Source organism: Cucumis melo, chromosome 6 (assembly GCF_025177605.1).
Source record: "Cucumis melo cultivar AY chromosome 6, USDA_Cmelo_AY_1.0, whole genome shotgun sequence".
Lineage (NCBI taxonomy): Eukaryota > Viridiplantae > Streptophyta > Magnoliopsida > Cucurbitales > Cucurbitaceae > Cucumis > Cucumis melo.
Genome location: NC_066862.1, coordinates 22,003,929 through 22,076,017, shown reverse-complemented (window position 1 = coordinate 22,076,017; position 72,089 = coordinate 22,003,929). Strand labels below are relative to the sequence as shown.

At 34.6% G+C, this 72,089-nt stretch overlaps 3 protein-coding genes and 1 long non-coding RNA gene across 4 annotated transcripts; 2 read left to right on the top strand and 2 right to left on the bottom strand.

The window, feature by feature from the left end:
* Positions 1 to 4,312: 4,312 nt before the first annotated feature.
* LOC127149898 (uncharacterized) lies at positions 4,313 to 5,047 on the top strand. The gene is made up of 2 exons (XR_007821758.1): positions 4,313 to 4,601; positions 4,679 to 5,047. It is a non-coding gene; the product is annotated as an uncharacterized LOC127149898 (long non-coding RNA).
* Positions 5,048 to 16,223: 11,176 nt separating this feature from the next.
* On the bottom strand, positions 16,224 to 17,314 carry LOC127149717 (uncharacterized). Its single transcript, XM_051085583.1, has 2 exons — positions 16,699 to 17,314; positions 16,224 to 16,471 (listed from the first exon to the last, which is right to left on the bottom strand). Exons 1-2 carry the CDS (start codon positions 17,312 to 17,314, stop codon positions 16,224 to 16,226), a joined length of 864 nt encoding a protein of 287 aa, XP_050941540.1.
* A 3,640-nt stretch (positions 17,315 to 20,954) lies between these two features.
* LOC103491799 (uncharacterized) lies at positions 20,955 to 27,674 on the top strand. Its single transcript, XM_008451894.2, has 2 exons — positions 20,955 to 21,238; positions 27,353 to 27,674. The coding sequence occupies exons 1-2, from the start codon at positions 21,099 to 21,101 to the stop codon at positions 27,426 to 27,428; spliced, it is 216 nt and encodes a 71-aa protein (XP_008450116.1). The 5' UTR covers positions 20,955 to 21,098; the 3' UTR covers positions 27,429 to 27,674.
* A 2,487-nt stretch (positions 27,675 to 30,161) lies between these two features.
* Positions 30,162 to 32,112, bottom strand: LOC103491800 (squamosa promoter-binding-like protein 13A). The gene is made up of 3 exons (XM_008451896.3): positions 31,420 to 32,112; positions 31,191 to 31,327; positions 30,162 to 31,033 (listed from the first exon to the last, which is right to left on the bottom strand). Exons 1-3 carry the CDS (start codon positions 31,734 to 31,736, stop codon positions 30,453 to 30,455), a joined length of 1,035 nt encoding a protein of 344 aa, XP_008450118.1. The 5' UTR covers positions 31,737 to 32,112; the 3' UTR covers positions 30,162 to 30,452.
* Positions 32,113 to 72,089: the final 39,977 nt, after the last annotated feature.

Below are 72,089 nucleotides of genomic sequence, written 5' to 3'. Positions count from 1 at the left end.
TATTTAGAAGCGATCAACAAACATGACCATAACTCAACAAACCAAAATGTTAAAAGTTCTAATCCTTTCACTTCCATAACTTTTAAGAACAAATGACGTCAAAAATCGGTAACCAAACAATCTTCACGATACATTTATCAGAAAAGCATAGAGTTGTTAACAAAATACGACTTAATATTTCTCATTAATTCATGACATTCTAATTAAACAGAAATACAGACATTATTTGCTTTAATGTTCAATTATCGTAACTGGAGTTTAAAATCCAGGTTTGGGTTGCTAAAAACAAAAGAAAATCTCAATTTTAGAAAACAAAGGACACATTATCATAAGGAAAATCTGAAATTCTTGAATCTTAGCTGAAGAATCTCTTAAGCCAACTCTTACTTTTCCTCAAAGGTTTCATTCCATAATCAAGTCCATCATTATTGAAAATTATATCAAATTATTTATTTATAACTTCATTTTGGAGTTAAAAACTCAAAACATAATTGACTCCAACACATATAAATGGGTCAAAAACAATTTGATAGTAAAATAAAATAGAGAGAAAAAGGCCGAAATACACCTCTTTCTATAATTTGTAATTGTAAAAGCACATAGATAGAGTATAAAAAATCCCTCTTTTTCCCTTCTCTCTTTATAGCATTATATTATACCAGTTGAGAAAAAAAGACCCTACTACTATTGACCAAAAGAAAAAAAGAGTTAGAACAAACATATAGATATGAAGAAGTTAAAACAGGAAAATCCAAACCCCCCCCCCCCCCCATTGCAACAATCAAACAAACATAATGATACAAATTTAGATCGTTCCATTTCAAATAAACTACACAAAGGTCCTAAAGTTACAATTATGCCACGATGGATCTCGCATAACATAAAAAGAAATGCATATCTAATCTCAGTAGAGAAGAGTAAATAATGACGGTGCTTGAAATCAGTAATTAGAAACTGGAGAGGGGGTTAATCATCAACCAAAAAGCATCAAATGCTTAACCATCAATGACAGACGTTGCAAACAAAAAAGAAAAACTACTTCGACCCCAAAAGAACACAAAATCCAAGTCACTTACCTCTAAGTCTGCAGGTCGTGGTCATACTACTGAACGATGGAGTGAATACATAAGGAGCAGGTAAGCTCGAACAAGGCTTGTCTCCATCAATCGGCAACGATCTGGGCTCCTGCGGCGAGTAAGGAAGCAGTGGTGACAGAAGTCTACGAAGTGTGAGGGATTTGAGAACACATGGTGGAGAGGGGTAATAGGAGGGTATTTTTGTAATTTTCATATAAAAGGAAAAATATTCAAATTCCCGATCAATCAGTCTCAAACTTCATTTTGTAAAAATGTGGTTTTTAATCATTTCTCTAAAATGATTTATTTTATAAATCATTTTCTAAAAAATGCATTATTTTAATTTGTCAAACACTACAACTTTTCTTTAAATAGTTTTTTTTTTTTTTTTTTGCAAAATTAAACACTTCATAATTCTAACCAAACACACCCTTAGTTTCATAGATCGTTGTCATGGTTGGATGTCGTAAATGGAGTTATTGAAAATATATTATTTGGAGGAGAAAGATGTGATTATTTTAATTATGAAATTGTAGATATAGTTTTACTAAGCAAATTATTTCAATAAATGCCTCGTAAGCCTCAAACACTTGGTATGTTAGGATAAGAAGTGTGTTATTAGTCTCATTATTATAGTTGAGTCATAATAGTTTGTGTTTGGCTATAGATAATTTTAGTTTGAGTCATAATAGTATGTGTCTGGAGTGTAAATTATTTTAATTTGAGAAAGAAATAGTAAACACTGTAACAAATAATAAAAAAATTATGAATGTTAAATAGTAAAAATGGTAGTAAACGAAAGTTTTGAAATAATGTTTATATTAGTTAATTGAAAATTTTAAATAATATTTATTATAATTAAAGGTGATTATTATAGTCTTAGATAATATTCACCCAAAATCGGTGGTCGAGGATGATATAATGGTCCACCCTACCCAATGAAAAGTGAGATATAGTTATGGAATGAATTTCTCGAGGACTTCACAAGCCCAGGAAGATTTTTTAATGAAATATCTTTATGAAAAGCTTCTTCTTTTTTTCTTTTTTTTTCTTTTTTTTTCTTTTGTAGCATACATATTCTCACACATAACCTATATATTCTCATTTGTCCATATAGAAGGGATACAGTACAACCTCTTGAATGGACCTCCATTCAAAACTTTTTTATTAAAGAATCATTTACGAGACTTCCAAGTTTTCATCAAATTTATGTTTGCTCGGTCAACTTATATAATTCTTGCTTAAGAGATCATTACAATTTGGTCGTCTCATGATAACAATATATATATATATTGTGAATTTCAAAAATTTTCATGATCATAGTAGACTACTAAATATAAGTTATTTACTTAGCTTTCTTAATATCCAACGATGAAAATTTTGTTTTACCCATCTTGACTTGAGGATCTCAAGTGAAAAAAATACAAGACTTTACACTCTATATAACATATGTTGAATTATATACTATGAAGCGACGTCGTTTTGAGACCATTCATTGATAAATTTTAAGCATTTCAATAGAATAAGATTTGTTGCCCATCAACTTATCATTTTATTAAATAATAAGTTGATGAGCAATGTCTGTCAACAAATGTAGTTTTGTTTATAAACAATGTCCGTCGCCAAATAGATTTTTTAAAGTTGATTGATCGTCAACTAATTGAAAAAGTAAAAATTCATTGTTATGATGGACAGTTATGCATGTAATTTTGTGCCAACAAAAATGTTTTTATTGATGCTTTTTAATCATCTAAATAAATGTATGTATTTAAAAATTATTAAAATTATTTTAGGATAAAATATTGTTTCAGTTCGTAGGTTTTGGATTTAGTTTCTATTTGGTTCCTATGTTTCAAAGTCGGACATGCACTATTATCCCGAGTTTTTAATAATTTTAAATTGTAATACTTCATATAATAAAATCGTTAATAACTTAACGAAAAGCTGACTAAAGTAAAATATATTGATTAGGGGATTATTTAAAAAAAACAAAAATAATAGAAGAAAATTTAAGAACTCAAGAGACCGTTTTGGAATGCAAAAAAAGAATATATATTTTTTTAATATTTCTCAAATCTCTTTCTTTCTCTTATCTTTCTTCCTCTTCTTCTTCCTCTTCATATCCTCTCCTCTCTACTCTCTCCTCCATCTTCATGTATTTATTCTAAGAAGGTTTACATTAAACAAACACCGAAAGTAAGAAGGAAGAAATGGCAAGGAGATTTCGATACAACCGCCATTTTTTCTCTTTTTCTTTGTTTTGCTCTTAAGCTTTCAAAGATGTCGATTAGTAGAGAGTGGAGATGATAATGGGCAAAGAGTTTTTTTTTTTTTTTTTTTTTTTTTTTGTGCGTGTGATTTTGTAATGAAACTTAGTGTTAGTTAGGACTTAGGTTAGTTTGGGGATCATGTTCGTACTTCATTTATACATTCACCCACAACAACAAGAAAAAAAGAACATTTTTTTAGAAGTTAGAGCAAAGAGGAAGAGGAGGAGAAAGAAACTAAAGAGAGAGAGAGGTGGAAAATAAAAAATATACTTCAACTTTCCTTTTCTTGAAATTGTCTAATGAGTTTCTTTTTTCTTTTATTATTTTTGTTTTCTTAAAAGGATCATTTTGCCTGATAACACATCTTTGCATCATCCATATATTTTAGTTTGAATTTAGTTTAGCCATCATCCTACTCCGCTGTTCCTTATATGTTACTAACAGTTTTTGTAATCTCGAGGAATGAATTTGAACATTATTAAAATCTCAAAGACGATAACGTGTAGATTTTAAAATAAAAGACCAAACGAAAACTAAACTCAAAACTTAAAAATCAAAAAGGTTTTTTCTCTTTAATTTTAAATTGTAAATGAAAGTTTTATTGACAGTTTTTGTCACAAGCATCAAGTAACCAAAAATTAAAAATTATAGGTGAGTCAGCAAATGCAAAATTAATTGGTATTGACACACAAACTACAATCTCTTTGTCAATTTATTTGAGATGAAAGCTATCAAGGGGCAATCTGGTCACCAAATAATTCTAAATAAAAAAAAAAAAAAAAAAAAACTTAATTATGAAAATTTAGAAAGTGCCTACAATACAACTAAGTGTGTAAGCAAACAACCAACCCACACTAGAATAAAGTTTGTATGATCAATCCTTTTCTAAGTTTAAAGTGATGTACTTTATGGGATTCCTAAAGTAAAAATATAGGAGAATTAGAAAGAGAATGAAAAAGATCAAGAATGAAGGAAAGTAAAACCAAAATATAATGTTATCCAATCTCAAGTTATTATATTCCTCATCCAAAAAGACACCTTGTAAATCCATATATATAACATGGCATATAACGCCCTAAACCTCTCTACAACATCCCCACCATATTTTGTAGCTTATAAAGGCTCAAAAGGAAGTTTGTGCAGAAGAAGAGAAATTGATCAATGGAGGCAAACAAAAGAAAACTTCGAGGCTTCATGAAAGGGAAATTGATGCCTTTCTACAAGCAATACAATGGAAGCAAAACAAAGCAAACTGGTTTGGTTGGCTATGTCTTCCATAGAGAGTGCTATAGTAGTGTTTCTTCTCAACACAACATTGCTTTATTGGTGCAGGATAACCCCAGTCGGGACACGACTGCCACTCGTGGCTCGTTAAGTCAGTCTGATCATTCATACGGAATTGTAGCTGAAGAAGGTGTTGATGTAAAGGCAGCAAATTATATTTCCTCCACGTTAGCACGATTCAAAAGCTTGAATGAGTTACCTCATCCGATAGAAATGTCGTCGATTCCATTGCCCCACCAATAGATTTGAGGACCTTGTTTTATTTATGTTGGGGTTTACTACTTGATTATTATTCTAAGTGGACTTAAGCATTACTCGTGTGGTTGGACATAGAGTTTCTCTTACGTATATAGTAGGTCTGAATCTCTCATCTTTTATATATTTATAATGAAAAAAACTTGGGTGCATCTTCTCATACATGCTTCCTATTTCTCTTCCATACCAAAATAAACTTATCAAATATTTATAAAAAAAATATTAATTTTCTTTTGGCGGAGAGATGTAAAACATTTGAATGATGCACTTAATCATGATCCTTTATATATATTTTAATATTATCACAAAATTTTATGATAGCATAAACTTCGATTCGAATAAACATTTTATTATTATTGATAATTGATTCTTTAAAATATATGTTATGTTGAAACTTTGATCACTGAATTTTAAATGTGTTGTATTTTTTATAATATATGAATTCGTAAACTAAGAAATAGAAGTCATTGCCATTAAGCTGTATGAATTAGTTTTTACTCAATCACTAGTTTATAAATATTTCACTTTATTTCAATTTAATTAAAATGATTTGTCCACCAAAATCCAACCTAAAGTTGTGCAAATAAAATAATGACTCGATTATTCCTGAATAAGGTGAGAGAAAATACAGGAAAAGGAGAAAATGAAAAATCATCCATATTACCGTTGGGAATGACCCACATGCACACCATAGGCCCAAGGCCCACTAAGGTACAAGAAAACGCATTTTCTTTCTCTCACATCGGAGAATTTAGGCGTGGGTAGGTGGTATATATATATATATATATATATATATATATATATATATTGAGAACCACTTCTGTCAATTTTTACTACAACAAAACTCACTTAAATTCGCACTACAAAGGTACGGTGTTAGTTGTCAATTGACATGATCTATATATGAACGTGTTATTAAAAGTTAGTTTTAAACTAACATTATAGATGTCAATAACGTTGGTTTAGAACTTATATTGTAGAGAAACAGTGTCAATGTTCAGCCAACATCGAAGAACTTTTTGTTAAAGGCTTTAACTTTTTGTTAAAGGCTTTAACTTTTTGTTAAAGGCTTTAACTTTTTGTTAAAGGCTTTTAATGTTAGTTTTACTTTTGATGTCGGTTTTAAACTGACACTTTATATCTTCTTCTATATTAGTTTGTCGCGTACTTTTTATCGGTAATTGTCCAATATTGAATGTCTATCATTGTTAGGTTAATAAAAAAATAATATACATACATAAATACACATATATATTTCTTACGTAAGGGTAATTATAATTAATAGCAATTTTAAGAATAATTATTAAGTATGTAGCAACAATTTTAAAAAATTATAAATATAGCAAAATTTATCGATGATAGATCAATATTGCTGATAAACTCTTATGGTTTATCAGTGATTGACCAATATTTGTCACATGGTCTATCAATGATGGACTCCTATCATTGATAGATTTTGTTATATTTGCAATTTTTTAAAATTTTGCTATATACTTAATTATTTTAAATCTAATTGCTACATTTGCAACTATCTCTATATACAACAACACAGATCCAACAACAAAGAAAGTGAGAAGTTCTTTAACTAAGTAATTTGCAAAAAAAAAAAAAAAAAATTATAGTGAGAGAGTTGGTTGTCTATTATGGAGGGTCCAAATTAGTAAAAAATCAAAAACAAAAAATGTTTAAGTAATCATCTGAATTAGCACTCACAACCAATGATCTTCCACAAGTCAGAAATTTTCCAAGGTTTGTATACTAATATGCAATGTCTTAATTTGATTGATATACAAAAAGTCTTAACACAAGACTTACCAAAAATAACTTGAGTATAGTTAAAAAGTGATGGAAGAAGTCCAAAACTATCCAAAGAAGTTCAAAATATTTTGAACGAGATAATGAAACTTTTCAACTAATAAAGAACTAAAAAAGAAACTCAATAATACGAGATTTTGAACAAGCAATAAGCATTAACCGACTCCTTACATTTATAAAGCACATAAACAACTAAACAAAACATAAATAACTAATAGATCAAACTCAACACAACAAACTAAACCGCTTTGTGTTTTGAATGAAAGCAAAAAACAAGATAAATAATAACTTCTTAACCCAATAACAATAATATTAAACATGTGAAGAACAATTAATGAATTTTGGTATATTACTGTCATAACTACAAAATAGTCAAAACAATACAATTAGAAAGAATAGTAAATAATATAACACCCAAGATACTATTTAATTCAATTATGCAATAAAACTAATTCTTGTATTCCTTGATCTTTAACGAGTCCTTGAAAAATTTCTTTTCAAAAATCAATATACAAAATATGCAAACGATACAAAAGATATTTCAAGAAAATGTATCCAAATAATTTGGATCAAAAGAACCCTCAATTTTCAATCAACAAAAGATATTTGTAATCCAAATCTACTAATCAAAATATTGACAAAAACAGAATAGAGAGAAAGTTTGGGATCGAACCCAAGGAATTCAGTTGATAAGGAATACAAATCTTGGATCAAAACTTCAAGAATTCTAACATACAATTTGGGGGTTGCAAGAAAGTAAAATAAAAGCAAAGCAAGTAAATGTTTTTGTATATATTTTTTAAAAGTGCTCTAGCACAACAAAGATAAAGAATTCTCTCAACAACATTAAAGTGTGAATGGTTCATTCTAGTAATTTTTCCATCATAAAACAAAAACATGCATCTAATCAAATCTAATTCATATTAAATTCAAAGAAAACATTTTCATTTTAACGATTTTCATGAATCTGTAAGATTTGCAGTAAAATTTTAGGCTTTCATGTTTGTGTCATTGAATAACAAGGAAAGCCTCTATCTCAAGAATGGTTAATTAGTTAAAATTCTAAATCAAAGAAAACATCAAAATAAAGAACATGCCAATGACCAAATCAACAATTTTCAATCATTCTTACTTCATAGAATATGCTTAACACCGTTAGGAATTAGAAATAAAAGTAAGTTTATGCTTTTATGGGAAGCTAATTCAATCCAACACAAATTTATTAGAAAAGCAAGAATGAAATTTCAACGAAAAGATTGAATTAAGAAAGCAATTAGATATGGTTCACAAGAAAAATATGCTAAAACTACCATTTCCAAGAAAGTATCTTAGTTGCTGAAGTAGCTTCAAAGAGAATAGCAAAGAAAGTAGACATTTTCATGGAAAAAAATTGAGAGAAATTTTGATTGATATTAATTGAGAGAGAATCTACAAGTAAAATATTCTCAGTAGTGGTACATTTCAAAAAATGAACGGCTTGCTATTACACGAGGAAAATGGCTTAAAGAAGCCATCAAGGTCGACTGGAAAGAGGAAAGGCGTGAACGTGCACTTGACGAATTTTAGAAGTTCATAGCACCGCGGCACTATGCTCGCCCACAATGGCGCCACCGCTCTATGAAGACCACTGCTCGCTGCGTGCATTAGCTACTGCCTTTTGATGCCAATGGCTCTAGGGTCTAGGGTCGACACTGTCTTCAATTTATTTACGAAAATGCCACTTATTTGTTTTGGCCCATTTCACTTGTTTTAGCTCCAAATTGAGTAATTCTTGTTGCGTTTGTCCTCTTGACTCTTCTAAATTGTCATTTCTATAAAACAAGAGATTTAAAGAGTAAGTGTTGCTATCTCGGAAGTCTTAACCTAGAAAACCTAGTTCATTTACGATCCTATCAATGGATATTTATCATTTTGTTTAAGGTTAGTTGCATAAATGACAAAAAAAAAAAAAAACCTTAAAATAATGGCATATATAGCTCAAAAGTTAGTAAATAACTAAAATACCCATGTGTTGCCACCATTATATTTCTCAAATTAAAAACTATCATTAATATAATTATCACTGATAGAGACTATGGTTGATAGTTGTTATTACTGATAGATGCTATCATTGACAACTTTCATGCACACTTATTTTTAATTTTCTCATATTGAAAGTTACAATTAGCGAATATCAATGATAGTTGTTATAGGTCATTATCACTAATAGCTATTATCAATGATATTGTTTGCTACTATTACGAGTGTTTCTTCCTTGATTTCTTATATTGAAGGCTATCAATTATAGCAATTGATAATTGTTGTGAGTTTCTATCATTGACAGCGACTATCAATTATAGCATCTATCAATGATAGGTACTGAAAGGCAAACTAAATTTCGATTTGAGAAGTGTGTTATTAGTTGCTATCATTAATATCTTCTACCAATGATGTTGCTAACATTAGAAAGATATCACTAATCTATCTACCGATAGATATGTGGTTGTTTTTTTTAAGCATAAATGGATAAAGGAAAGAAATATGATTAGCATCCTAGTTGTGATAGCTTTTAATCGTTGATAACATACTATTTATGGTAACTTCTATTACCTGTAAATGACAAGCTTTGTTTACCTTACTGACATATGTCATGTAATTTTTTATTTTATGATTTTATGTTATTAAAAGGACTTTTAAAATAGTAAAAAATGTATAGGGCAAAGGTTGGAGCTGAAAATATAGAAGTCATCAACATAATTGATAGCATAAGAGGAAGGAAACTAAAGGGTAAAATTCGTAATTTTAAAAAATTGACCGATTAAAATTTTCCATTTTTGTAAATTGTGTTCCCTTGTGCTATATATTTTATTTATTTTATAACTTGTGCTATTTGGTGCAATTTGGCTAAATCTCTTGATCTTTCTCAAGGAAATCGTGGAAATAGCAAAATCCTAGATAGAAAAAAGAAAAATAACAAATCCCAAAATTATTTTGATTTATGACAAAACTACCTGCCATATGAATTTTTCCAATTTTTTTGCCCGAATTTACCTCTTCACAAAGGGCAATTGCTCACATACAAATACAGTGTATTTATTGAGATAAAAAAAATCAAACAAAATATCACATATAAATTTGTAAACATATTCACATATAATAAATTTTAACTAAATCAAAAAAATATTCTGTTGTTGCCTGAACTAACAATCCCTAAAAATATGGTTTTAGTTTCAATATCTCCTAATTATTAGGATACAAAATCAAGTAGTTAACAAATTTGTATATTTCATATTATTTATAAAAAATATATTAAATAATACATATTACAAATTTTTAATAACAATTTCAATCTCCATCATTCCAAAATCATCCATTTGAATTCAAATTTCCTAAAATAACTTCAAAGATCAATTCAACTATTTCGCATTTTTTATTTTTTAAATTATTTATGAAAAAATATACATAAGCAATACATAATACATATTTGATATTCTAACATTCTTTTCCACCCTATCTTAACAATTAGTTTTAATTTAAATTTATAGCATTATTTTTAAATCCAAATTGAATGAGACCTGATTACTTGCACAGTTTTGAGAATGTGATTTGATGGGTTTTTATTTTTATTTTTATTTTTATTTTTTTGGGAGAAAGTAGGGAAAGTAGATTATTCAATTGTGGATGCAAAATTTTATTTAACTATAGGATATTTGAGGATTCGTAAAAAATGTATTTAGGAATCACATTTGTTACTTAGGTAGGGGTATTTAAGACATTGTCCCCCAATTTTTATTTAAAATTCTTATGTTTTGCAATTTTGTCAATTTAAAAATAAATTTGCCATTTATACAAACTAAACATCTAATTTTGTCATTTAGGGTTTATTCACTTGAAGAAGATGGGAGAATCTTAAAATGGAAGATGGAAAATCGAAAAACAAAAATGAAAAATGCAGACCATTGCAACGGGTCTGAAAAATGGAGATGAAGGATTCTAATTTTGGTCGAACAAGTCTGTAACTGTAATTATGTTTCAACGTTTATTAAAGTGTATTTATTTTATTTTAGCTTAGAAAAGTAGCTTACACTCTATGTGTATAAAAATATTTTGGGTTTTTACAAATTCTTATTTATTGTATTTTTTTTCATTTTACTATTTTTGAAAAAAAAGATTTTGCTATTTTTCAAAATGACAATTTTAAAATTGCTATTGTTTGAGTTGAACCTTTCTTTTAGGGACGAGTGGGTATATAGCATTTGACCCAAAATATATTAAGGATATAGCAAAAATTATAAAAAATTGCAAATATGGCAATTTTTAATAAAAAAGACGAAATTACCCCTACATATATTTTCTTCCACTTTATTCGCGTTTCAAGCAGATTCTTCGCGAGTGGGAAAGTACAGACGATTTCAAGCACATTGTGGAGTTTGCGTTTCCTCCTCTTTCTATTTTCTTCCACTTTCTTCCTACTCCCATTTGGTTTTCCGGTGCCGGTACTTTCCTCCTCTTTCTATTTTCTTCCACTTTCTTCCTACTTCCATTTGGTTTTCCGGTACCGATACCGCGCTGCCCTACTACTTTCTTCTATTTTGTTTTCCTTCCGCCACGCTGCAGGTACTATTTTCTTCTATTTTGTTTTCATTCCGTCGCACTACGTTCTACGCTATGTTTTTCAGTTTGTGTCTATCAATGATGTGTTTCTATCACTGATTTAGAGTTTAACTTGTTTATGTCGAAATGTTTAACATGCAGATCTGTTTTAGGTTTGTGTGTTAGTGTATAGGGTTAGGGTCTATCGGTGATATATTTGTATCACTGATAGTCTTGAGGGATATTTAGTTTGTTTGCATTGGGATGTTAGTAGATAATTTAGTTTAATGTATATTTTTATGTGATGTTGTTTATGTTATATCAGTGATCTGTTTCTATAAACTTGAAGGATGTTTTACTTGTATGTGTTGGATTGTTATTAGATATTTTAGTTTAATGTGCACTTCTTATATGTTGTTGCCTATAGGGTCTATCATTGATATGTTTCAATCCCTGATAGTCTTCGAAGATGTTTAGCCTGTTTGACTTGAAAAATTAGTAAAAGCTCTAGTCTAATTTAGATTTTGTGTGTTATGTTGCTTAGGGTCTGTCAGTGATATGTTTCTATCACTGATTAACGAATTTGGAGGATGTTTAACTAGTTTATGTTGGAATGTATAACATGCTGATCTGTTTTAGGTTTGTGTGTTAGTGTATAGGGTTAGGGTCTATCAGTGATAATTTAGTTTAATGTATATTTTTAGTTTAGTGTATAGGTTTGTGTGTTAGTGTATATTTTAGTTTAGTGTATAGGTTTGTGTGTTAGTGTATATTTTTATGTGATGTTGTTTATGTTCTATCAGTGATATGTTTTTATCAGCTTGAAGGATGTTTTACTTTGTTTGTGTTGGATTGTTATTATATGTTTGTATCACTGATATGTTTGGGGGATGTTTAGTTCATTGGGTTGATGTGTTTGTTGTAATTTTAATAGATGGATAAGAAAAAAGATATTATGGAAAGCGAACCAAATGAAAAATGTGCAAAAAGAGTCTCAACACATGAAGCTTCATCAAGCAAAAAGAAGATAAAAAAAGAGAAGGTATTCCATTATATATATATATTGTTTTGTTTCTAAGTTAGTATGTTGCATATTTGTAACAATTATTTTGCTCTAAACAGGGAAAACAATTAATTATTCCCAAAGAAATGTGGAAGTCAACCTTGAGAATCACTGTGTACTGTAATCTACAAACTTCTGACCATATTATCAAAAGTTTATCACCTAGTTGTCTAGACTTGTTTAAAGAAGGACCATTTGGGCACTTGTTAAATTTAAAAATGACAAAAATACCTTTACAACTATTAGCACACTTGATTAGAAGACAATGTGTCTCAACGGACAACAATGTTATTCTTTTCAACATCGAAGGTAACATTGTGGAGTTTGGACTGCGAGATTTTTGTTTGATTACAGGATTAAATTGTGGTGAATATCCTATAGAAGATGTTTTAGATGCAACGGAAGAAAATGAGTCTATGGTTAAACAATTGTTTTTTAGAAATAACACTTCCATTAGTAGACAAGAATTGAAGACTGCTTTTAACTATCACTGTAAATCCTACACCGATGAAGAAGAGCTAGTAAAATTAGCCAACCTTTACTTCTTGTACAATGTTTTAATTCCTAAATAAAATCACAATATGTTGGATTTAAAACATGTAAAAATGTTGGATGATAAAGAGAAGTTTAGGAATTATCCTTGGGGAAGGTTGTGTTTTAGTCTTACAAAGCAATTCATTCAAAATGCGATGAAATCCAAAAGAAAGTCTAAAGCGTATGCCTTTCTACAAGGCTTCCCTATGGTTCTAGCTTACTGGGCATACGAAATACTTCCTCAACTTGCTAGTGGGTATGTGATAAGAATAGGGAAAGGGTGTTCAAGAATATTAAATTGGGAATCCAGTGAACAACTCGATTGGCAAGATCTTAAAGATAACATCTTTCTCTAAAAAAATGTAAGTTTCATTTGTTTTCGTTTCTAGTATTTTCTAAATTTGTTGTTACTAAGTGATAGATCCATATCAGTGATAGATCCTTATCAGTTATAGATCCATATCAGTGATAGTTTCTTTTTTGTTTAACACTGATTATATATTTTGTTTTTTAGCTATCTGTGGTCCCCATTGTTGCATCAGAAGAAGAAATGAAATTTGAGTACTTCAGATATTTTTTTGGAATTAGAAAATGATAGATTGGATGAAGAAGCATGTGCTATGAAGGAAAGCAATATGGCAGAAAGAATATCTTCTTTACATGAAGATATTAAAGATTTAAAAAAACAGCACAAAGAAGATTTAGACTGCTTGAAGAAGTGACAAGAGGAGATTGTTCGTTTGTTACTTTCACTGACAGAAGTGGTAAATCAAAGACTTTCGCACAAATGTGAAAGTGAAAAACAATCTCAAGAGCTCTTGGAAAAGAATCCTCCTCCACCAATAAGTTTAGAAATGATTGATGCTGACGTTGATAAAGAGAAAGAGGTAAAATTATTAAAGTTTCTAGTTCTTTTACTTTTATTTTTTCCAAGACTATTATGTTTGTGTGTGAAAAGTCTATCATGGTAGAATTGTATCAATGATAGAATATTCTTTCTATAATTTAAGTCTATTAGTGATAGACTATTCTGAAACCTCAATTATGATTCAAAAGTCTATCAATGATAGGATATTGACAATTTCTATAATTCTTTTCATTGCAATACTAATATTAATATCTGCAAAAGATTGAAGATAATGAGGAAACCGAGGAAGATGATAATCATCGTGAAAATAAGTCAAAAATGGTGCATGACACATCAAACAAAGTGAAGGTATTATAATAATCACATTTTGTTGTTTTATGATAGACTTAATGTATATATGTAAATAAACTCTAATTCAATATTATATATTTTCAGGTTGTTCAAGAAAAGGCAAAAGTGAAAATTATGGAAATAGCGACGAATATTGAAAAAACTAGGCCGAAGAGACAACTAAACCATCAAAGAAAGTGTTGGAGAATGTGAAAGAACAAAAGAATGTAAGAGGCAAGAAGAATGATTCTCCAAAACCAACAAGACATTCTCCTAGAATAAAGGATCTAGCACCTAGTTTTGATTTGCAAATCTCTCAATTATAAGTAGATGGATATTGTCGTGCAGTAGTTTTGTTGATATTTGTGATAGACTTCACATTGCAAATCTCTTAATATTTAGTAGATAGATATTGTAGTGCAATAGTTGTTTTGTGGATGTTTGTGACAGAGTTCACATTGGACCTTCATATGCTGTTAGTTGATTTTACCATATTAATGAAGAAAAAGTTTTTTGTCTGTCTTTGTTCGCATTGTGATTAGTATTTATTGAACCATTCCTTTCATCAATTATCCCTTCTAGTTCATTCAGTTGTACATTGGTTTCTATCATTGGTGATGACTACACAATAAAGTCTATCATTGATAGAAACTATCTATGATAGACTTTATAGTGGATTACTTCATATTACTACTTTACAATATAGTCTTAAGAAAAAGGTAGATTATTATTGAAAGGTTTGAACTATTCCTTTCATCAATTATCCCTTTTAGTTCCTTCAATTGTATATTGGTTTCTATCACTGGTAGAAACTATTGGTGATAACTACACAATAAAATCTATTATTGATAGAAACTATCTGTGATAGACTTTACAATAAAGTCACTTTTACTTTTATAGTCTTGAGAAAAAGGTAGATTATTATTGAACGGTTTGAGTCAAACAAATAGAAAGTATTTACTACACACACAAAATAAATGCTCTATATGCTAAAGCTAAAAGTTTATTATAGAAAACATAATATCACGTCACTGTAAAAATGGTGGAAATTTGCAATTTCTACGATTGTGAGCAGCACAATGACAATGGCTGCATCTTGAGTGACTTTTCTTCTTGCCAATTGATAGTATTCTTTGTTTTTGCGGTCGTCCTGCTCGACGCTTGAAAGTTGGAGGTAGTATGTTATTCTCAATCCCAATAGATTTCCAATTAGCATGGTTCCCAACCGGACGAACTGATCCAGTATAAGTTGAAATCAAAGTACTTGACAAAAAATACTTGGAAACAAAAGAGTAAGTATTCATATTACGCCCACGAAGAACAGCAAGAGCGTGGGCACATGGAATTTCATCAAGATCCCAAACGCGACAGGTACATGATTTGCAATCTAACCGTATAATAAATTGTTTTCTTCCATCAATCACTTGAAATTCAACATCATTAATAGCATTAACCTGAAGAAAAAAAAACTTAGTCAACATATATGATTTATCACTGATACAATCTATCGCTGATATAAACAATCACTGATAAGAATCTATCAGCGATAGAGTCTATCATTGATAGGTCTTGTTACATTACCCTTTAATTAAATAAATAAACATTGAAACACAAAAACTTACTGTGAAGCTTCTTGAGTTTTGATGTTGAATTCGTAATTCTCCCTCAGCCCAACTAGTTAAAACAGTTCTCATACAACATGCAACTTTTCTTCGATCATAAAACCAATTTTGAAGTATTTGTCTGATAGAATCGAGTAATGCTGCAACAAGCAAATCTCTAGATTCTTTTAGAACTGCATTTAAGCTTTCTGAAATGTTTGTAGTCATCATTTGATATCTTTTCCTTGTACAATATGCTCGAGCCCACTTTTCAAAACTAACCTTACTAAGATAGTCTCGTATACTAGAATACATAGACTCCATCCATCTCATATTAGTCTCAAAATCAACAACTGTATATGCTTTTCCACATCTAAAGAAGAACTTATCAATTATAGGGTCCTTATATATCAACTTCAAACTTTTTAGAAGGTGTTGCAAACAAACGCAATATTCAGCATTTGGAAAAACATTATGAACACTTTTTGGGATACTTAAATGTCGATCAGATATTACAACTAAATCTTCCCAATCCCCTAAACTATTCTTTATATTCTAAAAAAACCATCTCCAGGATGCATCATTTTCAGAATCTACAATACTAAAGGCCAATGGGAAAATTTGATTATTATCATCAATTGTTGAGGCTGTCAAAAGAGTTTCACCATATTTAGATTTCAAAAATGTACCGTCAACTGATATATTGGGCCTACAATATTTCCATCCTTCAATGCATGCTCCAATAGCCATAAAACAGTACTTAAAATGTCCCTCTGTATCAGTTTCATAAGCAGTGAATGAACCTGAAATAAAAAATATTATTAAAATGTCCCTCTGTATCAGTTTTACTATAGGTCTGTCACTGATATGGTTTATCACTGATAGACCCTATAGTAAACCACCATAACACCAGTCGTCTGATGATATGCTCATTTACTATAAGGCCTATCACTGATAGAACTTGTCAGTGATAGACCATATCATTAAAAGCTTGATTGATGATATATAAATTGTAAGAATAAAAACATACCTGGGTTAATTTCTTTTAGTTTCATAAAAAAGTTTGGAATCAAGGCATAAGATTCTTTTGCTTCACCATTCAAAGAATTCATAACAAGTTCCTTTGCCCTCCACGCTTTATAGTAGCTAACATTTACACCAAGTTTAGTATGCATGTGAATCATAATATCATTTGGAGTCGAACGGTCAAAAGAACTAAAGTTTTTTACAATACAATCACTAATCAATGATGAAGATGCTTGTTTAGGAGTAGTTTGGATAACATTTATGGAGCAATTGTGATTAGAAATATACTTCCTTAGTCGCCATAATTCCCCACCCTTGTAACGAGATGCACGAACATACCATGGACAATTATCTTGGGAGCACTTAAACTCAATAGATTTAGAATTTGATCTCACAGTCTTGAACTCAAAGTTGTTCTTTATAGCAATGTAGTAAAATGACTTTGATAGTAATTCCTTGCTAGCAAACATATCCTTTTCTTTCAAATCGAATGTAGAAGACAAGCTACTAACATGAATATCTGTAAGAATTTGAAAATCATCATCAATGGAAGAAGAAGGCAGCAAAGAACACAAATTATCCATCCCACTGTCAACAACACTAGACCATTCTAAATCCATATTAGAGACATGAGCAATATCATGGGCAACTAATGGATGTCTTGTAATTTGCCCTTTAACTAAACTTAGAAACCAAGTAACATCTTTATCTTCTTGAATTTGAACCACAGTTTGAATTTCAGTGATACCATAATCCAATAAGATTGACAGTTGTATTGAAGAAGGAGATGCATCAAATCAAACTTCTCTTAATATCAAACTCACAAAATTTTCAAAAGACATCATCTCATTAACCAATACACCAGTAGTCTTGTAATTCAAGTAACTATTTATATCATCCCACTGTCCACTATGAAACACTACTATTGGAAGCTTAATCATAATTCCAAATTACTGCAGAATTAAAAAAATAGTGTATTAGTGCTAGAAGACAAAGTGTCTATCAGTGATAGACTTGTATCATAGTGTATTAGTGATAGACTTCTATCAGTGATACACTAGGATACAAGTCTATCACTATCATTAATAGAAAATGATAGACATGTAATTCTGCAAGAATTAAAAAAAAATAGTGTATTAGTGCTAGAAGACAAAGTGTTTATCAGTGATAGACTTGTATCATAGTGTATTAGTGATAGACTTCTTTCAGTGATACACTAGGATACAAGTCTATCACTATCATTAATAGAAAATGATAGACATGTAATTCTGCAAGAAGATGAAGTCATATCCAAGATTACAAACAGAAAAACTAAAATACTAAAAAGAAAGAATCTAGAGATTTAACGAAACTAAAATCAAAGACTACATACCAGATGATTTAACGAAAATAAGAGAAAATAGACAATAAGATGACGACTGGTTGGAGGCGGAAGAAGTTGTGGTTGGAAGCGGAAGAAGTTGTGGTTGGAGACGGAAGATGACGACTGGTTGGAGGCGGAAGAAGGCGTCGTTGGAGGCGAAAGAAGGCGTCGTTGGAGGCGGAAGAAGGCATCGTGCGGAAGAAGGTGTTCTTAACGTGGAGAATAGTAAGGCGGAAGAAGGGAGAAAATCGTGGAGAATATATTGGAGAGGGAGAAAATCGCGCAGAGGAATGGAGGAGGAGAAATTCGCGTCAGTATTCTTTTAAAAACAAGGGTAATATTGGAATATATTTTAAAAAAATAAAAAATTTGCTATATTTGCAAATTGTTTCATAAACTGCCATATCCTTAATATTTTATACAAAAACTGTTATACATTATGAAATCTCTTTCTTTTATGGGGCGACAAAAAGAATAGCAAAATCTAAGTTTTACTTTGGATAAATGACAAATTTATTTTTAAATTGTCAAAATAGCAAAACATTTAATTTCTACATATTAAATGGGATAACTATGCCTTAAATGCCTCTATCTACTTTACAACATAGATTCCTAAATACAACAGTAAGAAAAACCACAAATACCCTGTAATTAATACATATTATGCACTCCCTTCAATTTCCTAATTTTTCCTCCTAAAAAAATAAACCATCTTCTGTAAAGGCTTTCCAGCACATTTCCACTGTCTCTTTTCCACCGTCGCTTTCTCTTTCGTTGCTTGTTCACCATCCGTTTCTCTTCCATCGCTTTTCCACCGTAGCTTTCTCTTCCATTTTTCCACCGTCGCTTTCTCTTCCGTCGCTTTTCCACCATCCGTTTCTCTTCCGTCGCTTTTCCACCGTTTGCACGCCCTTCCTTTTTAATCGGTTTGCACCACCCAAAGTATGGGTGAGTTGTTTCGTTTCACGCTTCTGTTCCTTCTTCAACCTTTGGATTTTTCCTCTGTTTTCTGCATGTATCGGTAAAAAATACCGAGTTCTCAAAATAATTTTCTTCAAATTTTCTCCGGTTCTAACATTCTTCAAATTTTCAAATGGCTTTTCACCCGCACTGTCGCTTTCCACCTTCTTCTTTTAGTACAAATTTTCGTTTTTCTTAATTCCGGTTGATTATCTTCGCTGAATCTTCTATTTTTGTTTCCCTTAATTCCGATTGGTTGGCAAAATTAAAGATAGATCACATTTTATTTGGCAAATTTTAGGGAGGGTTGGGATTTGATTCTAAACTTAAATATTTCCATTATATTTGCCATAATTAAACCAAATTTTATTTGACATGATTTTAGGGAGGGTTGAGATTTGATTCTAAACTTAATAGCTAAAGTTTGAATATATAATTATTGAAGGTAATAATCAGAATAATTAGGGGATATTGAACCCAATCAAATATATTTAGAGATCTTTGAAAGAATATAATAATTTTTTGATTTAGTTAATAATCATCATAAGTGAGTGCGTTCACAAATACACTGTAATTTTTTGATTTAGTTAATAATTATCATAAGTGGGAAACTATTTCAGGCAGTTAGTTTTGCCATAAATAAAAAAAATAACAATTTGCTATTTTTCTAATTTTCATTCTTATATTTACCATTTACACGGATTCCCCTACAAATAATATTGCAGATGAAAAGTTTAGTTTTGTTTTTATAAAAAATATAAAGGAGGGATGAATATTAAATTAAATTATTGTTTCATATATTATACGGGTACTTGTTTCATTTGTAGGGATCACATTTTAATTTGATGTAATGGTCGGATATTACGAAAATATGGTAGTCAATGGCAAAGAAATAAAATGTATATAGCATAATCTTATGAATATAATGTTGGGAATGCAATATTAGTTATTTTTCTAAGGTCGTTTAGAATATAAAGATGTTAAAATTTCAAAAGAATATGCTTTGCTCCGTTATTCGTTGAAATTTATGTTTTAATGGCCATGAACGTTCCAGTGAATTTTGTATTTTTCTAATATATTCAAATTTGAGATTGTTTTTCGGTGAATCTTGTGTTTTGGTTTCCATTAATTATGGTTTGTTGGCAACATTAAAGATAGATCACAATTTATTTGGCATGATTTTAGGGATAGTTGGGATTTGAATCTAAACTTAAGTATTCCCATTATATTTGCCATAATCTTAGGAAATGGTTGGAATTTAAATTTGAATTTTAGAGATTTGAATTTTGAATGTTTTAAATGCTTTTCCGTTACTTTTTTTTTAATGTTTTTGTATATGGTTAATTATTGTATCATGTTTATCATGATTTTAGGAAGGAAGAATTCAGTGCATTAAAATTTTAGAACCTATTCATTGCGTTAATAGCTATTGAAGGAAAAAATCGATAGCTAAAGTTTGAATATATAATTATTGAAGGAAAAAATGGGAATAATTAGGGGATATTGAAATCGATTGAATATGGTTAGGGATCTTTGAAATAATATAATAATTATTTGATTTGGTTAATAATTATCATAAGTGGGTGTGTTTACAGATACACTATAATCGGCTATGTGATAATGTTTTGTTTGATTTTCCGGGTTCCTTAAATATACTGTATTTGATTATGGACAGTTCTCATCCGTTGAGGGGTATTTTCGGTCGAAAAAAGTTGAAAATTATTCCAGGCAGTTAGTTTTGCCATAAATCAAAAGAAAATAACAGTTTGCTATTTTGATAATTTTCATTCTTATATTTGTCATTTCTACGAAATTTCCTTCTTTTATCTAATGGTCAGCCCTGATAATAAACAAAGAACTCTTGGGCTTCTTTAGAGTTGGGGCTTGTGATGGGCCCAAATTGCTTTAAATGAACAATCACAAATCCTCAAAAGCCCATTAGGCCATCGTCTTCTTCAATCAGCCAAACGAACAACAATTGAAGTAGGTCTGCATATGCATTCGAAACTCCAATAACCAACCGGTGTCCACAAGCTCGAATTGTACTCAACTGAAGGCTGAAGGCTGAAGGATTCAAATTCATGGCTTTAACCAATTTTATCTTGACGGTGGCCGGGGTTAGCGCCGTGGTTCTTCTTTTGAGAAGCGATGTGAAGCAATCGGCTGCAATCTTCAGGCGCAACGTCAAGCAAATCCGCCATTGGCTTGAAGAGGAATCCAAGTAATTTTCTATTTATTCTTAGTACTCTTGGTTGTTTTTTTTCGTATTTTTTCTTTTAACATTCCTGCATAATACTGGTATTGGAACTGAATTTCTACACTTCAGCAATTGATTATGGTTGGAATCGATTATGTGCCTTAGGAATCTAATGCGCAGGCCATGGGAGTATTCATGTCCGGATTTGTATAATTTCTTAGTTTGGGTTTGCAATTGCGTTAAATTGCTGGATGTATTGTTAACCAAAAGAAAACCTACTTTGAATTCATTTTGGGTACATCCATGTGGATGTTTGAGTAAATCTGAACTTTCTGGGATTAATGAGGAAAGTGAGAGAATCACTATGAAGGACGATTGTTTTGGTTGTTCAGCGAGTGGCCGATAAAGTATCTGGGGCACGCTTTAGTGGAAATCCAAGAGAGATGTATTTGGAGACCCATGAAGATATTGGGAACTTCGATTCACCGGATTTTCGCATTTACTCTTTCGTATTTTATACACTTTTGGTCCGCATGCCTAATAGAGTAGCTGGTTGAATATCCAAGAGAGTTTATTGGGGATGGAAAGACAAAGAATTAAAGAAAAACTAAATCATTTGGTGAGGTGAGATATAACGTTTCATGTGTGGTGCGGGGGGGAGTTGGAAATGTTTGTAATTAGAAATGAAGTTCTCCTGGATTAAGGTTATTCTAGAGGTCGAGGATTTGTAGCTTTAAATTACTAGAGGAAAAGTTAGTGTTGGTTGGGTAAGGCTACAAAGGTGAAGAGAGATGGTTGCTGGTAGAAACATCTTCACATTTAGATTTATGGCCCAACTATTTTTAGTGGGAAGTTCATTTCTCCAAAGGGGTAGGTTAACTCTTGTGCAATCAGTACTTAATAGCTTTCCTTGCTATTTATTCTCCCTTGCTCAAGCTCCGATTGGTGTTATCAAGAGATTGGAAAAGGTGATAGGAACTTTGTTTGGACAGGAGGGTCTACTAGATAGACCACCAGCTCCTATAATACATCAGTACAGCCATAGAGGAAAGAAATAGATAGCAAGTTAGTTAGCCTAAACAACCAAATAAATAGTTAGGCTGTTATAGAAGTTTGTTACAAAAATAGTTAGAAAGTTAGTTAGGAAATCTGTTAAAGAAGTAGTTGAATATGTGCATTATAAATAGCTACAGAAGTCCAGTGAATAGGCAGAGAAAATCTTATGAAGAAAGTCTTGTGTTAATTTTTGAAAGATAGAATAACCGAGAGAGAGAGGATTACTACTTGTTATTGAGATTTGATATCAATAAAGTGTAATTGAATACCAGTGGAGTTCCATCACATTGGTATCAGAGCAGTTCAATCCTAGACAAGAAAAGAAAAATGGCAAAGAAAGCCGAAGAGAGATTTGAAGTCATTGAGCAAGAGATTATCAACATCCAAACAGAGTTACAAAGAATACCGATACTTGAAGCGAAAATCACGAAACACTTAGAGAAGATAGATTCTCATAATGAACAAATTCAACATCAGCAACAATTAACCTTGAAGTATATCGAAGGAATGATGAAAGAACGGTTAATAACACACGAATGGAAGGATCATCAAGCAAAATGAAAACAAAAATGGCAGAACTAATCGATGAAGTGAACGGAAATGAAAAAGATGGTGAAGAGAAAAACAATGATCGAAGTAAGTTCAAAAAAATCGAGATGCCAGTGTTTAATGGTGAAGATCCAGATGCGTGACTATTTCGTGTAGATCGTTATTTCCAAATTCATAGGCTGACTGATTCTGAGAAAATGATCGTGGCGACAATCAGATTCGAAGGACCAGCCTTAAATTGGTATAGAGCGTAGGAAGAACGAAACAATTTCAAGAATTGGTTGGATTTAAAAGAACGATTACTCATACGATTCCGATCAGTAAGGGAAGGATCGATTTGCGGGCAGTTCCTAAGAATCCGACAAGAATCAAGCGTGGAGGAATATCGTAATCAATTCGATAAATTGATGGCGCCTGTATCAGATTTACCAGATCGGGTAATTGAGGAAACATTTATGAATGGGCTTTTACCGTGGATTAAGGCCGAGGTCGAGTTTTGTAGACCGGTCGGTTTAGCCGAAATGATGCTATTGGCCCAGCTCACTAAAAATCGGGAAATCATCCGAAACGAAGCCAATCTTAAAGGCTACAGTGGAGGGGAACATCAAACAGAATCAGCAGAAACGCCCTATCTGATCGAGAACCATGAATGGAGAGCTGACCCAGAAGAAGTTTATGGATACATGAAGAATAAGATTGTTGGATGGGATGTGCTGATCAAATGGAAAGGATTGTCTCGAAATGAGGCAACATGGGAAGATTATGATGAAATTCAACAGAAGTTTTCCCAGCTTCACCTTGAGGACAAGGTGAATTTGGAGAAGGAGTGTAATGATAGACCACCAGCTCCTATAATACATCAGTACAGCCATAGAGGAAAGAAATAGATAGCAAGTTAGATAGCCTAAACAACCAAATAAATAGTTAGGCTGTTATAGAAGTTTGTTATAGAAATAGTTAGAAAGTTAGTTAGGAAATCTGTTAAAGAAGTAGTTGAATATGTGCATTATAAATAGCTACAGAAGTCCAGTGAATAGGCAGAGGAAGTCTTATGAAGAAAGTCTTGTGTTAATTCTTGAAAGATAGAATAACCGAGAGAGAGGATTACTACTTGTAATTGAGATTTGATATCAATAAAGTGTAATTGAATACCAGTGGAGTTCCATCAGTCTACTAATTCGGTTGCCCACCTTGTCAATTGGGATTATACTTCTCGCCCAATCTGTTATGGTGGCCTTGGGATTGGCTCGTTTAGGCAAAGAACGTTGCTTTTCTCACCAAATGGTTTTGGAGGTTTAGCAAGGAAGAAGCCTCCTTATGGAGGCATTTAATCGTGGCCATTTACGGCTTAGAGGAGAATGGGTGGTCTACTAAAGATCCGAACAGGGGAAAGTCTTATATGGGCCAGTATTTTGAAGCACAAGGAGACCTTCTTCAAATTCTCAGTTTTTGTGTTGGGAAAAGGAACCAAAATCAGATTTTGGAAGGACAATTGGTGTGGTGTGGAGCCGCTTGCAAAAAAATTTCCTAACTTGTTCTCCTTATCATTGAACAAGGATGCTTTTGTGGCTGACTGTTGGTGTATTGTTACTCATTCGTGGAACTTGGGCTTTAGAAGACGTGCTCGATTTGGTTGTATGAGGTGTATGGGAAAGAATCAGCCTTTTAGGTTTGGTTGTATGAGGTGGCCTTGTCACATCTTCAGTTTGTTGATGATATGATGTTGTTCTGCTCGAGCAACAAGGATTCCTTCTTGATCCTTTGATCATATGGTGAGGTTCTTTGAGGTCATATCTGTTCTTAAAACTAATAGAAGTGCCAAATTTTTTGGGGATTAACGGTGATCAAGTTAAGCTCAGGAGATGGACGGATGGGTTCTGTTGTGAGTTTTTTTTTTCCTTCCTCCTTCCTCGCCTTCTATTGGGAGGTAATCTGAGGTCCACAGGTTTTTGGGACCTTATTTCTGAGAAGATCCGGAAGAGGTTAGCTCATGGAAGAAAATTACTAGTAGGTTGAATCTGACTCTGATCAAATTGGTGCTTAATGGCATTCTTGTGTACTATTTTTCCTTATCTCGAGCTCCTAGTTTGGTTTGTAAATGCATGGAGAAGTTTATGAGAGATTTTCTTTGGGAAGTGGTGCGGTGAATCAATTCTGAACGAGAAGAAAAGGATGAATTCTTTTGGGTTATGTTTTCATATTTCTAATCGGGAAATGATGGAGGTCGCTTCTTTTCTTTCTTTATTATTGGATGAGTGGAATTTTAGGGCTAAAAGGAGGGATGTTTGTGTTTGAAGTCCAAATTCTTGGATGAGCGAAGGATTTCTTGTAAATCCTTTTTTAGATTGTTGCTAGATCTCTCCCCCATCAGGGAGCTAGTTTTTGATGTGTTTTGGGGGATTAAGATCCTTAAGAAAATCAGGTTCTTTACCTGGCAAGTTTTGCTTCGTCTAATGAACACTTTAGATAGCTATCTAGGAAGATGACCTCACTAATGGGGCCTTTCTGCTGTATTCTTTGTCAAAAGGCAGAGGAAGGCTTGGGTCATCTCCTTTAAGACTATTAGTTTGCACGGACTTGTGGAGTTGCTTCCTACAGGAGTTTGATGTTTGGATTGCTGGGCAAAGGGGTGTATGTGCAATGATTGAGGAATCATTGAGTGTTCCGCGGTGGGAAAGGGACCCTTGTGAGGTTTGGTTCTTAGTTAGTTTTCATTTGTCCCTTTGGACTTTGATTTGGAAGCTTTTTTTGTAATTATTCTCATGGTGGCATTTTAATTAGTTGGAACCCCTTCCTTTAGCAGGGGTATTTTTTGGTGGGCTTTTTTTTTGTATGTCCTTGTTTTCTTTTACTTTTTTTCTCAATGAAAGTTGTTTTTATAAACATAAATAAATAAATGGGGAGTGGATTAGGGAGATTGTGAGAGTATAAGCATTTCATGAATAAAAGTAAAGCTCTGGTCCTGATAAGAGGCAGAGATATAAATGTTTCTTTGAAGGGAGGGTTGATAGTCAACTTGTTCAATAGGGATTTAAAGGGCATGACCAAAGTCGCAGATAGTTAGTATTGAAAAATAAAGAAGAATAGAAAGCACATAGTATACAGGGAGAACCCTAGTATAGGGAGAGAAAAAACCATGACAGAAGTATTTCTTATTATTTTCTAATAATTAAACGAATACAAGATGGAAGAATAAATATAGGCCATATGAAGCCCTAACAAAAAAGGAAATAAAACTAGAGTACAATAAATTACACAAATAACCTTGGGGCTTTGTAAACACTCCACTAGCCCCTAATTTCCAACCGTTGTAAATGAAATGAACATGTAATTCTAACTAAGAAAATATTTCTCTTGGTAAGAGGTTGTTTAAGTGGAGATTACAAAAGATGGAGAATACTGGGGGCGAGTGTTGGCAAGAATGCTAAGGAAGGAAGAGAGTAACAATATAGTTGAAAAATGAAGGTTACATTTCCTTAATTAAGTGCCACCTTTTTGCATTTTAAAGATTTCCTTGCCGTCAGTTTCCATGAGAAACTCCTTCTAAGTTAATCTAGTCGTAGTTTTGGAGTAGGCTTGCCGTGAAAAGAGATGAGCTAGAGAATCTAATTTCATTGTCAAATCTTTTCTTAAACATTACTTATCTTGTAGAATACTGTGAAAAGCCGCTTTTGGTAATGGAAGGTTAAAAAACTGATAGAGAAAGGGACTTGATCGATTCATCGACTGGATAGGTCTATCATCGTTCTAATGTTACTATTTTATACTAATTCTCCCCTTCATAGTTAAGGTACTTTTCTTGAATCTTGATCACGTGTACAAGGGGATGACAAATTGATTAATGGAATATGCTTTTGGTGTAAACTAATTTGTTATGTCGGGGTTCGTCTTCCAATTCATTGCTAGACCCCAATATATTTTGTCTCATAGGACCGTACAAAGTAAAGGACGTGAGAATAAAGTAATAATGAAACTCCAAAACCAAAGCCTAACCGGAAAAGTATTTTTTAATGTATCAGTTTATTGCTTTTTTATGAAAATTACAGGCTACCTAGACTTTCAAGAGTCTTGGAATCCTCCTCCTCGTAGTGCTCACTTTACTTGCTTCCTTCTAATTAGTTAGCCGCCTTCGGTCCTCTCAGATGTCCTTTCTATTGTCTGTATCATTATAAAATGTCCTGATAGTCCCTACCGTACTTGCAACTAACGTTCACTTAAAAGTTAAAAGTTCTTCCTCTGCCTTCTTTCTCTAGAAAACGGACTGGGAAATCGGTCTCCTATTTGCATACTACTCGTGCCTCTAGCATCTCATATTTGTTTCCTTGTTTTTAATTAATTAATTAATTAATTAATTAATTTTATGGTATTAGATCTAGCAACATATTATTATTAGCAATTTTAATGCTGTGTAGTTATGTTTGGCCAGAAGAATGTTAAAATAAATCGATTTTGGCATGTGAATGCAACAGGCTGGATGTACCTTTTGTAGGCCATACTTTTTGTAATGTGCATACGATTGTGATGTTCTTTCAGGGCTGTGGAGAAAACAACCAAGGAGCTGGAGTCCAAGACTTCTCAGAAAGATATTCCCAAGGATGACAAGCACTAATGTCCATATTGGTCATTTAGCAATGTAAACTTAAGTCAATATCTCCCCCCTCACCCAAATTTTGTTGTCCATTTCACAACACAAAAAAATCTCTTAGTTTTCACTGTTCCTTTCCATCCCAGTTTAGTATCTGATCCCTTTGACCAAGATGAAAAATAAAGACGACTTTTGGTTACATAGAAACCCTAGTTTGTTAAACAAGATATCTTTAAATCCTTATATTTTTAATGAAAGAGTATTGTTTTATATGATTGAGTTAAACGGCTTGGCTGGTACATACTAATATATCTTGTCCTTCTGTCATTCTTGACTTGTAAGACAGCCCAAAATCTGCTGTGAAAGGAGGGTGATCTGTTCTCATTTACACGCCTGATTGTGGTAAGTTATTGAACCTAATTTATTCAGTAGAATGACCTAAAGTTATTGAACCTAATTTATTCAATGGAATGACCTAAAGTTATTGAACCTAATTTATTCAATGGAATGACCTAATAATCAGAGGTGCTGGCACTGCCCCCAGTGCAGGGATAATTGCTGTCTGACTTTATAGCATTATTTTGACTACATTTTTTATTTATTATAATTATGTCTGCCTTGTTGGAGATAGACAAGGAAATTGTTTCCTGTCAAAATTAGTGTTTTAGAAATTATGCAACTTCCCCTGTTCAATTCCATATTTAGTATCATTATGTCAAAACTAGAGACCAGCCTCAGCCATCTAATACAATCCAATCCCGTTTGTTACAAAGATTAGTGGTGTTTCATTTCATAGTATAAAAGTAAAAAGTAGATATGATTTTTGATATTTGAAATTTTATAAATGATTCTCTTTGATCCTGCTATAAATTTAGTCTCTATCTATAGAACAGGGGACTGATGGGAATGTTGAGTGGAACAGGGACTGATGGGAATGTTGAGTGGCTATTTATTTATTGGCTAGGGGAGTGTTTCCGTATGTGGTTTATTTTAGTGCCACGATTGGATTTAATAGAAATATTTGTTTGTTTTTGTTATTTATTGTAGGAGATTGGAGTAGGGACCCATTTCATTTTCCCTACTCTTATCTCAGCTCACTCTCTCCTTTTCCCCATTAAGAGATTTTTTTTGGATAAATACTTCAAACCTACCAAATGGCCCCACCAAATTCCTCTTGTTGTCATCTCTCAAATAATGACTCCCCCAATTTGGCATATGCTTCTCTTGCATTTCAAGCTTTCAGTATTTTCAAGTTTTATCCTCTATTTTGTTGAAGTGATTGTTTCTATTATTGTTCGTAAACCTAACACAATATTTAATAATTGGGTTGAATTTATAGATGTTTTGACATTTTTAAATAGCTATATTTGTTTTCTAAAAGAAATTTATGAGGATATCCTAGAGTATTTATGTGTCTCACTTGGCTTATGTAGTTTTTAAAATAGGAATGTCTTGAGATGATGTATTATTTCAATAATTTTTAAATAATTTATATATCAATTTAATTTATGCAACATTTTATTGTCTTTAATTTGATAAGTTAATTTTGTATTTCTATCAATTACATTACTAGTAGTTTTAATTTTTTTTTCTTTTTTGGAAAACGAGTCGGTTTATATTGTTTTGAATTTTTTTTATTGAATGAAATGATATTAAATATTAATTTAGATTTAGATTTGAAATACTTAAAACTTATTTTAAAATAAGACAGTTATATAATTGGTATTTATTCTATGGATTAGATTTGTACAGTATCAAAATAGAAAAATTTAGAGAAACTATATCAATTGGTCAGTATTGTTAGTTTTTTAAAATATTGGATGGTCACTGTCGAAAAAGTAAAATAAATTGAAGATTTCACTTTAGATTTTAATTGAAAATAAATTTGTGTCTCATACAATTTAAAAAGAGCCTACTTTATAGGTAAATGAAAGACAAAATAATCTAAATATCCATTTCACTAGGCTAGTAAGGAACTATAAACTTAAAAAGGTACAACAGCTTTCTTTGGACTAACATCTATCTCAACATAAAAGGTTGGTCACTTTTTTTTTTCACATACAGTAGAAGAAAAGGTTATGATAGCAAGCAGCCTCCAGGACAAGGGTATGACTATCAACCATTCACCGCGATCATTCCTGTCGATCAATTGATTGCCCATCAGGTTGCTATTCGGACTTGCTCTACTGAGGGACAACAAAGGGTAGTAGTAGTACTATTAGGGCCAAAAAACAAGGGACCAAGTTCTCAATTCATCTTACGAGTATTTCAAGGAATAAATTGAAATGAAAACTATCAATGAAATAAAATGACCAAAACAACCATCTTCTGAAGGTACTGAAATTTAAGTTTCATTTGTCCTATACAGTGAACAAAACAGAAATATATATCTTTAAGGTCAAGTAGGATTCAAATACTAATTTTTAAATACTTCTACAAAAGGGGAATGTTGGTTCTACTTTTAGTATGTGCTGCTTACCAATGTTGTTTAAGCTCTGAGCTAACTTCTCATAAGAGGAAGAAGGGGATAACTAATCGGCAGTTCTTTATGCAACACTTGATTAACTAAGTCACTATAATGACGAAATATTTTGAAAATCTCAATATTTAAAATGTGATGTTCTGAGCCAACATACTACCAAGTAAAACCATTTAATGAAATCCCATAGACTTGGATTAAAGATAACATTCATCTCAAAGTATACAAGTCCAGCATCAAGACTCAAAATGATCTAGGATATGTAAGAACACAGAAAATTGCAAAGAAAACATGATTCGAAAAACAAGTCTAGAAGACGAACAGAACAATAATTCATCACTAGGATCCCTCGCCGTAGGTGTTACAAAATGGCACGAAAGATATTGTAACGTGCTCACAATGCGGAGGTGAATCCCAGTGTAAATGATAATGTCAAAGCAGTCACGGAAACTGAGAAAACAAACCAGCAAAATACATTTGCTGTCTACAATCACAGAACACAAAAGTTCAAATTCAAAAGTCTTGGACTAAAGCCATAAAAATAAAACAGACAAGTTCGTTGAAGCAAACTACTCCCAAGAAATGGGAAACTTATGTGGAGCCTCATTTTGGAACAAGCCATCAGATTCTTCTTCCATTTCAAGACCCAACTGAGAAGAAACAGGCTTGTCCTTGGAATCAAAGGAGCCAGAGAAGTCACTTAGACTACTGAAATGCAGCTCAGTCTCATGTGTTTGGACTGGAACACTCAGATGGGACTGAACCAAAGAGCTCAAGCCAGCATCTGAGTGAGCTTGCACCGTGCGTGATGACAGAAGATAGAGAGCACAACCCGAATCCTCGGGCGAAGTATCGGTGGTCACTGGTTTCTGGTTGTCCACCTCGCTACCCTGAGAGATTACATCAGGAAGTTGCTGATTAAAAGACAGCTGAGAAGAAACCATTTGCTTGCTTTGTCTTTTGCCATTTTTATGCAGGAAAAATGGCAACTCTTTGTTGTCTCCTCTTCCATAACTGAAGTAAGCAGAGGAATTTGATGGAACCACTGAAGATTTCTTTTCACCTTCAGTCCTAACAGGCCATAAACTCCTACCAATTTCATCGGACACATGATGAATCTGTTGATCACTGAACTGCAGCACAATTGGACCTATGGATTTGAGGAGGATAACCCAATTTCATAAATCACAACATCAATCATGAATCATTTTTCTTTTCCTTTTCAGTTTCCCTCCCTCCAAACAACCACATCCATCAATCAATACATTTTTCTATGGTATATTTCGAAACAAAAATCACTTACTAACCTTTACAATTTGACAGAAAATCCCTTGAACTCATAAACAGTGATTCAGGCTGAGGCTTCCTCCTACGTCGATTATGCCCATCAAGCCGCTTCCTACAGCTCCTCTTCACCTCATCAAACTCACCAAGCGAATGGAATCTACAATACTTTTACTCAAGAACAATCAACAAACCATACATTTTGGGGCAAAATCCAAACAAAACCCATCAATAATTTTTGGTTGTTTTTACCTGCTACACTGTTGACAGAATCGTTTCTCCTCTCCTCTCACCATCACAACAGGGGTTTTGGAGTGAGAATCGCATACCCTATGGCGTCGATGATAATCCTTGCAATTGGTGAGGTCAGTGTCACATCCATCCACCAAACACGTCTGGTTTTGGTTCCCATGGAGTAATCGAGTCCTTTTAGAGGATCCATGAGAGGAAGAACTTTCTTGACTGGAACCCTTGTTGGAGCCAATCGAGTCAGAGAAACTGGAGGGTGGGTTCTGCTTGTTTTCCGGAAAATTGGGTTCTCCAGAAAACTTTCCCCAAACCCAATCCATAAACAAGACTTGTTGGATTTCTGCCTCCTTCACTCCAATTGAACATGCCCAAGTCTTGAAATGGGTCTTTTTCGCCTTTTGAATTAAAAAAAGAAATAGAAAAAAGAGTGAAAGGGGATAGAGAATGGTTGGATGATATAAAAGAGACAGGAGGACACTGCTTGGGGTATGTATGTAGTAGTAGAACACAACTAAATGAAGGAAATTTTGATGGAAAGCTTTGGGAGGAATATGAAATCCCAAAGCATTTTTAATTAATTATACCCAAAATTTTCATTTCCCTAATCCCTTTTTGATTTAAAAAAAAAAAAAAAAAAGCAAATGAATTTTGAGGTTTCAAGGGAGTTTTGTTTTTCTCATTTCTTTCTCCAAATTGAAGAAAGAGAGAGAGAGAAAGTGGAGGGAGTGAATTAATAGTGGAAAGAAAAATAAGTGAAGTTCCCATTTTGCCACAATATGACAAACAGAAACTTCCAAGAAAATGGGTTTAGAATTTGATTGAGAAAGGTACCATCTTTTACTATTCCCATCAATGCCCAAAGTTGGTTGCAATATTAATATTAATAATTACTTATGAAGAGAAGAGAGAGAAATAAAAAGGAAGAAGACAGAAAAGAAAATTGGGTGATGGTCATGACAGCATTAACAATTTTTAAAGATAAAAATTTATTTTAAGCAAAGAGAAGAATGGAAAGACAATATAAGACACCGAGATAATTAGTTGGTCTTCTCATCTCTCTTTTGATGGTCTTTCCTTCCACTTTAGGAAATACTTTGAAATTAATTTAACCTAATTGTTCTTTACTTTTTTTATTTATTTAATTTAATTTCAATCTTCAAACATTTTACTTTCTACATTTATTTCAAGTATAATAACTAAATATTTATCTATAAATATAATTGAGGCTTTCAATTGAAGTATAACTATTTTTAGGGTTATAATTGATACTATATTATTAGTTTTTGTTTTAGGTTGATACAAATTCTAAAGATTGAGGTTTAAATTGATACAAACCCTAAAGATTGAAATTTGTCCATCTTAAAATTTAGTCCTCAAAGTTAGTTCTTATCGAAATTAATTAAATAATAGGTAAATTTTCATAAATATAACAAAATACCATAATATTTATGGCTCGTGTAACAAAGCTTATGAAGTTTGTAAATTTTTTTAATAAATTTCAGATTTGTCCTTGATATTGCAGACGATTCGTCACTTCTCTTTTTTTTTTTTTTTTTTTTGTGATTTATTTATCTTTCTTTTCCAGATTTCTTTGGTTCCTCTGGTAGATTTTCATTTTTTCTAATTTATTCATTTTCATTTTCTTTCTTTCTTTATCTTCTCTTTCTTTCTTATAATTCTTCTTCCCGAATATCAAGATCGTTTAAATATCACTTTGATATAATCTAAACAATCATGTTCACTAATCGTTTACCTAGTTAACACGATTGTTTAGATTTAAAGCATTTTTCTTATCATTAAAAAGAACTACACAATCATGTATAATTTCCTATACGATCACGTATCACTTCCTATACAATCATGTATTATGATATCGTTTAGAAGAAAAATTACACGAAACATTTTTTCCAACATTAAAAATAATTACACAACCGTGTATTATTTCCTACATGATCGCACAATCATGTAAGAAATAATACATGATTGTGTATCATGATCGTTTAGAAAAAGAATTACATGTGTGCATCTGACTGTTTAATTGCGTGTCGACTAGAGTATTTTTTGTATTTTTCATTGTAGGTTTGCATTTTTTTTCCGTTTTCAGAAATGTTCTATAAAGTGTAAATATTTTTTCGACTTGTTATATTAAAAAAAAAAACCTAAAAAATATAATATGTTTTTTTCAATTAAATAAGTGAATATGTTTCCAAAGGCTATAATAAAAATACTATTTTTTTTTTTAAAGAAGAATTACAATAAATAGCATAAAAGATTAAATTCAAAATTTGTTGAAAGTAAGGAAGCTAAAATTAAAGATACCAAAATTTAGAGATTAAAATTAAACAAATCTCAATATACAAAGATGAAAAATGATATTTTAAAAACCCTTAATTTTAGCTTTCTTAATTTAGACTTTTCGAGAACTAAATTTAAGGTAGAATTTAATTCAATAATAATTGAGATACATTATGTTGTTATTATTTTAGATTGTGATAGTTAGAGCAGACTAAAAAGAAAAAAACGTAGAGGGATGAAATGTAATAAAAAAGTGTGAAAGGGAGATTTAGACTAGAAAGAGAAAAGGAAGGGGACAGGATTTATTGGTGTTCAAATCAATACTAAAATACAACTAAGAATCAATCAGTAATAGCAAAGCAAATAGCTTTAATGAAAATATAAAGAAGCAGGCAAAGCATCTTATGTCTGTTCCTGACATTATCTTTCTCTCTTGTGACCATTCAATTTTAAGATTTCACATTATAAACATTTTTATTCAATAATTATAATAACAATAATAGTAAACCCAAACACACTGTGTATTCATTCTACTGCTTTATGTTTGAACAACTTTAATTAATTTTACAGGTACTAGCTTTTGTAGTAAACATTAAACCCATTAGAGCATATATTTCAATCATAATTTGACATATGTATTCTTTTCAGATTTGATGAAATATTGGCATCTGATGCCAATAAAAGCTTCCTTAAACCTCTCAAAGTTTCCATTTTCCTTGCTCTCTTAGCTTCCATTATTATGGACTATTTGGACAACATAAACTTCCCTTCTACTTTTTTTTTCTTTTTTTTTTCTAATGAAGATTTGTTGTTTTATTTCTCCAACTCTGTGTAAGGCTTTCGTATGCTTTACACCTAACTATGATTAGGATTATAGTTGGAGGATTATAATTTGATTCAACCAATTAGTTGCTTTTAACCACACATGAGATTGTTAATCCTTTTACTTGTTGAGTTGACCTTATTATGCAATTGAGATTGATTTCGAGATTATTGGAGAATCTTTTAAGTGTTTGGTAAACTTAATTAGTTATACATTAATTTAAAACAAAATCACGTTTTCAATTATTTTATTTTTGTAAAATCTAGCTAAATGTAACTTTTGAGATTTGACTCCCAAAGAATCTTATGCCTTTCAATTTGTGACTAACCCCATAAAACTCTTATTCCATCCAACTTTGTGTACGGAAAAGGTGTTAGCACCCCATAACATCCGTTTGGTGTTGGAATTTATGTCCTAAAACTCGTAGTTTGTAATCATATTCTATTCAATAAAGTCATTATTAAGAAATTGAATACTATAATCTTAAATCCAATAAACTAAAATCCCAAGACTATTTTGAGTAAACTTGAACTTTATGTAGAGACATAAATATGGATTAAGTTCGAGTAAATAGCCTAAATAGTCTATAATATATAAATAAAGGTTGAGCGCCTTATTCAGAGATACTATGGATGCGACCTGCTTTGTAGTTAACACAAATGATGTAATCCTGAATTGTTCATGTAGAGACATGAAAGTGGAGGAATCCTATGTAAAAAGGTTTACATAAGACAGAACCATGAGATAGTCACTTTTATGTTATAACGTCGTTTACTGTTTAAAACTGACTATCTCGATTACTGATGACCTAGGTAACTTAATCTTAATCCTGAGCTAACTATGAGCTCCTGTTCACACGAGATTATCTTTAGATCTGCATAGGTGAGGGCAACTCATTAGCATTGGCTCAATAAGCCTCCCATTTCAGGAGTAAGATGGATGGATAGTTGGGAACATAGGTGCAAGACGGAATTCACTCTTACCCGCTTTAGGGTTAGTAGGTAGGTTGTTCCCTTAAAGACTAAATCCAAGTCTTGAACAAATGGGCCCCACCCTCTCATTGGTCCGATAAGGATTCGGTTTACAAGTTGGACCTTAAACCAATTGTTCAATAGTGGATCGGTGGGACTTAAGGAACAAGATGTAGCCTCAAAACGGTATTTTGACTTAGCCGAGGTTATGAACAACTTGTGAAGGATTAACTTACTGATCATGGTTATATCAAATGGACACAAATATATCTATAGGGAGGGGAGTACAACTACGGGACTTTAGTGGAATGATTCGTTAGTTAACAAATGTTTATTAGCTCGGTATAAAAGAGTTTAGCTTGTTAATCTCGAATCGTTGGAGCCCATGATCTATAGGTCCATTAGGTTCCCCTGCTAGCTCATATGGAATAAACTTAGAACAGTATGATGGAATGAGTTGAATTGTTTGAACTAGGAGAGGAGAGAGAAACCGACAAGTATATGTGATATAGCCGTAGGTTTTAGATTACTAATAGAGATTTATGCTCAAATGGGATTTAAATATTAAAGATATAAATGTGGATTCATACCCGGAAGCTCGAAAAAGATGAAAATAGTCAAAGTTGTAAAAAGTCAAAATGTTGACTTTTGACTTTTGACTTTGAAAAGTCAAACTTTGACCGGCAATATATTCAAATGTCATTTGAATCTTGAGAAAATAAATGCGGATTCATGCTCGGAAGATCAAAATTAGTCAAGACGGATAAAATTGTAAAAAGTCAAAATGTTGACTTTTTGGTTTGAAAAGTCAAAGTTTGACTTTGACCAAATGACAATTTTACCATTTGACTAAAGTTAGTGAAAAAATCCAACATTTTGTTGGATAAACCCACTAACTATAGTGGGTTAGGTGTTAGCAAACTATAAAGACATTACGCCCATTAATAGTTAGTGGGTTATGTGTTATTGGCTTATGTGTTTGCATACGCATGCAACCTTGCATGAAAAGCCTTTATAAATTGGGCTTCTAAGGCCTCAAGGAAAAATGTTGGCTTATTTTCTAAAAAACAAAATTGGACTGGTTTTTCCCAAAAAAAAAAATCAAACTTAACCCATTTTCATATTTTTCCATCTTTCTTTCTCTCTCTCATTTTCCTTCATCCAACGGGTCCCACAACTCGGTTATGAGTCCAGAGGATAGTAGGTCAACCCTAGTGGTGGTTCAAGCATCAATCGGAGCTTCGAACGTAGGTTTTTCCTAAAAACTCTAATTTTAATTTCTTTTTTTAGTTTAGAGTTATTTTGTTAATTAATTGCAATTAGAGTAATTATCCGATCCTGTTTCCGCTGAATTCGTATGCTTTCCATCATTTGGAAAACAGTAGCCAAATTTAATGTCTTGAATAAAATTCATTTAGAAAAACAAAGATTTTTTTTATTATATGTCTTATTTCATTGCTCATTATTCCAATATTTGAAGCAATTATCCCATAAAATAAGTAGAATATATTCCACTAACTAGACTATATTGAGAAACAATTCCTCACCTTAAGAAAATGAGAAATTATTACAATGTCTCAAATTATATCATATGCTAGTCTTTAAATAAACATTTTTTTTAAAACATAGATTAAATTCATTTTTTTTTGGATCAAAATCTTGGACTCCTAGTGATATTGATCTCTCAACTTAAGAATTTAGAAATAACGGACTCTCAGAAATTTCTAGATTCCGTTGTAAGATTTTTTTAGCTATATCAATGTGGGTTATTAAAAAAAGTTGATTAGAAAACTTTATGAAATATAGATTAAATTTTGAGTTAAAAAAACATTAAAAAAATAGATAATTTTAAAGCAAAAAGAATTTAATGGTTTAAAAAGGAAAGTTTAAGAAAGATTTCAAAATTGCTTGTGATTAAGGTCAAAATATTTTAAAAACTTCAAGAAATTTTCAACGAAGGTCAAATAGGAATAATACACCATAAACCAAATCAAATATGTCACACAACAAATTAGGAAAATAACATAAGATTTTATTTTTAAAATATTGGGGATCGATCTCTGACTCCCAAAGAAGCAATCCCCTCACTTCAAAAATTTAGAAATAACAGACTCCCAAATATTTGAAATTTCGTCGTCGAAGTTTTTAAGAATAAAAAGTCAGGAAGAATAATAATGTAAAGAAAAAGATATCAATTTAATTAAGTAATGCAAAATAATATCATAATGTTATCAAAATAAATTCAATGTAAGATATCAATGTATACATATAGGTATTTAAGGTCATATAATAATAATTGTTATGATAGTAACGAAGATAAGTTAAAATAAAAAAAAGGGAAAAAAATGATATAATAATAAACAAAATAAGGAAATAAGGGGAAAAGGAAAGAAGAAGAAAATAAATAAATAAATTAAAAAAAAAACAAAGGTGGTAGCACAGTTGCCACCACCATAAAAATATAATAATAATAATAACAACAACAACAATAATAAGGGAAACTTACATAAATGTAACAAAACTGTAAACTATTTACGGCCCATATAACAAGTCCATTAAGGCAAATTATTTTTTCAGAATTTCTTTTTTGCCCTTAATATTTTATAAGGATCTTTCAAATCTGATGTTCTTTTTCTTCTCAATTTTTTCACAATCTTCGTTTCTGAGTTATTCATCTCGTTTTTTATATATCTTTCATCTTAATCATTCTTTGCCTTTTTCATAATTTTCGACAACATTCGCTCTCATATTCATCATCTTTGATAACATCGTCTCTCTTCTTGTCATCTTGGACAATCAAGATCGTCTATATTGCTCTATTAATATCATCTCAGTGATTTTGGTTTCGGTGAGTATTCTAAATATTGTTTTTTGTTTGAACTATTTAATTGATTATAAAATTTCGTTCAGAATTATATATTTCGGCGTGAAGATAAAATGTTTAGAATATGTAGGTATTACTGTAAGACATTCTGTATTTAAGAATTTACATTTCAGTATGAATGACGTTTTTGTTTTTTGTTGTTTGTAAGAATTTAATTTTTTTTTCGGTTTGAACTTTTAAGAATCACTCTAAGAATTGTGTATTTCATTATGAAGATCGATAGTTTGAAGTTTTTCACGATAATTTTCATTGAACTACTTGATTGTTTACCTCTATCAACATCATCGTTTAGCAATATACAGACGATATTTTTTCTATACAAACACGATAGTTCATCTTTATGAACACGAAAATTTTTAATATTTTATATGATCAGCGTCTTTAAACGATCGTGTATCAAAATCAATACGATGGTTTAAACGATCAACGTCTTTAAACGATCATGTATCAAATTCAACACGATGGTTTAAAAGATCAGTGTCTTTAAACGATCGTCTATAGCTTATTCTATACGATGATTTAATTTATTATATACGATCATCTATTATTGTTAAACGATCGTTTAATATTTATTAACCTCTTTGCACGATCGTTTAGTATTCTCTTATTACATCTAAATACTTAATTATATTTTCAGATTAGAATGTCTATTCCTATTGTTGTTTTTTGTGGAGGTCAATGGGAATGACTGCAATGTTTATCAGAATTACTTAGTGTCCGAAATTTTGGTAGATATGCGAGTCAACTTTAATTCTTTGGTTGCATTGACATGTGAATAACTTGAATTGGATGAATCAGTAGAATTAATGTAATTATAAAGGACATAATAGTAGAACTTGTAAGCGAGGTTTGAACAATTAATGAAAATGTGTACTCTCTCTCTTTCATTATTATGTATACACGTTTGATATTAAATTTGATGGAGAGTTAATATCATTTAAACATTAGTGTGATACATATAAACGATCGATTAATATTTTTCACATGTACGTTTAGGAAATCGGTTTGACTTAAGTGCATGGTGGTTTATGATATTTTACATGATCATTTAGATTAATTGAAAAATTCGCGATCGTTTAGATATTAGCGTGGTATACATAAGCGATTGCTTAATATTGTTTATGTGTATTAAGATCGTTTATACTTTACTAAACGATCACTTAAAGATATAAGCACGATCTTTTACATTAGTGTGATATATATAAATGATCGCTTAATATTCTTCATATGTACGTAGGAAATCGGTTTGACTTAAGTGCATGATGGTCCATGATCGTTTAGATTAATCGAAAAATTCACGATCATTTAAATATTAGTGTGGTATATATAAACGATCGCTTAATATTGTTTATGTGTATTAAGAAGATCGTTTAGACTTTACTAAACGATCGCTTAAAGATATATGCACAATCTTTTACATTAGTGTGATACATATAAACGACTGCTTAATATTCTTCACATGTACGTTTAGGAAATCGATTTGACTTAAGTGTTTGGAGGTCCATGATATTTTACATGATCGTTTAGATTAATCGGAAGATTCACGATCATTTAGATATTAATGTAGTATATATAAACGATCGTTTAATATTGTTTATGTGTATTAAGAAGATCATTTAGACTTTACTAAACGATCGCTTAAAGATATATGCACGATCTTTTATATTTTTCTACACGAATGTTTAAATAAAGAATATTATACTCGATCATGTAGTTTTATATATAAAATAAAATTTGGAAAGAGTACTTATGTTTCCTAATATCCATGTGTTTTCTTCAAGTTTTTTGAAAAATTCCTTCTTTCTAATTGTGAACACTACTGTCCTCTCTTCATTAGTTGTTTTTCTAGATCTCTTCCAAGATAAGTATGCCTTCTACAATTTTGGATCCACTGGCCATGCGGAATTATAACTATGTACATCTAGAAATTTGACATATGGGATAGGTATTGTAGGTTTTAATATGACCTCAGTAGATGTTGTGGATTGATTAACTTGTTGATCAGACACTTTTTTATCTCCTATTTTATAAGCTTCCTTCTTTTTATTGGTTTTTGTTGTTCCTTCATTTCCTATAATGCACAATGTTAAATAACAAAAAGATAATAATAATTATAATTGATGCAAGGTACTTTAGAGTTCTTATATATACATACCAATAGCGATTCCAAATCAATTGTAGAATTTTGTTTCTCAGTTACTAGTTCATTTTCTTTTTGTATCTCAACCAAAGTAACTGCTTGATCATTTTTTGTATTTTCTACAATATTAGATAAGAAACAAACTCTTAATTCAAAGGTCTACACAATTGTTATGTCTACATACCAATTCAGATTCTATTTTCTCAGTTGAAGTAGATTGATGCACATTGTCAATTGTTAAAATTTGTTTCTTAGTTACTGATTCATTTTCTTTTTGTATCTCAACCAAAGTAACTGCTTGATCATTTTTTTTGTATTTTCTACAATGCATAATATTAGATAAGAAACAAACTCTTAATTTAAAGGACTACACAGTTGTTATGTACACATACCAATTCATATTCTATTTTTTCAGCTGAAGTAGATTACTGTACATTGTCAATTGTTAAACTTTGTTTCTCAATTATTGGTTCATTTTCTTTTTGTATTTCAATCAAAATAACTGCTTGATCATTTTTTTGTATTTCCTACATTGCATAATATTAGATAAGAAACAAACTCTTAATGTAACGCCCCGAAACTCGAGGTAAAATTTTTAGCATTTTAAGTGAATTTTAATAATATAATATTAATTATATTATTAGTATTGGGTATTATTGTCATTTCAATTTTAATTTTAATATTTTCCTTTTACTATTTACTTAATGTAAATTTTAATATTATTATTTAATATTATTATAACTAATTAGTATTAATGTTTTATTATAAATTATTATTTTTTTATTTTATTTTTATTTTTATTTAATATATATTATTATTATTTATTATTATTATTACAGAATATTATTATTATTATTGTAACGCCCAACATTTTCGGTTTCCTTTGTTTTAACCATTAATATTAATACTAAAGTGTGTTTATTATTAGTTTTAAACTAAAGTTTTTATGTATTAATTTTGAAGTTAGGGGGTGAAATAAATTAATGGCTTAACAAATAAATGGCCTTGGAAAGGGTAAAAGGTGGTTAATGGAGGAGAGAGGAAAGGGGGTTTTAGGGTTTTCTTTTAATTATTTTTTTTATTTCTTTTAAAAAGAGGCATGGGGAAGTGTGAGACTCTTCATCTTCCCAAAGAAAAGAAGAAAAAAAAAAAATATATAGAAGAGGAAACCCTAGCCGCCGCCGCACGCCGCCGCACGCCGCCGCACGACCGCCGCCGCCAGCTGAAAGATTAATCCTCGGAGCCGCCCGTAGTAGAGCCGACCCACCGCGCGTCTGCAAGCCGAGTGGAAGCCGAGCCATCCTCCGCGCGCCTGCAGCCGAATCCGCAGCCGCCAGCCGAGCCCCGCCGCGCCGCTTCGACCTAAGGAAGACCGCCGACGCCGCGCCGCTCCGATCAGGAGGATAGCCGAGCCGCGTCGCGTCGCTTCGATCGAGCCGGTCTGTGTAGCCGAGAAGCTCCGTCAGCCGCGTCGAGCCGAGAAGCTCCGTCAGCCGCGTCGATCCGAGAAGCTCCGTCAGCCGCGTCGCTCCGATCGAGCCGAAGGGAGCCGCTTCGATCCGCGCCCAGCCGTCTCCCGCAGCCGCCACTCGAAGCCGATCCGCCGCGCGTGCCTCCAGCCGACGAACGAACCCGGAGCCGCTCCACGCCCGCGCGCCCGAAGCCGAAACCGAAGAGCCGCGTCCGCGTGTGAGCCGCGCCGCGCGCTTCTGCGTAGCCGAGCCGCGTCTCCCTCCCGTTGCAAGCCGAGCCGCACGCGTAGTTCCTGTCCAAGCTGAGCCGCGCCTGTCTGCACCGCGAGCCGAGCCGATCTCCAGCCTCCAAGCCGAGCCGGTTCCTGCCCTATTTTCCAGCCGAGCCGCCAAGCTTATTTTGGCTCCTCCCACCTATTTTTGGTAAATTAAGTATTTATTTTGGGCATTTCCCCAATACGACCCAATGTTTTGGGCGCTAAATAATTTAATTTGGACTAAATTAAATTATTTTTCCTAAGGAACGTCTTGGACCGAGTAACTGCTGCAGCGGGAGATTTTCTTCAGTAGGGGCTCAACCACTGCAACCTTTTCTGGGGTAAGTTATTTCAACCGAGTTTTAACCGTTAGCCGTTGGTGACTTATTTACGAACTTTGGCGTTATTAAATATTTAGGATCCCGTTGCTTGGAAAGCACACGTGTCTTGCGGTTAGGACTCGTCGGGTGAATCTCCAGGTAAGAGATTCTACTACTAGTTTCATGTTTGAAGTATGAGACTGTGTATGCCCTATGTTGCATATTGAGGATTTGACAGTATGATGCCTGAAATAAAAGCTAGTATGATGCAAATGACGATATAGTTGTGCTATAGCCTGTTATGTGTGGCAAGATCTATTATGGTTACGACGAATGTCGGGACGGAGAGTGTAGAAATGATTATGTGACATGTTATATGCTGATGCCATGTGTATGTTTACTGCAATTAGGGTACCTGTTAGCTTGATTTCTGTTAGAGTCGTACCTGCATGGGTGTCCTTCGGGATCACCACCTATTGAGGACTGTGCGGTCCGACGGGACGCCAGTCTAGCATGATTTAGACATGACTCGAGTGACTCGACGGGGTCCTCGCATCCCGACTGTCCTAGGTGTCCCCGGGCACCGAAGACCAGAGTTACGTTCCTACGGGAGCGCATGATTGCACGTGTTCGGGAACGTGCCAGAGATTGGGTACCAGTTATCAGGACTCTAACAGGAAGTTAACAGGCACCTAGTGGGACTAGTAGTGGGTCCCTTACTGAGTATTTTTATACTCATTCTCTCCATTTTATGTTTTCAGGTAGAGGACGAGGCAAGGGCAAGGGCAAGCTGGCGAGCGACCCGAAGTGAGACCGGGGAGGGCCATAGGGACTACCGCTTCCGCTTATTTCTTATTTCAGATTTTAGCATTTGAGTTTGAGTACTTTTTATTTTTTTATGTAGATAGGGCCCGAGTAGGATTTCAGAACGTTTTTACATTTTTGCATGACTACCTTGTTTATGCTTTTATAAATGAATTTCTTGAACCGTATGCTTTTAATAAAATTTTATGACTTAAACCACTTGTTCTATATTGAGTAATGACTTCGATTCAGTATAAGGAGTTGGGTCGTTACAGTTGGTATCAGAGCACAGTGTTTTAGGTTCTGTAGACTGACCTACAATGTAAGTCATTTTTGTTTTTGGTTTTTACTTCACCCTATGGCAATACGGTCCTTCGGCACTCGCCAGGTATGTCTAAAGCCTTGCTAATGTTAAGATTACAATTTTGCCTGAATAGTCTAAGACCTAGATATAAGGTGATAAGTTCTTGTGGTGAAAAGTTTGTTGGTGAATTTTAGGGAGAATGCCGCCACGTAGAGGTACACGCCGAGGAGGTGGTAGGGGAGGCAGAGGAGCCGGTCGTGGCCAGCCGGAGGCGCCACCTGTTGCACCGGCAGTCGACCCAAACGCACCGGTCACCCAGGCGGATCTCGCCGCGATGGAGCAGCGTTATCAGGACATGCTGCAAGCCGCTTTGGCGCCTTTCCTTGCCGCCCAGCAGAACCAGGCCGCCCCTGTTCAGGCCGAGGCCGCCCCTGCTCAGGCCCAGGCCGCCCCTGTTCAGGCTCAGGCCGTCGCTCCTCCAGCCCCTGAGGAAGCTCAACCAGTACTAGTTCAACTGTCGGCCGAGGCGAAACACTTACGGGATTTCAGGAAGTATAATCCCAAGACCTTTGACGGATCCATGGACAACCCCACAAAGGCCCAAATGTGGTTGACGTCCATAGAGACTATTTTCCGGTACATGAAGTGCCCAGAAGACCAGAAGGTGCAGTGTGCAGTCTTCTTCTTGGAGGACCGAGGCACCGCCTGGTGGGAGACCGCTGAGAGAATGCTGGGGGGCGATGTCAGTAAAATAACATGGGAGCAGTTCAAGGAGAACTTCTATGCTAAGTTTTTCTCCGCCAATGTGAAGCACGCCAAGCTGCAAGAGTTCCTAAACTTGGAGCAAGGCGACATGACGGTGGAGCAGTACGACGCCGAGTTCGATATGCTGTCCCGCTTTGCTCCTGATATGGTAAGAGATGAGGCTGCCAGGACGGAGAAATTTGTTAGAGGACTCAGGCTAGACCTTCAGGGCATTGTCAGAGCCCTCCGCCCAGCCACGCATGCTGATGCACTACGTATAGCACTGGATTTGAGCCTGCCTGAGAGAGCCGATGCGTCTAAGGCTGCCGGCAGAGGGTCAGCCTTGGGACAGAAGAGAAAGGTTGAGACGCAGCCTGACGTAGCACCGCAGCGAACACTGAGGTCAGGAGGTGTCTTCCAGAGACACCGACGGGAGCTTGCAGCAGCCGGGAGGACTCTGAGAGAGCTACCTGCTTGTACTACCTGCGGGAGAGTCCACGGAGGTCGTTGCTTGGCTGGAAGTGGAGTCTGCTTTAGGTGCAGACAGCCGGGGCACACTGCTGATGTGTGTCCTCGGAAACCCTTTGAGACGACACCGCCCCAGCCTTCTGCGGCCCAGCAGGGGAGAGTTTTCGCCACTACCCGGCAGGAGGCCGAGCGAGCTGGCACAGTGGTGACAGGTACGCTCCCAATTTTGGGGCACTATGCTTTTGTGCTATTTGACTCTGGGTCATCCCACTCGTTTATATCCTCCGTTTTCGTTCAGCATGTGGGTTTAGAGGTAGAGCCTTTGGGTAGTGTTTTGTCGGTTTCTACTCCATCTGGGGAGGTCCTGTTGTCCAAAGAACAAATAAAGGCATGTCGGGTAGAGATAGCGAATCGTATGTTAGACGTGACCTTGCTAGTGTTAGACATGCAGGATTTTGATGTGATACTAGGCATGGATTGGCTGTCAGCCAACCATGCCAATATAGACTGTTATGGCAAGGAAGTTGTCTTCAACCCTCCCTCCGAGGCTAGTTTCAAATTCAGGGGGGCAGGCATGGTATGTATACCCAAGGTCATCTCAGCCATGAAGGCTAGTAAACTACTCAGCCAGGGTACTTGGGGTATTTTGGCAAGCGTAGTGGATGTGAGAGAGCCGGAAGTTTCCCTATCTTCCGAACCAGTGGTGAGGGAGTACCCCGACGTTTTCCCAGACGAACTCCCAGGACTTCCGCCTCCCAGAGAGGTAGACTTCGCCATCGAGTTAGAGCCGGGCACTGCTCCTATCTCGAGGGCCCCTTACAGAATGGCTCCAGCCGAGCTAAAAGAGTTGAAGGTCCAGTTACAGGAGTTGCTGGACAAAGGCTTCATCCGGCCCAGTGTGTCACCTTGGGGAGCCCCAGTATTGTTCGTGAAGAAGAAGGATGGGTCGATGCGCCTTTGTATTGACTATCGAGAGCTGAACAAGGTGACAGTCAAAAACCGCTATCCCTTGCCCAGGATTGATGACTTGTTCGATCAGTTGCAGGGAGCCACTGTCTTTTCCAAGATCGACCTGCGATCAGGCTATCACCAGTTGAGAATTAGGGATGGTGACATTCCCAAGACGGCCTTTCGATCGAGGTACGGACATTACGAGTTCGTGGTGATGTCTTTCGGCTTGACTAACGCTCCTGCAGTGTTCATGGATTTGATGAACAGGGTGTTTAAGGAATTTCTAGACTCGTTCGTCATAGTCTTCATTGACGACATCCTGATTTACTCGAAAACCGAGGCTGAGCACGAGGAGCACTTGCACCAGGTGTTGGAGACTCTTCGAGCCAACCAGCTGTATGCCAAGTTCTCCAAGTGTGAATTCTGGTTAAAGAAGGTGACGTTTCTTGGCCACGTGGTTTCCAGTGAAGGAGTTTCAGTGGATCCCGCAAAGATTGAAGCGGTGACCAATTGGCCTCGACCGTCCACGGTTAGTGAAATTCGAAGTTTTCTGGGCTTGGCGGGTTACTACAGGAGGTTCGTGGAAGACTTCTCACGTATAGCCAGCCCGTTGACCCAGTTGACCAGGAAGGGAACCCCTTTTGTCTGGAGCCCAGCTTGCGAGAAGAGCTTTCAAGAGCTCAAACAGAAGCTAGTGACTGCACCGGTCCTGACAGTGCCCGATGGTTCGGGAAACTTTGTAATCTATAGTGACGCCTCCAAGAAGGGACTAGGTTGTGTCCTGATGCAGCAGGGTAAGGTAGTTGCTTATGCCTCCCGCCAGTTGAAGACCCATGAGCAGAACTACCCTACCCATGACTTGGAGTTGGCAGCTGTAGTCTTTGCACTGAAGATATGGAGGCACTATCTGTACGGTGAGAAGATTCAGATTTACACCGATCATAAGAGCCTGAAGTACTTCTTCACCCAGAAGGAGTTGAACATGAGGCAGAGGAGGTGGCTTGAGTTGGTGAAAGACTACGACTGCGAGATCCTATACCACCCAGGTAAAGCGAATGTAGTGGCTGATGCGCTAAGTAGGAAAGTTGCACATTCAGCAGCGCTAATCACCAAGCAGACCCCCTTACTCAGGGACTTTGAGAGGGCAGAGATTGCAGTCTCAGTAGGTGAGGTTACCGCACAGTTGGCTCAGTTGACAGTCCAGCCAACCTTGAGGCAAAAGATCATTGCTGCTCAGCTGAATGATCCTTATCTGGCAGAGAAGCGTCGCGTGGTAGAGACAGAGCAAGGTGAAGGCTTCTCCATATCCTCTGACGATGGCCTTATGTTTGAAGGACGCCTCTGTGTGCCGGAAGACAGCGCAGTTAAGACGGAGCTTTTGACTGAGGCTCACAGTTCCCCGTTTACCATGCACCCTGGGAGTACGAAGATGTACCAGGACTTAAGGAGTGTCTATTGGTGGAGGGGCATGAAGAGGGATGTGGCAGACTTTGTCAGTAGATGCTTGGTGTGCCAGCAGGTGAAGGCACCTAGGCAGCATCCAGCAGGGTTGTTGCAACCCTTGAGTGTGCCAGGGTGGAAGTGGGAGAGTGTGTCGATGGATTTTATTACGGGACTGCCCAAGACCCTAAGGGGCTACACGGTGATCTGGGTCGTGGTCGACAGACTCACGAAGTCGGCCCATTTCGTGCCAGGGAAATCCACTTACACTGCCAGTAAGTGGGGGCAGCTATATATGACAGAGATTGTGAGACTACATGGAGTACCCGTATCCATCATTTCAGACAGAGACGCCCGTTTCACATCGAAGTTCTGGAAAGGACTTCAAATTGCATTAGGTACAAGGTTGGACTTCAGCACGGCATTCCACCCCCAGACCGATGGTCAGACAGAGAGATTGAACCAGATTTTAGAAGACATGCTGCGAGCCTGCGTATTAGAGTTTTCAGGAAGTTGGGACTCCCATCTGCATCTGATGGAGTTTGCCTATAACAACAGCTACCAGGCTACAATCGGTATGGCACCGTTCGAGGCTCTGTATGGCAAGTGCTGTAGATCCCCTGTCTGCTGGGGCGAGGTTGGAGAGCAGAGGATGCTAGGCCCCGAGTTAGTGCAGACGACCAACGCAGCCATACAGAAGATCCGAGCTCGTATGCTGACAGCCCAGAGCAGACAGAAGAGTTACGCTGATGTACGACGTAAGGACCTCGAGTTTAAAGTGGGAGATATGGTCTTTCTGAAGGTAGCGCCTATGAAGGGTGTTCTGAGGTTCGCGAAGAAGGGGAAGCTGAGCCCACGCTTCGTAGGGCCGTTCGAGATATTGGAGCGGATTGGCCCCGTGGCTTACCGCTTGGCGCTACCCCCATCGTTTGCTGCAGTGCACGACGTATTCCATATCTCCATGCTGAGGAAATATGTCGCAGACCCAACACATGTGGTGGACTTCGAGCCACTGCAGGTTAGCGAGAATCTGAGCTACGAGGAGCAGCCTGTCGAGGTCCTGGCAAGGGAGGTCAAGAAGCTCCGCAGTCGAGAAATTCCACTGGTCAAAATCCTTTGGCAGAACCATGGAGTGGAAGAGGCCACGTGGGAGAAAGAAGAGGATATGAGAGCCCAGTACCCCGAGCTGTTCGAGGATTAGAACTTTCGAGGACGAAAGTTTTTTTTTAGGAGGGAAGATTGTAACGCCCAACATTTTCGGTTTCCTTTGTTTTAACCATTAATATTAATACTAAAGTGTGTTTATTATTAGTTTTAAACTAAAGTTTTTATGTATTAATTTTGAAGTTAGGGGGTGAAATAAATTAATGGCTTAACAAATAAATGGCCTTGGAAAGGGTAAAAGGTGGTTAATGGAGGAGAGAGGAAAGGGGGTTTTAGGGTTTTCTTTTAATTATTTTTTTTATTTCTTTTAAAAAGAGGCATGGGGAAGTGTGAGACTCTTCATCTTCCCAAAGAAAAGAAGAAAAAAAAAAATATATAGAAGAGGAAACCCTAGCCGCCGCCGCACGCCGCCGCACGCCGCCGCACGACCGCCGCCGCCAGCTGAAAGATTAATCCTCGGAGCCGCCCGTAGTAGAGCCGACCCACCGCGCGTCTGCAAGCCGAGTGGAAGCCGAGCCATCCTCCGCGCGCCTGCAGCCGAATCCGCAGCCGCCAGCCGAGCCCCGCCGCGCCGCTTCGACCTAAGGAAGACCGCCGACGCCGCGCCGCTCCGATCAGGAGGATAGCCGAGCCGCGTCGCGTCGCTTCGATCGAGCCGGTCTGTGTAGCCGAGAAGCTCCGTCAGCCGCGTCGAGCCGAGAAGCTCCGTCAGCCGCGTCGATCCGAGAAGCTCCGTCAGCCGCGTCGCTCCGATCGAGCCGAAGGGAGCCGCTTCGATCCGCGCCCAGCCGTCTCCCGCAGCCGCCACTCGAAGCCGATCCGCCGCGCGTGCCTCCAGCCGACGAACGAACCCGGAGCCGCTCCACGCCCGCGCGCCCGAAGCCGAAACCGAAGAGCCGCGTCCGCGTGTGAGCCGCGCCGCGCGCTTCTGCGTAGCCGAGCCACGTCTCCCTCCCGTTGCAAGCCGAGCCGCACGCGTAGTTCCTGTCCAAGCTGAGCCGCGCCTGTCTGCACCGCGAGCCGAGCCGATCTCCAGCCTCCAAGCCGAGCCGGTTCCTGCCCTATTTTCCAGCCGAGCCGCCAAGCTTATTTTGGCTCCTCCCACCTATTTTTGGTAAATTAAGTATTTATTTTGGGCATTTCCCCAATACGACCCAATGTTTTGGGCGCTAAATAATTTAATTTGGACTAAATTAAATTATTTTTCCTAAGGAACGTCTTGGACCGAGTAACTGCTGCAGCGGGAGATTTTCTTCAGTAGGGGCTCAACCACTGCAACCTTTTCTGGGGTAAGTTATTTCAACCGAGTTTTAACCGTTAGCCGTTGGTGACTTATTTACGAACTTTGGCGTTATTAAATATTTAGGATCCCGTTGCTTGGAAAGCACACGTGTCTTGCGGTTAGGACTCGTCGGGTGAATCTCCAGGTAAGAGATTCTACTACTAGTTTCATGTTTGAAGTATGAGACTGTGTATGCCCTATGTTGCATATTGAGGATTTGACAGTATGATGCCTGAAATAAAAGCTAGTATGATGCAAATGACGATATAGTTGTGCTATAGCCTGTTATGTGTGGCAAGATCTATTATGGTTACGACGAATGTCGGGACGGAGAGTGTAGAAATGATTATGTGACATGTTATATGCTGATGCCATGTGTATGTTTACTGCAATTAGGGTACCTGTTAGCTTGATTTCTGTTAGAGTCGTACCTGCATGGGTGTCCTTCGGGATCACCACCTATTGAGGACTGTGCGGTCCGACGGGACGCCAGTCTAGCATGATTTAGACATGACTCGAGTGACTCGACGGGGTCCTCGCATCCCGACTGTCCTAGGTGTCCCCGGGCACCGAAGACCAGAGTTACGTTCCTACGGGAGCGCATGATTGCACGTGTTCGGGAACGTGCCAGAGATTGGGTACCAGTTATCAGGACTCTAACAGGAAGTTAACAGGCACCTAGTGGGACTAGTAGTGGGTCCCTTACTGAGTATTTTTATACTCATTCTCTCCATTTTATGTTTTCAGGTAGAGGACGAGGCAAGGGCAAGGGCAAGCTGGCGAGCGACCCGAAGTGAGACCGGGGAGGGCCATAGGGACTACCGCTTCCGCTTATTTCTTATTTCAGATTTTAGCATTTGAGTTTGAGTACTTTTTATTTTTTTATGTAGATAGGGCCCGAGTAGGATTTCAGAACGTTTTTACATTTTTGCATGACTACCTTGTTTATGCTTTTATAAATGAATTTCTTGAACCGTATGCTTTTAATAAAATTTTATGACTTAAACCACTTGTTCTATATTGAGTAATGACTTCGATTCAGTATAAGGAGTTGGGTCGTTACAATTATTATTATTTAATTTAATATATATATATATATATTTTTTTTAAAAAAAAGAGAGAACCCTAACGCGCGCCTCCTCCCCCCCTCGACTTCTTCTTCTTCTTCTTCTTCTTCTTCTTCTTCTTCTTCTTCTTCTCTGTCCCAGCCTTCACGCCGCCGCTGTCTTCTTTTCTTTTTCCTTTCCGTTCGCGCGTCCACATCCTCTCCGTCTCCGTCCTCTGTCCTCGTCTCCATCTCCGTCGGCGTTCTTAGCTTCACCGGTCGTTCACCGCCCCAGCCTTCGTCCGCTGCGGCTCCCTACCATTTCGGATCTCCTCTCGGTTTCACGCACTCGGACGCCGCCGTGCATCCTTCGTCCGACCGTGTCCGCCGTCAATCAGTCGCCCTCCGCCGCGTTGAAGCAGAGCCAGTCGTCGGACTCCGCCAAGCCGCGACGCGTCTCCGTCGTCGAACGCCTGAAGGTTGTCGTTCGTGGTTGCCCGATTTCAAGCCGACCCGACCCGAGAACCCGTTTCCAGTTCGACCCGTGTTTCAAGTTGCGAGCCGCGAGCTGAGCCGCAAGCCGAGCCGCGAGCCGAGCCGCAAGCCGAGTTGAGCCGAGCCGCAAGCCGAGCCGCGAGCTGCGAGCCGAGCCGCGAGCCGAGTTGAGCCGAGCCGCGAGCCGAGGCCAAGCTGAGCCGAGCCGAGTTGAGCTGAGCCGAGGCCAAGCCGAGCCGAGCCGAGGGTGAGCCGAGCCGAGCCGAGGGTGAGCCGAGCCGAGCCGAGCCGAACGCCTCCAAGCCAAGCCGAGCTCCCTGTTCACCGAGCCACCTAAGCCTTCCTTCCTCCACTCCGGGTCACGGTGAGTTTTCGGTAAGGATTGTTTTGATGATTTTCCATAATGTTGCTATATCCGATTCGAGTTGGATATTGGAATAAGCTTTGGTCCTATCTTCCATCTCTTGAAGGTATTAAGGAGTTGACGTTTAAGTTCTCGAATTTCCGCGGCAGGCTTGGTTGGAGATAGCTTTCTTTTCCTTGGGAAAGTCAACGGGTGTCGCTTCGGACCTTTTAAAACGGCTTCTACTAGAGTCATCAACTAAAACCTTTGTGTTTTCGTTTAGGTTGATCCGTTGTGCGTGGATTCGATCAAGGGCATAACCGAGTATCAAGTAAGGGTTTTCCTACTACTGGACCTCGGATCGAGGCTGGAAACGTAGTAATCCACAGGGGATTACACGTTAGTGACTGTACTGAATAACTGTATGTGTGTTGACTGTTAAGCACTGTTATTATATTTTGTCTGATGTAAAGGTACTATGACTGCTAATTGTAGATTGGGATTTTATGTTGATGGACCTTGAAGTTACGATTCAGTATGTAGTAATCATTGGTCTGGATATTGATCATGGAGTTGGACGGGGAAGGACAGTGAGTCCGGTTTTGGTTGTTTAGTTGATTGGGTCTCGGGTTTTCCCTAATGGTGTGCGAATTGGTGACGCGTATAGCAACTGAGGGTGTAGTTGTTTAAACCTATACTATCTGACTGACAAAGCCTATGGTGGAACTGTAATATGAATGCCGTTGGGGTGTGACTGCTGTAGACGGTTTAGTATGGACTGAGGGGTAACGGTTAGCTTCATCTATGGGGTAGTGTGCCTTACGGATATGTGCATCCTTCGGGAGCACTAGACTGATATGTGCATCCTTCGGGAGCACTAGACTGATGTGTGCATCCTTCAGGAGCACTAGACTGATATGTGCATCCTTCGGGAGCACTAGACTGATAGGTGCATCCTTCGGGAGCACTAGACTGATGTGTGCATCCTTCGGGAGCACTAGACTGATATGTGCATCCTTCGGGAGCACTAGACTGATATGTGCGTTATATGGAACCACTAGACTGTTATGTAGGGTACCCCCGAATAGGAAGTTAACTGTTGTCCCCTAACGGGCCCAGTAGTGGGTCCCTTACTGGGTATGTTTATACTCACCCTTTTCTCTTCTTTAACTTTTCAGGTAAGGGCACAGCGAGGGGCAGACCGACGAGAGGCAGGAAGGATGCGTGAAGGCCATATGGACGCGTCTGGTTTTCTTATTGCTTCCGCTGATGTTTTTTTTGTTAGAATATGTGGTTTTGTGATTTTGAGTTGATGACCTGAGTTTTTATTTGAAACTTTTGTGACTGTGATTTAAAATAGGGTCCGATACTGTTTTTTTTGTAATATTTCTAACGTTTTAAGAAATCGTAACCGGTCCGTTATGAATTTTATGTTGTGTGGTCGAGTTTTGGTATTGAGTAGTGACCTCAGCTTAGTCCGGAAAGTTGGGTCGTTACACTTAATTTAAAGGATTACACAGTTGTTGTGTATACTTACCAGTTGACATTCTTCATTTATAATTGAAATTGATGGTGGCACTTCGTGAATTTGTAAATTTCTTTCACTTATAAGAAACAAAATCTTAATTCAAAGGACTCAAACAATCAAACAAATATGTTAATCTTTGATGTATAGTTTGTATTTAACTAAAGTATATAAACAAATAAAAATCACATGAAAAGTAAGTACGTAGCCTTTGATATTGTAGTATGCCACTGCTTTCGAACTTCTTGCCTTCTTTAATTCGTATGCTTCTTTTTTCCCTTGTATAATTGTTTTGAAACTGTTGAGCAAACAAGTGTAGAAGAAAGTTGACCAATCAAAGTTCTTAAAAGTTTTTTCATCGACCATCAAAGTTCCTAAAAATTTCTTCATCATCTACTTTTCCCAAAACATCCATATCAAACTACGTTTTTTATCCTTCCCGACCATCACGGTTTAAATAAAAAGGACTAAGGCAACCTTCACAGTATCATCATCATTCGTAAAGTCAAAATTTTTGAAAAGTTTCTCAACTTCCAAGCACGTTATTATCTTCTTGTTTTGTGATCTGAATAGGAGGCTTTGTAGGCGCTTATTGTCATAATTTTTGTCTAATGTTACATTGGTTGGCCACAACCCGGTTATGATGTTAAATTCGTTTTGGGTGAATAGATATTTTTTCCCAAAACAGAAAAACAAATTTCATTTGCGTTGGCTTCTTCAGGTATCTGCCTTAGCAAGAAATGATAGATCAACTGGCTATTGAAGACCATGTTAACATTTAGTAATGGACAAAAAATTGTTTTATGGAACATCTACAGCTGTTCCTTGGTCAGTTTATCCTTAATAAGAGTGCCAATCTTGTGCACTTGGCATGAGACAGCGATAGGAAAATGTTTGTCGCCAAGTACAGACATCCTAAAAATAATGATCATAATAAATTTTCGTTATGTACACGATTATTTATAAAATACTAAACCCTAAAGCCTAGAATTAATATGTAAGCACTAAGCATCGTTTAGACTATATACTATATTGTTCAGTCCAACATACATGATCCTCTAGTCTAGGTTAAAGTATCATTTACTTGACATAACATATCGTTTAATCCAAATAGAAATACATTCGTAATACAATTAATCGACAAGTAATGAGAAATTGAAACGTTTAACAATCTTGAGAATAAAAATTTAGCTGAATCAAAAATGATTGAGAGTAAGAATTTAACAACAGAACGATCATGTTTAAGACAAAAGTGGAAACGTTTGAAATATAAAGAATACGAAACGTAGCATTATAGTACGACAAATTTAGCAACAAAAATTTAGAGTTATACTAAAACATACCTTTTGATGTTGAAGAGAAAAATGGACGTTTGAGAAGAAAGGAGTAAGGGAATAGGAAATCTTTCAGACAAAAAGCTAAGTGATCAATGCGTTTGTATATTATGAAGTGACCGAAAACGAAGAAGGTAGTACGTATATTGTTGGGTTTTACCAAAGGGGCAATATTGTAAATTCGCATGCTTTTTTAAAATGTCGAATTGCATTCCTTAACATGTCAGCGCGTATTTTTAAACCATATGTGTAAACAATCATTTACACTTACTGTTTAATATATGTAAACGATCGTGTAATTATGTCAAAACGATCTTTTAAAAGATATAATTAATTACATGATAGGTGTAAACGATAGGTGTAAGATCATGCAATAATCTAGACGGTTTTGTAATCAAAACGATATCTGATTGAAATACAAACGATTATTTTGTTAAATGTACATGATCGTGCTAGTTTATCTAAACGATCCGGTTATATGATTTACGTGATGGTAATATATGTTGTTATACATTTTACATATCAACAATGCTTCTATACAAGTTACATGATCGTGATGGATATTATTTAAACGATTGTGCAGTATGATGTAGTTATACGTTTAAACAATAGTATTGTTGAATCTAAATGATCGTGCTAATAAATGTAATTGATCCCGTTATATGTTTTACAGGATAGTTTAGGATATAAAGAGTGAAATGGAATACAAATTACTCGAGTATAAAATAAATAAATTTTCAAAAGTTAAATTTAAAGATTTGAATCTTTATAAACACTATAAATCATTTTTAAAATATTGAGAAATATTTAGATCAAAGGATGGAGCAGCACCAATGTATTCTTGAGTTGATATTCTTCTTTCGTTTTTCTTGCTGTTTTCTTCTTATGTTGAGATTGGTTGTCTCCATATCATTTTTTGAAACTTTTATCTTTTTTTGCTCGCTACCATTATTTTCCTTTTGCTTTTCTTTAATTTTTCTTTTGTTTTCTTTTGTTTCAAGTTCTTGTGCTGCATGTTCTTGATTGCTATCAGTATCAATTTCTTCTTCAATTTCCTTATTATTTACATCATCTTCTTCAATCAACTTTTGTTTCCCTTTTGCTGTATCTTTTTTATTTTCTTCCCCTTGTTTGTCATCATGTTTTCTATTTTTCTTCAACGATTACAGTATTATATAGCTGCTAAACTGAGAGGAAAACCACAAAAGCTGAATTTTCTTGTGGTTGGTTTTCTTGCACCACATTTTTTCCTTTGTCACCAACTTTTACAACTAAAGTTTGACTCAACTTAGTAGTTTCACGAGTCTGCATCTGCTCTCTCAAAGCTGCGATTTTGTTATCTTGTTCCTCAACAGTCTTGATCAGGAGATTAATTTTTCTGTTCATCTCCACCATGGTAGCCTCGACCATTACGTTAGCCATCATGGCAGACTACACGTTAGGGTCTTCTTTCCTCTTTGACTTGCTTATGACAAAATAAGAGTTCTCATACAAGGGATTTTTCTTGACAACAATCTCAGCTTTAAAAGACTCTATCAATTGCTTAAGGATGCTTTCTGTGATGGCAGAACCTTGATCTTGCTCCTGGATGATCCCCTTTGAACAATTGCAGATGATAGGTCCCATGTAAACGTTGCTTGCAGCAAAAGATTTGGATGCATCTTTCTTTGGTGCCATTGACTTATTTGTAGATTTGGATGATGAGAGGTAGAGATGTCTCACCGAACATGCCAATTCGCTCACACGAGATTTCTAGAGAAATTTAATTCATGAAGTTGAACTTATGTTGATGTTGATTATGATGATATGTGGTTTGATCTCTTATATTTGATCCTCTGTTTCTTTCTCATTTAGATGTCTATGCTTGATTTGAGGAAGCAGAACATGTGATGTTCTTGAAATTGGAGTCTTGGAAGAAAGCTTATATTCAAATTAACTTCAATCTTCGAAGGAGATCTATTTTAGGAGTTAAGGAGCTTTTTGGCTCTAGAGAGAATTTTCTCTAGACCTTATGGAGTAAAAATTTTCTATCCCCTACAAATGAAGAGAACTTCTCTATAAAGTTATTTAGTGGGTTTTATAGGCTTGGGCCTGGTTGGTTCATGGACTAGACCCATGAGCTCAACTACATGAATTTAGGTTATATTTAGCATTGAAAGATTTAGAAAAATCACCTACCTTTAGACATGATTTTTCATTAATGTCCTAACATTTCATTTATTATCTTAATTAATATTTTGTGTTTTTTTAAGACCATTTTAACATTCACATCAATATTAGATATAATTGATTTTCGAAAATATATAATAAATACTACATTAATTATTTTATACCAAATTTATTATCTATTTTATAACTTCCATAATTATTATAATAAATAATCCATAATTATAATTGCATTTATTATTAGAATAACATTTATTGTAGATTTACTTTTAATATGGTATTAAATTGAAGTCAATATGGTAATATTGTATTTAATAATTTATAGAATTCACTTTATTCAATTTCATCCTCAACTCAATATCAAATTTTTACAAACCTACTTTCTAACGTCATATGCCGTTACAATTTTCTCTGATCAGTTTTTTCGTTTGGTATTCTGATTTTGTTCTTCCCTTTTCCATCTCCTCCAAGTATATCTGATAAGTCAAAAATTATTTTCATTCATATTTCTTTATCCTTCCTATTTATGTAACTTTTTCCATATATATTTCATGTTTAATTTACCTCTAAAGTGTCTGTAAACTAAAAGTTCTTCAATATTCAGTCATCTTTTTCATTGTTTTTGTTTCTTAAATGTTCCGTGAATAATATATATTTTTATATACCACTGTATAATCTAATTCTATTTAGATATATACACCTGCATATTTTTAATAATACATAAGTTGTGACACATATATAGTAATATAGTATACGATATATAATGAACTTATTTTTTAAGTTTCTTGACTCTGGACCATTTATTCTTTTTTAGGATCAATGGTGCATCTTGTAAATGTACAATATAAAACATATCATATAGTTCACGGTATATATCATATATCATTGAGCATTAAGCATCACACAAAGAATATATAATTAAGCCGTAGAACATAATATTTCATATATGTTAAGTATATATTAAATATCATTAAACATTAAAAATTAAGCATCACACTCTTAATATATTTTTAAGTAGTAGACACATAATATATCATATATTATACAGTATATATAAAATATCATTAGCAATACATTTTTCTAGTTGTATTGATATAAATTTGTACTTTCACATAATGTAAAATGAGAAATTTTCATAAATATAACAAACCGGTAAAATATTTATGCGTGTAACAAAGCCCATGAAGTTAGCCATTTTTTAAATATTCCAGATTTGCCCTTCCGTCTTTCTTCTCTTCTTCGTCTGTTCGATCGTCTTTCTTCTTTTTCTCTTTTTTTTTTTTCAAACTGTTATTTAGTTCAAGATCGTGTATCAAAAATAAAAGATCTATTTTTTTCAAACTTTTTTATTTGGTTGTTCAGGATCGTGTACTAAATATAAAAGACTAGAAAAAAATGTCGTTTAGATTTGAGTAGCCAAATCTGAACGATCGTGTAGACAAATCTAAACGATTGTATACAAAAAGAATCATTAAAAAAATCGTTTAGCCAATCTAAATGATCGTGTATAGAAGGTTTGGCTATCCAAATCTAAACAACCAAATCTAAATGATCGTGTACCAAACAAAAGTCAAATATAAACGATCGTGTACCAAATATATTATGCATGTTGTTGACGACATGGTTGACGAGACATTTTTTGATATTTTCCATTGTGGGCCTGTGGGCTTTTAATTCCGTTTTCAGAATTGTTCTATATAGTGTAAATATTTTGCCGCTTTATTATATTTTTTAAAAGATTCCATGTAAACTTTGTTACAAAATTAAAATAAAATGTAAAATATGTACACATACATTGATATCTAATATTATGTTAAATATACATGGGTATATAATGATATATTTAAATCAAAAACAGTTTCAGTCACGGTAAGATTTTGCAAATTAACTTTCAATATATGAAAATCAATACAAATTTGATGAAATATAATAAGTATATATCAGAAATTATTAAATTATGTGGAATATATGAAAAACAATGCAAAACGAAAGAAAGAATGAGTGAAAAGAGAGATCGAGAGGGAAGAACTTTAAAACAAAATTGTAACGTCCCAAAACTTTTGAGGTTTGTTCTCAACACAAATGCTTTTGTTATTAGGAATTTAATTTATTGGGTGATAAGTTATTTAAATTTGTAAAGAAAAAGAAAGAGGAGGAAATAAAAATTTCTAAATTAACATAATATAATATAAAATAAAATAAAATAATATAAATTATTATTATTATATTATTTTTTTATTATTTATTTTCTTTTAAAAAAACCTAAAATATTTTTAATCCCATCTTCTTCTTCCTCCAGCCGTGCAACCCACCCTCCCCAAATTCAACTTCTTCTTTTGCTTCATCATGAGTACCCGACACCACATTCCAATCTTCTCATTCTTTTCCGTTCCTGCACTGCCGCCACGAGCCGAGCCCTCCGTTCACTGCATTGAAGCCAAGCCGCACGTCGCCACCTCCGTGTTCAGTTGTCCGTAGCGTAGAGTCGAGTCACAAGCTACCGTTGGGTCCTCACAAAGTAACCGCTAGCTGTCGTGGTTGCCCACTCTGCACTGCCGCTCCTTCTCCGTGTGTCGTCCGCGAAGCCCAGCCATCGCCGTCCGTCTTTTTGGCTACAAAAGCAGATGCGGCCTTCGTCCGCACATACAATCCGCCACTGCCGTCGAGCTTCAGGACTCACTGCCTTTTTCTCGACACTTGTTTCAGTTCGGGCATCGCGTTTCGCTCATTGTAATTCTTATGGTAAGGTTAAATCATGGGTTAATTGATTATATTGCTTTGTAACTATATCGAGTTTCAAGAGCCAGACTAATTGATTGGTTTGTTGATTCTTAAAGGTGTCGTTGGATTATAGCGCATAGGTATGTTTGTTGTAGACTGAAACAAGTGAAATGAGATTGTTGTAGACTGTTTAGACTGGATTGGGGAATAACTGTTAGCCTTACCTATAGGGTAGTGTACTCTGTAGGCACAGTGTCCTACGGGATCACCCCACGTTGTGTATCCTTCGGGAGCACTAGACTGGTATGTGTATCCTTCGGAAGCACTAGACTGATATGTGGATCCGACAGGACCACTAGACTGATATGTAAATTCGACGGGACCACAAAACTGATATGTGTATCCCTCGGGATCACGAGACTGATATGTTGCAGGGAACCCCTTATTAGAAAACTAACAGTTGTTTTTCCTTAGTAGGACTGGTAGTGGGTCTCTTACTGAATATATCTTGTACTTACTCTTTTATGTTTAATTTTTTCCAGGTAAAGGTTATGTACGAGGCAGACGGCGAGGGGCAAGAAGGATGCGTGAAGGCCATAGGGGGATATCTAGTTTTATTGCTTCCTCTCGTTGATTTTGTTTTTAGGATTTCAAGTTTAAGTTTTTGTTAGAGTAATATTGTTTAATTGTTTTGTTTGAGACTTTATAAGCTATGTTTTTTTTTAAAAAAAAATTTGAAATTTATTTGAAATAGGGCCCGAAGACGTTTTTATTACGTTTTGCAGTTTTAAAGGAATCCTTGAATGGTGTTTTTACTAAGTATTATGTTGAGTGTCGTGTCTTTGTAACGACCCAACTCTTTATACTAAGCTGAGGTCGTTACTAAAAAGAAACAATGACAAGAGACACTTTTTGAAACGAGGGAAGAATAAATTTTCACTAAAAACGGAATATTAAAACACTGAAACATAAACGCGGAAGCAAAACTGAGTCCCCATATGGCATGTCACGGATCCTTCTCTGTCGCTCGCCAGCTTTCCTCTACCTTTACCTTCGCCTGAAATGTTAAACATAGAAAGAGTGAGTATAAACATATACTCAGTAAGGGACCTACTACTAGTCCCGCTAGGTGTCTGTTAACTTCCCATTAGAGTCCTGAAAATGGTACCCAATCTCTGGCACGTTCCCGAACACGTGCAACATGCGCTCCCGTAGGAACGAAAATCTGGTCTTCGGTGTCCCGAGGGAGCACCTAGGACATGCTGGTCTATAGTGAACCCGGGGGTAACACTAAGACAATCGGGATGCGAGGACCCCGTCGAATCACTCGAATCATATCTATATCCATGCTAGACTGGCGTCCCGTCGGACCACACAGTCCTAAATAGGTGGTGATCCCGAAGGACACCCATGCAGGTACGACTCTAATAGACAAAGTTAACAGAACACCCTATCCATAGCATGTAGCATAACATAACATCATAACATGGCATGAGTATTAATCTTAACGTCCTTAATCATGTGATTAATATATCATGCATTAACAATCATCAACAGTCATCAACAACATACTACCGGTCATTAACATAACATCAGTCATCATCATCAATCATCAACATAATAATCTCAGTCATCATCATCAACATCAACTATCATCATAATCTCAGTATAATCATTATCATCAAATTATGCATTTTAGCTACCATCAATGCATAATCATAATTACATGCGGTCTCTTGAATTCAGTTCGAAGGTCTAGTAGGAGAATCTCTTACCTGGAGATTTTAGCCAAACAAAGGTACTCCCTAGTTGACAGTAAAATTCTCCAATTAACTTGATCCTAATCATAAAAGGAACACTTAGTATCTTAATTAATGAAATTAGCAATTGGCTAACATCCAAAAATTCTCCCAAATTAATTAACTTTCTAAAAAAAAGGGTTGAAACCAATTCAACCTTGATTGGGAAAAATCCAAGATTTAAATCTTAAAAAGTTTAGCCAATTGAACCTTTAAAGAAACCTCAAATAGATCCAAAATTAAATTAATAAAATATTAATTTACTTTTATTTGCTTACCAAGGTTACTCAAATGGAGGTCGAAAAATCCTCTTAATTCATCACTTTAAATCCTCAAGCTTCCAAAGAGACCAATCTTAACTTCAATTGAGGCGGCGACAGCAGAGGGTTATCTTAGAGAAGAAGATAAAGAACCTTTTTCTTTTTCCTTTAATTCCATCTTAAGCATTCCAATGCTATTTATAGACCCAAATAATAACAATAATAATTATTATTATTATTTCCTTTTCCTTTTCCTTTTAGGATATATATATATAATACCAAAAAAATATACATATATCTTTATTCCCATTATCTTTCCTAAATCAATGCCTTAATCTTAGGCATTTATAACCATTAGTAATAATAATAATACTTCTTTATTATTATTATTTTTCTCTCACCAAAATCTACAATAAATATATATTTATTTAAACCATTATTCTCTGTTATAAATATATATCTTTTTCGTCCAATCAAAATCAACCATCTCTCTCTTCATGGATTATTTTCTTTTCCAAATAAATATAATTATATTCCATAATATAATTAACTACACTCTTCCAAATTATTAATTAAATATATATATCCATATATATATACTCAATTAATTACAATTCCACCAAAACTAACTTTTCCCTCCAAAATCTCAAATTAACTTAAGTCCTCAATTAATTTAATCAATCAAATCTTTTCCAATAAATCACTTATAACTTCCAACATGAATTATCTTAACTCAACCATAACAACTTCACTCCATAAACAATATTTATCTTCCTACATAATAATTAATTATCTTCCACAATAACTAATTATTATTTATCTTTCTTCAAAACAATTAATTATCTTCCACAATAATTAATTATTGTTTATCTTTCTCCAAAATAATTAATTATCTTCCACAATAATTAATTATTATTTATCTTCTCCAAAGTAATTAATTATCCTTTTACAAATAATTATATTTTCCCAAAATATAATTATTTTACTTTTTCTCCTTTAACAAATATCCTTTCTCCAAAATACAACTATCTTTTCCTTAAATAATTATATTTCAATAAATATAATTATCTTTTCCTTTAACATAATAATTATATATATTTCCACGTATACATATAATTATCAAATCTCCAACAAACTTTCCACCCTACGGTTTAATTAAATAACGTCCATAATTATTTAATTAAATTCAACTTCAACAACACTAAAAATCCACAACTTTACTTAATCCTCTTAACCTACCATTTAATAAAAACTCAACAAACACCACGTGTTAAAACCTCTAATTAATTAAATATTCATCCAAGAAATATTTAATTAATTTTAATTCCCACATGAATCAAATAATTCTCATTAAATGGATTCAAAATAACGCCCAAAAATTAAATCTAATTAAACAAAATTAAGATAACTGACTCCAAAATTATCTAAATTTTTTGGGCGTTACAGTCTTAGTAGTAAGTAATGACCTCAACTTAGATTGAAAAGTTGGGTCGTTACAAAAATCACCAAAAGAAAAATAATTAAAAGGTAATTTTGATTATAATATTACCATAATAAAATTAATAAATGCAATTTTAATCATGGTCCACTTTCCTTACTTCATTTTTTTATTTTTTAATATATTGTTAATAATAAAGATGGGTAAATTGGTCATTTGGATTCTATATTTTTGTAAAATATATAAGCCAATTTAGGACATTTCTGAAAAACTTGGGAAGTTTGGGTCTATTGTGAAATATGGTATACCATTTTAGACCTTAGTAGTTAAAACCCTTTCATTTCAGCTAAATTAAACTTATTTTTTGGGTTCAATTGAACTTTAGCCTAAGTAAATATTATTTAATTGGATAAAATAATTAAGTTGATCTAACGGTCAAAATGAAAACATGTGACATCATCAGAATTTGTCAATTTATGTGTTCAATTTCAATTTGCGACGCATGTTAACTTTTAATTAGTCCCAAATTCAATTATTCATATATTTTTTTATTAATTTGGTAAATGACGCGACAATTTGTGATTGGTCCAATATTTCTTATTCAACTGGCACATTTCTCTCAAATTCGTTAGATTGAGAACACATATTTGACACGTCCTATTAGACTATACATCTATTGAAAATTAATGCATGATCTCGTTTCAGACGATACCATGTACACTATATTTGAATAAAATACAAAGTAATCGAAAAGTCAAATATCCTACCATTGTAACCATAAAATGGTTATCATATTGACTTTATTAATGTTTATGGTTACAAATATGATAATGGAAAAGTCAAATATCGTCCGATATTAATGTTTTCTTTTAATAAAGTGCTTTGAGGAAAAAGATTGTGGTTGCATTGCTCTTCTTCCTTTATCCATTTTTTGTTTTTTAATTTTCTCTCGGCAAATTTTTATGTGATTTCATTCTTTTCTCCGATAAGTATAACGTTAGAGGTTGGACATTGGATTAACCTTAGGAAGCGATTGGCACAAACAATTTAGCATTGAGGTTGCGCTAAATTTTGCTCTCAAACTTGTGAGATCTTTCACGGCACAACAATGAGTAACATTTCTTACAATAAATAATCCTTTTTTAAGTTTTCTTTTTAATCGATACCCTTTCTCTAACGTAAATCACACTCTTAAATATAAGCTTTCAAATACATGAATTTTAACATCATTGTTGTGAAAATGAAGCACAATTGGATATGAAAATTGAGAAAATATAATATTAAAATAATAAAATATAATAAATAAATAAATAACTAAGAAAATTAAAAAAATGTAAATTTCAAATTTCTCCACTTTCTCCAAATTCTTTGGAATTCTCTATAATGTATGTGTGTTTTTACAAATCTACCAAATATCACTATTTATAGAAAAAATGACAAGTAGGTGGTAGATTATTTGGACACGAACTACACAAAGAGAGATGATGTCTTCAAGACACATGTCAAGTGTGTTGGATGATTAAGAGAGTGACATATGGCTATAGATAGTAAGCTTGATTAGATAATGAACATCTATTGTCATATGGTTCCTTATTTCTATAGTAAATTGTTATGTGATATTATTGTTATCTAATATATTGCTATCATATGCTTATTTGTTACTTGATATATATATGGTTGCTTTATTGCTATTTGATATAGATTGTTCTGTGATTGTCAATAAGATACTAATTGTTATCTTTCTTTTTCTTAAAGAGTTGTTATCTTATTGTTATCTAATACTAGTTCTTAATGACAAAGAATGTTATTTGTTATTGATTGCTATCTCATCTAATATCGAAATGATATATGAATGAAAATCACATTACAATCAAATATAAATCAGATATCAATCATATGATAATCACATGACAACCAAATAGAAATCAAACAAAAATCAGATATCAATATCCAACCACATTCAACTTTTTATGTTTAAACAATTCAATTGTGCTTTTTAACTCGACTCCAAAATCAAAGGAGAGGCTCCGTTAGGAGTTAAAAGCGAAGTCCCGATCCCTGAACTATTTGAAGGAGTGCATTATTCAATAACTCGACTCCTATTCAAAGAATTATCGAAGAATTTGAAAGCGAAACTCATTCCTTATTTCTTATTAGGATTAAGAGTGCAACGAAAGAAATCCATATCAACCTGTCCTCCAGACCTCTTTAATCCTAACCACGAGCTCAAAGAAAAGTTCATATGTCCTTATCAATGAGACTGATCGATGTTCTTGAGAGAAAGCCTAGGAAACAAGCATTGGTTTCCATTTTAATTTTGACATCTTGTATAAGATATTGAATATATTCATAACTAATGAAAATCACATGACAATTAGATGGAAGTTAGACATAATGAAATATCAATAAAAGAGCAATCATCTGACAATCAAATAGAAATGAGATATCAATTTGATATATATCATATTTTGAATTGGAGATTTGTAGGTGTTCTTTCAAATCACCTAGAAGGAGTGATGCGTTGAGAAGCTTTAACGCCTAGACAGAATGCGTGCTTCCTTGCCTTGTATCTTGCGTAATGTATTGGTATCTCATACAATGATTATGTCACCTATGTCGCCTTCTAGTCAAAATGTCAAATGATCACCTCACCAACTAATCAAGACGTTTCACGACTCTATTCCTTTGTGCAAAAAAAGCTAGGCTCCTCTCCTCAGTACACCTAACCAACGGTTTGTGTGTAGAGATATTGGCAAACCTACTTTTGCCTATCTCCTCATCCATTCTAAAACTTGGGTTCCCTTAGAGTCCAAACCCATAAATAGATTTATGAGTTTATAAAGGAGACTTTCACATTGTTATCTAAACAATATAGGAATGTACACTTAGAATAAAATAATAATAAATATTTGCTTATTCAACATTTTTATTCAATAGTACAACTTCTTGCAAGTTAGCACAAGTCCCTCGTTTAGAACCCAAGCCAGTGAACATGAGTTTGAACCAATTTTATTCTCAACCATTTATTTTCACATATTTTCAGTAACAATTAAGCCAACGAGAAAGAAGGGAAAAACCAGATTTTAAAGTGCTTTGTAGAAGAGTCAAAAGGGAGTAGCGGTATTGCATAGAAGAAGTTTGACAAATATAATTAGTGCTTGCTTGTGATTGCTCTTTGCAATGGACAAAATTTATACATCCCATTCAACAAACATATCCTTTACTCAAAATGATTTTATATACCATTTAGCATCCTCTTATTGGATATGAGTTATCAATCTATCAAATGGGAGATCATAATATCAACTATGAAATTAAAACTTACAAATCAATAAATTTTACGAACATTAATCGGATAGCAACCATATGACAACTAAAAATCGGCTGAATAATTATCAAGAATTATCTTTAAGATTCAAGAAGTTTCTTGAAAACAATTTTTGACCATTGGATCTCACACTTTGTCCAAATCAATTTATGGCTATTGTATCTTTCACATCTCTCTAGAATATTTGGAGCCATTGGATCATACACATATATCAAGGACAAATTAAAGCCATTGGATTTGCTTGATGACCAAGTATCTTTTGGCTATAAATAGGTGAGGACCCATGGTTACCAAACCATCCCAAAAACTTTGACAATTTGAGTGAAATATAAAATAGAGTTTCTTCTTAGAGATCAACCTTGTATTCCTTAATAAGAAAGCTTTTGTAAGTCTTATTTTATATAGTGAATTCTATTGTAACTTCTATTATATATAGTGAATTGTTCTAACATTGTTTGTGGTTTTTACCCTAATTTGTTTAGGGGTTTTTCACATAAAATTCTTGTGTTCTAACCTCTCCATTTTGCTTTTTCATTATTATTGTTCTCAATCTCCTTTAGTTGCAATCTTACTCTATTCGATCACAGTCTGATTTCATAACAAAATCAACTTAGAATATTTTCATCGCTAATTTGAACCTACTTTTCTTCGTAAACAATTTGTGACTTCCATTATAATCCAAACACAAAATGAATCTACAAACATTGGAATCTGCTGGCGATAACCCTTCAATTAACTTCTTAGCCGCTCACCAGGTGATAATGATTAGATATAGTGATTGTTTCGCCCTACCATACAACAAAATATAAAAGAACCCCAAATAATTATTGAACATAGTCTATAGGGTTATGAAATTAGATATAAAATATTAATACACTACTAGAAAAATGAGTTTTTAATGACACTACTAATTAAGACATTGTGTTGTTAAAAATAAAAAAGGGATGGGGTGAGATAAATTGTGTGATTCAAAATAAATATATGGATTTTCTCTTCAATTTCACGCACGCGAGCTTAGATCATGGTTTCGAAGTTCTCAGTAACGCCCTAAAATTTGAGGAATTTCATTTTATTATAATTTTGAGATTTTAGGTGTTATTTAAATATTGAAGTATTTTACTTTATGGAGATTTTATTCTATTGGATATTTGAAAAATATCAAATTGTTGTTAAGTTGGAATTTATGTTTGTTTTGGTTATTTATGTTTAGAGGTATTATTTGGCTTAAGGAATTAATGATTGTATTATGAAATAATATAGTTATTATGAAAATATAGTTTGATAAGATAAAGATGATTGGATTGGTTGAGGAGAGAGAATATGTGATTTTATTTGGTAAGATAAAAAAAAGATAAAAAGGGAGATTTGGTGGGTTTTAAATGAAGTGGGAGAAGATTTGTTTTGTTTTAGATTAAAATAAGGAAAAGGAAAGGGAAAATAATAATAATGTATTATTATTATTTTTGGGTCAAATAGGTTCTTGGGAAGTGGGCCATCATCTTCTTCACAAAGGAAAAAAAAAGAGAAACCCTAACTGCTTGCAACCCGCCGCCGCCGTCAGCCGCTGCAACCCGCACCCAAGCCGCGTCAGTCGTCCTCTCCGCCGTATCTTTCCTCGCATCGTTGAAGTTTTTGTCAGCATCTGCCGTCTCCCATCGTCGAGCTAAACCAAGCCGCCTACGTGAATCGAGTGCTGTCGGCCGTTCGAATCAGCAACAGAGTCGATCGTCTTCACGTCGTGCATCTCCGTTGAGCCGTCAGTCATCCGTCGTTGGAGCTCCACCCCAGCCACGTTAGAGATTGCCGCACATCCGAGCGCTGCACGTTATTTCTCCACCAGTCGAACGCTGCTGACCGTCGCAAGTCGTCGCGATCTGAGACATTCTCCGTCAGCCGTGTCAAGCTGAGCGCCATCGACTTCCGCCTCGAGCCGCGCCAGTCACTGCGTGAAGTGCAAGCCGCGTGCACGCCTACCGAGCCGCACCAGCCACTGCGTGAAGTACGAGTCGAGTGCGCCTGGCCAAGCTGCCCATCCATGAGCCAATTCTGCCACTCAGTCAAGCCATCAAGCTATTTTTGAGCCGCTTAGCCTATTTTTGACATTTTCCCCATATTTTTGGTTAATTCCCAAAAAATCATGGTTTTTGGACACTAAATAATTTAATTTTGGATTAAATTAAATTATTTCTCTTAAAGGACAATTTGAACCAAGTGAATTTGGAGCATGGGATTTCTCCAGTTAAGGGCTAATTTGTTGCAACCTCGACCTCGGGTAAGTTATTTCGACTGAATTCTTGGGTCCTTGGTCGTTTGATGGTTAAGTTATGTAAATTAGTGTTTTCTAATTATTAGGACTTTGTTGCTTGGGAAGCATGTTATTTTGCTGTAGATTTCGACTAAGCTAATCTCCAGGTAAGAGATTCTACTACTAGACCCTCGAGTTTAATTTAAAGAGATCGTATGTATGAATGGTTATGTACTGATGATGGCTAGCTACAGAACTTGAGGTTACAGATAGAAACTGATATTGTAATTTTGACTGCGGAATGACTATGTGTTAGAGTTGATAATGAATTGATGTTATCACTTACGTTTTGATGATACAGTATTGTGATTGAGGATGATATGACATCATATGACATGATGTGACATGATATGATAGAATATGTATGGCATGACATGTTATGGCATGATATGTTATGATGATGTGTTATGTGCATGCTATGAATAGGGTGCATGTTAGCTTTACCTATTAGAGTCGTACCCACGTGAGTGTGCTTTGGGATCACCACTCTTTTGACGATTGGTAGTCCAACGGGATCACCAGTCTAACATTGACATTGACACAGACATGATTTGAGAGATCCGATGGGATCACTCACACTTATGACTGTGTAGTCCAACGGGACCACCAGTCTGACATTGACATTGACTTAGACATGATTTGAGTGATTCGACGGGATCACTCACATCCCGATCGTTTAGGTGTTCCCTTGGGTTCACTAGAGACCAGCTTGTTCCTACGGGATCACAGATTACACGTGTTCGGGAATGTGCCAGTTCAGGGGTACCACTTTTTAGGACTCTAATAGAAAGTTAACAGGCACCTAGCGGGACTAGTAGTGGGTCCCTTACTGAGTATTTTTTGTACTCACTCTTTCCATTTCTATTTTTCAGGTAGAGGCAGAGGTAAGAGCAAAGGCAAGCTGGCGAATGACCAGAAGTGACCGTGGCGAGTCATAGAGATATGTTTGCTTTTGCTTACGTCATGTGTCAGATTTCAAAGTTGATATTTTTCCTTTCATTTTATTCTATTTTATTTATTTCCTTGTTTTTCTTTCCCTTTAAAACTAGTAGTGCCCGAGATAGGATTTGTTTTAATTTATTTTCGTATATTCTATTTATGATTTTAACGATAATTCGCAGTTTTGTTTTGTTTTCTATTTACTTTAAATAAAATTTAATTCTTTTCGTTTGAAGTAAAGTCCTCAACTTAGTATAAGAGGTTGAGTCTTTACACTCTCTGACGGTTATTTTGATTTCTTTTCTATAAATACGTATTTTTCCCTAATTTCTCATCAATTCATCAATCCAACTCTAATTTTCACCAAAATTCTCTTCATTTTGTCATTTTTCTTCCAAAAAATCCAACAATCTTTTTCGATCCAATGAAGGGATAATCTTCTCGGAGTAAGAGCGCAATAGGTATTCAATTTGTTTGAGAGTTTCTTCCATTTATTTCTACTTTTTGTTTGTGAATTAAATTTGCATCTAAAAAACAACATTGTTTTGATTCTTGTTACAAATTCTCCTGATATCTCCTACATATTTTTTCTTTTTTTCTAACCATTTTCCTTTCAAAATTCATCAATCCAACTCTAATTTTCACCAAAATTTTCTTTAAATTTCATTTTGGTAGAACTCTTCCCTCTCCATTCTACCATTTTTCACTCAAAAACTCTAGCAATCTTCTTTAATCTTCCCTTTCCATTATGTAATTTTTTTTTCCAAAAACTTCAGCAATCTTTTTTGATCCAATGGAGGGGTACTCTTTTTAGAGGTAAGAGCGTAATAGGTATTCAATTTGTTTGAGAGTTTCTTTTATTTATTTCTACTTTTTATTTATGAATTAAATTTGCATCTAAAAACCAACTTGTTTTGATTCTTGTTACAAATTTTCTTGATATTCACTACATATTCTTTTATGTTTTACTTTTTCTACTAACCACTTTCCTTTCAAAATTCATCAATCCAACTCCAACTTTCAACAAAATTATCTCTAAATTTTATTATGCCAAAACTCTTCTCTCTCCATTCTAAGAGGTTGTAGATACATCATTTTGTCCTTTATTTATTTATTTTTATTTATTTATACTTACTTTTTTATTTTATTTATTTATTTTACTTTATTTTTTTATTTTGAAAGTTGAATTTGAATTTAATTTTAACTTTTTCTTTAAAAAAAAAACAAAAACAAAAAAATGAACATCAGTATCCTCCCTATTTTCCCTAACTCACCTAATATTTTGTCCCACAATTTTTTTCCTCTGTCTTCTCATGACTCTCCCATCTTCTTCACTCTCAAAACACGAGCCCTTGTTGCCCTATAAAAAAAAGGAGAATTTGTTTTTGAGAGAGTACATTAGATTGAGATCAATTGAAAGGGTTGAAATAAAAGCTAAGGAAACTATTTTATCAAATTGGTCTTTAAAGGTAACTTTTTTTTTTTTAATTTTCTCTCTTTTCATTTCCTTTTGAGACTGTGATCAATTATAACGGTGTATTTTTTCAAATTTCTTTTTCTTGAAATTTCATTAATTGATTTTATGGCGACTTTAATTTTGTTAGGGTTAGGCCGGTTAGGTTAGGCTAATTGGGTTGTTTGTATTGTTGCTTTAAATTTAGCACCAATTGATTTCAACGTGTTTCAAATTTGTTAGATTTAGATCATTTGAGTTTACTCTGCCTCTGCTTTACTGTGCTTTAATTTTGTTAGGTTGAGACTGTGCTTCGAAGCTTTACTTGCTTTAATTTTGTTAGGTTTAGACCAATTGAATTTATCTTCAAATTTAGCGATTTAGGCCAATTGATTTCGATGTGCTTCAAATTTGTTAGATTTACACCATTTTGTTAGGTTTAAGCTAATTGATTTAAATTTGTTAGATTTAGGGTTTAATTTGGCTGTTATTAATTTTTTTGTTTACTGTTTATTAAATATGTTGCATGTTTGAAATTAATTGATTAGACGTCTGTAAGACAGAATTGTTAAAGATTAAACGAGCAAGGCTGAAGAAAGATCGATATTCTACCCTAATTGCAATTAATTAACAATAAATCCTAAACCGAAATAGAATTAAATATAGAGTTTTTTTTTAAGAAAAACTTACGTTTGAAGCTCCGTGTAACGCCCCAACAGATTGGTTTTTTTTTTATTTTATCGTCTTAAGAGTAATTATGGAGAATTCGAATTTATTTGAGGAACTTGTTTATTTTGACTGATGATTAATTAAGGTTTAGAGTTAATTATTTTTTATTGGATATAATTTTTTATTTGGAAATAAATTGGTGAAGTTATGTGTTAAGATTAAGGTTGGTTGGTTAAGGGAGAGTTGTGAGGATTTAATTATGGAAAAGAAAGAAAGAATAAGTATTTTAAAAGGAGAGAAAAAGGGGAGGGATTTGGTGAGATTTGGAGGAGGAGAGAGAAGGTGGAGTTTTGGGTGTTTAAATGAACCTTGGGACCCGTGTACCAAAAGTAAAAATTTTTGGAAAAGAAAAAGGAGAGAGAAACCTAGAGAAATTTTTTAAGAAAAAAAAAAGAAAACCCTAGCAAGTGCCGCCGCCGCCGTCCTCCGTCGTCGAGCGCCGCCTTCAGCCAGACACCGCGTCGGACGACCTTG

What these genes read in the sequence shown, in the direction of transcription:
- LOC127149717 (XM_051085583.1), bottom strand. Translation starts at nt 17,314, where the DNA reads ATGGATTTAGAATGGTCTAGTGTTGTTGACAGTGGGATGGATAATTTG. An exon ending in ACTAAAAGAAATTAACCCAG is followed by an intron (nt 16,472 to 16,698) that starts GTATGTTTTTAT and finishes TTTTTATTTCAG; the next exon opens with GTTCATTCACTGCTTATGAA.
- LOC103491799 (XM_008451894.2), top strand. Translation starts at nt 21,099, where the DNA reads ATGGCTTTAACCAATTTTATCTTGACGGTGGCCGGGGTTAGCGCCGTG. An exon ending in TGGCTTGAAGAGGAATCCAA is followed by an intron (nt 21,239 to 27,352) that starts GTAATTTTCTAT and finishes ATGTTCTTTCAG; the next exon opens with GGCTGTGGAGAAAACAACCA.
- LOC103491800 (XM_008451896.3), bottom strand. Translation starts at nt 31,736, where the DNA reads ATGGATTGGGTTTGGGGAAAGTTTTCTGGAGAACCCAATTTTCCGGAA. An exon ending in TTCTGTCAACAGTGTAGCAG is followed by an intron (nt 31,328 to 31,419) that starts GTAAAAACAACC and finishes AAAGTATTGTAG; the next exon opens with ATTCCATTCGCTTGGTGAGT. An exon ending in TTTTCTGTCAAATTGTAAAG is followed by an intron (nt 31,034 to 31,190) that starts GTTAGTAAGTGA and finishes TCAAATCCATAG; the next exon opens with GTCCAATTGTGCTGCAGTTC.